The 70,837-nt window shown below is 41.3% G+C and overlaps 5 protein-coding genes across 6 annotated transcripts; 2 read left to right on the top strand and 3 right to left on the bottom strand.

Moving 5' to 3' along the window:
- Positions 1-116: 116 nt before the first annotated feature.
- Positions 117-7,168, bottom strand: LOC124040255 (rho-related GTP-binding protein RhoU-like). Its single transcript, XM_046357255.1, has 3 exons — positions 6,543-7,168; positions 5,664-5,722; positions 117-3,487 (listed from the first exon to the last, which is right to left on the bottom strand). Exons 1-3 carry the CDS (start codon positions 6,790-6,792, stop codon positions 3,035-3,037), a joined length of 762 nt encoding a protein of 253 aa, XP_046213211.1. The 5' UTR covers positions 6,793-7,168; the 3' UTR covers positions 117-3,034.
- Positions 7,169-18,613: 11,445 nt separating this feature from the next.
- LOC124039340 (TATA-box-binding protein-like) lies at positions 18,614-22,012 on the bottom strand. 2 transcript variants are annotated; one of them, XM_046355295.1, is made up of 8 exons: positions 21,795-22,012; positions 21,091-21,196; positions 20,659-20,981; positions 20,414-20,501; positions 20,131-20,222; positions 19,876-20,043; positions 19,600-19,694; positions 18,614-19,509 (listed from the first exon to the last, which is right to left on the bottom strand). In XM_046355295.1, exons 2-8 carry the CDS (start codon positions 21,139-21,141, stop codon positions 19,430-19,432), a joined length of 897 nt encoding a protein of 298 aa, XP_046211251.1. In that variant the 5' UTR covers positions 21,142-21,196; positions 21,795-22,012; the 3' UTR covers positions 18,614-19,429. The 2 variants fall into 2 exon arrangements, with proteins under 2 accessions (XP_046211251.1, XP_046211252.1); XM_046355296.1 differs by lacking the exon at positions 21,795-22,012 and adding an exon at positions 21,642-21,788.
- A 2,101-nt stretch (positions 22,013-24,113) lies between these two features.
- LOC124039339 (proteasome subunit beta type-1-B-like) lies at positions 24,114-26,479 on the bottom strand. The gene is made up of 6 exons (XM_046355294.1): positions 26,278-26,479; positions 25,803-25,910; positions 25,279-25,360; positions 25,004-25,133; positions 24,739-24,845; positions 24,114-24,455 (listed from the first exon to the last, which is right to left on the bottom strand). The coding sequence occupies exons 1-6, from the start codon at positions 26,376-26,378 to the stop codon at positions 24,270-24,272; spliced, it is 714 nt and encodes a 237-aa protein (XP_046211250.1). The 5' UTR covers positions 26,379-26,479; the 3' UTR covers positions 24,114-24,269.
- A 7,017-nt stretch (positions 26,480-33,496) lies between these two features.
- On the top strand, positions 33,497-39,087 carry LOC124039338. The gene is made up of 6 exons (XM_046355293.1): positions 33,497-33,572; positions 33,890-34,058; positions 34,215-35,195; positions 37,149-37,342; positions 37,681-37,840; positions 37,985-39,087. The coding sequence occupies exons 1-6, from the start codon at positions 33,570-33,572 to the stop codon at positions 38,125-38,127; spliced, it is 1,650 nt and encodes a 549-aa protein (XP_046211249.1). The 5' UTR covers positions 33,497-33,569; the 3' UTR covers positions 38,128-39,087.
- Positions 39,088-47,623: 8,536 nt separating this feature from the next.
- On the top strand, positions 47,624-68,332 carry phf10 (PHD finger protein 10). The gene is made up of 12 exons (XM_046357254.1): positions 47,624-47,799; positions 61,362-61,468; positions 61,785-61,915; positions 62,303-62,386; positions 62,549-62,673; positions 62,894-63,043; positions 63,229-63,338; positions 63,439-63,583; positions 63,757-63,900; positions 67,009-67,117; positions 67,343-67,531; positions 68,066-68,332. The coding sequence occupies exons 1-12, from the start codon at positions 47,731-47,733 to the stop codon at positions 68,161-68,163; spliced, it is 1,461 nt and encodes a 486-aa protein (XP_046213210.1). The 5' UTR covers positions 47,624-47,730; the 3' UTR covers positions 68,164-68,332.
- Positions 68,333-70,837: the final 2,505 nt, after the last annotated feature.

Raw genomic sequence — 70,837 nt, 5'->3', positions numbered from 1 at the left:
TCAAGCATTAATTTGTAATAAATAGGTAATTACAAATATCACAAAGGAAAAGAGTTTCAGATACAAAACCCTAACAAGTCCATTCCAATGTAACAAACACAAAACCCAGATTGTATACCAAATATTCTTTATTTTCCAAAGGTATCAAACTACAGACAAACAGGTCTTTGTTCTGACATTACACTGAATGCGAGCTGTTATTTCACCACAACCCCATCCCCCACAGGGCCCTGAACATAGATCATGGAACCTCCATGTTTGCTGGAAGTCATAGCTTGGAAACTCAAAAGAGTATATATAGTACACCATGTGATGTGCACTGTTACAAAGATACTCATTTGAAGAATGGCATCATTGTTAAATGAATTTGTGTTGAGAAAATAATCGACACAATACTGTTACAATACACAATACAGTTTGAAAATTCTATGACGCTATGAAGAAGCCAACATTCAAAATGACCTAGAAAAAGACAACTGTCCAAAGGTATGTGCACCACTGTCCACTAACACTTACCGCATACCCACATCACATCCAAAGGCCCATCCTATTTAAAGCATTTATGTCACATTTCAATTTCACCCATGTCCCTGTATTTTCCTTTTCAGGAAATAACTAGTATTTCGTAACGAGTAGATACATTGCTGTACGTTATTATTTATGTAAATTCATGGTGTATGTGATGATAAACATTTAACTGACTGCTGATGCAACATGGTCTACTAAGTGATCCAGTGAAACATTAACTTCTCCATTCTCTCCGTCTTCAATCATAATTCACTTTCAGAGGTCCATCACACATCCACAGGTGACACATCCAGGTCATCTAAGGAGGTTAACATGATCATGCAGGTAACTATCATTTACCCCAAGGATTAGTTTGGCATTCTACTGGGAGAGCTATTACAAGGCTTGAAACACAATATCACTGAAAGAAGTGACGGTTAACATTTTGAAATTCAAATAATGTCATATCTATGGGCCTACCTAAATCAGAACACGGTATTTACAGAGACAGACATCCCAGTGATATGGAATATAGGTATTGACAACCTTTTTTCAACCAGTTCCAATATGATGGTGCTGTTAAGCTTGCTCAGGATAGTAAACACGCTCTTTCCAGGGTATTGGTTGCAGAAAGATACTAAATGACTTGATTGGCTCATAGTCATTAATAACAGATAGCAGAGTATGGTAGTTAAGATCAGTTAACATTGACTCAGCTGCAGTCAGCCCTCTATTATCTCTGTATTATTTTGGCCTAGTCGTCTGGGGATGTTTCTGCCTGTGGTGTTTTATCTAAGGAAATCTGAATACCTAGGTTTGTATTATTTTGCTGACATCACCCTATTCTCTCCAAATGGTCTGAACTTCCCGGGAATCTGGTAACCAGGAGTGTCTAATAGTTTGATCCATGACCTATTTTCCTATTTAACCCTTCTTCTATCAGGATTCCAATGCACACATAATCAAACAAAAATAGCATTACATAGGCCATTAGGCCCATTCAATCAGATATATATTTTTGCTATCATGATTTAAATCAAACATGATACCACAACAGACATTGTAAAACCCCAGAGTAAAGGAAACTGTGCAGAATAGAGGGGAGGGGGGGGGGGGGGTACAACAGGGGTACACATTAAATGTGTTGTCCATTAGACCTGCTCTTGATTCAGTGTAATCTAACTATCTAAACTGCCTCTTCATATACAATTAATTATGCACTATAGTCCACAGGTCTGGTTGCTGTACAGTTCTCAGTTGGACATTCATGCGGCAAATAAAAGATTGCAGTGAGTATACATATAATTCATGGTTCACAGTAACGACATATTGCATTGAAATGTTATGTTGAAAAAGTTGATTTCATTTTTGGAGGAGATCATCATTCATTGCTATAATATAATGCTTAACATCGCACTTCAAAACTAATAAACAACCCAAAAGAGTATTAGTACATTTGTGTGACTCTTGGTAAAAGTTTAAAAGACTTTCAAGAATTTAACAAAGAAATGTTGACTCACTTATATTGTGTACAACTTGGACAGTAAACGATTGATAGACAAACGAGTTGTATTAGGTTGACATTCTGTATGTAATTTAAAATGAAATATTGCTCTTCCACTTTTAAACTCCTAGAATAGACATTAAAAAACGCAATTTGTCCCCTCCTCACAGTAGACCTAAACATACCTTCCGACACATAAATCAAACAGTGGACATGTTACACATGCATTTGAAGCCCATAAGGAGCCCTTTAAATGTTGCCATGGCGATATTTGTTTACAACTCCTCGGTGGTGTTATGGTCAAGTAAACCAAAGCTCAACAGGTCCAGTTAGAATTCCAGCACATAGCTAGAGACTGAACCTCATGTGAGCTTGGACAGAACCCATGTCCTAATGTAAATACCAGTTATAAATTCTGAAAAACAGTGTTTGAGTGGTTTGTACATTAGACGACAAGCTAAAGAAGAACCAGAATGAAAACAATGAAAGTTACACAGTACTCTCCTCAAATTATCTGATTACAGCACTGCATTTTTCTTTTAACATAGGAACTACTAAATCAAAGGGACGGTAAATCCCACGTCGGGAAGTTGACTCAATGTTATATGCCAAATTAATCTGAGTTTACATACACTTACCATGGGAAAGGTCAGAGTAAACCAGGTCAATAAAACAACAACATAGACCCTCCTAGTTATCAAGAGGGTTTGATCTTTCACAGTTGTCTATTGGAAGTTGTGTGTCCTTCAGGATCATGTATATAACACAGGGGAAAGTCAATTTGTAGTCTTATCATCAGCACTTTGAGGGAAGTCAGATCTGTCTCCATTGCAGTTCACGTTGGTAAAGCAAAAATAGCACAAGGTCAGTGAGGCCTAACCTTCACATATCTCAGATACTCCAGACCAGACCTTCGCCCATATTCCAGTCGCTGTTTTCCTTACTGTCCTGAACTCTTAACGTGCTGACATGGAACCAGAATTGGCACCCATGCGTCCCTACTGTCGCACGTGCAGACAGAGGCTAGGCCACACAACAGTACTTCTTCCAGCACGACCTAGAAAGCTTCTTCATCTTATCTGGGGTCCGTTTTTTCAGTCGATGCTGCTGCTGACTGTCGGAGTGCTGGATGCTGGCCACGATGGCTGCGTCAAACACCTCTTTGAGGTTCTTCTGGGTGAGTGAGGAGCACTCCATGTATGACACGGCCCTCATGTCCTCGGCACACTGCTGGGCCTCCTGGGGCTCCACTGGCCTCTCTTTGTACTTTGCCAGCTCGATCAGAACCTTGACGTCCTCCCGCAGGTCTGACTGGGTTCCCACCAGAACCACCGGCGCCTGCGGGCAGTGCCGGCGAATCTCTGGCACCCATTTCTCTGTGACATTCTGAAAAGAAGAAGGGCTGACAACACTGAAGCACAGCAGGAAGATGTCTGCGTTGGTGTAGCAGAGTGGACGCAGTTTGTCAAACTCATCCTGCGGGAAGAGGAGAGGAGAGGGGGGTTCATGACACGACCTGATAACTAGTAGAACCAAGAATGGCCATGCTCAACACAATATTCCTCCTTGTGAAAAGGTATTTGAGTGCAGGAATGGAAAGGGCATAGCCATAACTAAGAGAAGGAAAATCCTGCTCTTATTGGCTAAGATGTCACCATGTGCATGGCTGTAACTAGTGGTGCCTCTGCCTCATGACATAGTCTCCCTGGCAGGCAGGAAACACAATCCATGTCCACAGCCTGACAACACATGACACTTCTATCGGTTTCTGTTAGAGTGAAAGTGTTCTGTTTACATGCCATAGTTCTTCTGACTGGGGACAGCACTTTCAGCATAGCCTGTAGTTGATTTTAATCTCCTCCAATGTTGGTGACTGACATACCATTGCGTAATGTATTGTTGAAGGCACTGTTTATTCCGACCAGCATATCTTGAATGCTAAATAAAAAAAACTGCCAACAGCTAAATTGGAGAAGAGAGCGAGCATTGTTAAATTGCTAGAACATGTCTATTATAGATTTAAATAATGACCTGCACCATAGTCCACACTTTTGACTCCCAAAAGGAATTTGTGATGATGATCATGCAGCTAAATCATGTGAAAGAGAAAGTGTGATGAGGCTGTTGAGAGGGTACAGGAGCAAAGCATTTATGATTTGCAGTTGGCACAGCCAACCACTACCCCACTGCCAAACTCTAAGTATAAGTATAGAGATATGTCATTTTCACCAGCTAAATAGATGGAGTGGAGCGGTGACATAATTTATATCATGTATTAGTGGCAGCACAGCATTGCAGGGGATTTACAGCGGTAAGCATCTAACCCATGGGCCATTGCACTGACGCCAATATGGGTGCTTATCTTCGCTAATGTGTGTTTAGTCCTTTTATCTGGCAAACATATTACGCAACATTCAGATTACATTTGCATATCTCCAAAACATCTAGTTCTACTGTGATTTCAACTGGAGGAAAGATAACCATGGCATTCCACTGAGATTATATTTTGCTGTTTATTGACAAAGCATGCGTTCCCTGCTCTCTCGCGCTTTCATCTGTTTCTCTGATACACCCAGCTTGTGTGTACCCATTGCTTCCTGGAAGAGATTTTAATAGTGTATTTCCATCCTCAGGAACTCAATGAGGTCAACAACATAAACAGTGAAGGACACTGCAGTTGGTATTCAGGAAATCTTCTGCATGTTTAGTATGCTAAATACATGGACTCTGTTATGAAGAGGGGAGCTGGGTGACATCGGTGACAAGCTCATTAATATTATTTTGATTAATTGGCTCAACCATTTTCTCACATTTGCATGGGGGGTGCTGGTGCATGTGCTTTCACAATTATTATTTTGGGCTGTCACATGAGAGCTAATTATCCATGGCATGCAAGCGCAAATGTCATCTTGATTATTTGTCAATGTATGCTAAGTCTAACTATGTAATAGGCCTAACGAAGTTATAACTACTATATTGTTTGCATTGTCTTGTATAAAGCTCCAAACACCTTGCAAACAATATTGCTTGCATTGTCTTGGTGTCTAATGAAAAGCCTATCCTCTCAGAACCTCTCTCCTTGCTTTCCAAAGAGACGAAGCAGAACCCGATGAACTCACAGAGCACAGCCTGTGTCTAGACAGAACCGCTCTAGATCCCTCTTGGTCTGCTTTCCAGGGCTGTTTTCCACTGTTGACTCTCTCCAGCCTGCTCTGCTCCTCAGAAACAGACCCATCTCGCGTTTCCTCTGACCAGCCCCAGCTGTGCCGAAGCTTACGTTTCCTTTCCAGGCTCAGATTCAATTCATTACAATTATAAGGTTTCCTATCTGTAATCCCCCCAAGCCGGTTACCCCCTCCCATGTGGGGGAGACAGCGTTTATCTGAGTAACCTCATTTTTGGTGCAGAATCATGACAAAAACACTGCTGGAGCACATCAATTTAGACAGATCACTTCACTCCCCTACATTAGACTACATTTTACCTCATTCTTTACATATGCTAGTCTAGTAATGCATAGGGGTTAGAACAAGTTTGAGAAATTCTAGGAACAGAAAAAAGGTCAACTTGTATGTTTTTAACCAATCCTCCACACTTCCAGGATAGTTGAGATAATATCAAACTGTCGTATATGTGTATTTTAATTACAAACCTGGCCAGCTGTGTCACAAAGCTGCAGTTTTACAGGCTTGCCATCAACTGCCACGACCGCTGAAAAAAAAAAATTATACATTTAAATCAGCCAATATAAAAAATAAATTAGTAACCAAAATGGCATTATATACTGTTACGGACTGAATAGTGTTGAGTATAATAATTACCATAGTCTTCCTGTTGCCGCCAATGTATGGCAGAAGAAAATTGGCAACATTTTTACTAAAGCTGAATATAAATGTTTTGTCAGTCTGAGTTTAAAATATACACTGAGTGTACAAAATATTAGGAATACCTCCTTCAATAAATACTAACCAGGTGAAAGCTATGATCCCTTATTGATGTCACCTGTTAAATCCACTTCAATCAGTGTAGATGAAGAGGAGGAAACAGGTTAAAGAAGGATTTTTAAGCTTTGAAACATTGTGTATGTATTGCCATTCAAAGACTAAATGAAAAAGACAAGATTTAAGTGCCTTTGAACTGGGTATGTTAGTACGGGCCAGGCACACCGGTTTGAGTGTGTCAAGAACTGCAAGTTGCTGCTGGGTTTTTCACACTCAACTGTTTTTGTGTGTATAAGAATAGTCTACCACCAGAAAGACATCCAGCCAACTTGACACAACTGTGGGAAGCATTGGAGTCAACATGGGCCAGCACCCCTGTGGAACGCTGTTCTGAGGGCAAAAGTCGGTTCAACTCAATATTGGGAAGGTGTTCCTAATGTTTTGTACACTCAGTGTAGGCTACTCATGAATTCACATAAATGGCCCGTTAAAACCGCACGATAAAAACAAGAACTTGCATAGCCCAAAAATACGAATAATAAGTCCTAATAGCCAATTTATTTAAAAAATGCACATATTTGTCAAGTTACCTGCAAAATTATCAAAAGCAGTTGGGACATATTCAGTTGGATATCCATTTGTGGTGTAGCTGACAATCAAGCTCGTTTTCCCAACTGCCCCGTCACCGACAAGCACACACTTCACTTTGCGCTCTACGCCACCGGACCGACACTTGGAGCCCGAAAACGACTCTCTGCTCCGAACCCTCCGAGGGGGAACCGGTGGGACCGCCGCCGACACTGCTACAGGTTTATATTCTCCATCGCCCTGGGGAGGCATCGCCTTGTGGTATCGCCAATGGAACCGTCCAGCGACCAGCTAATCCAAGTTTTGCCAAACTATTCGTTTCCTAAATCTGACATCAACTGGAATTTCACAAGAACTGTCCCTTATCTTCTGTAGTGTTTCCATGGCTGGAAAAAGTGTAGCCTTTCTATAAAGAACGAAGCAGACAACTTGATGTCAATCCCCCACTGTGCATAAATGAATTCCCCAAGCAATAAATCCTATAGGAGAAAATGTTTCCAACCCGTATGATTTGAAGTTCCTTTCCTGAATCTTTTCCAGAGTTTTATTTCGCACTCAACCTCCTCAAAAAAAGCACAGCCTCCTACTCGTGAGCAGCATGACATCAGGAAACACCACTGAGTCAGAAAAAATGTGCACCATTGACCAATAGCAATAAGCAAGCTTGCCCCCACCCCAAAATAGAATAAATAAATATGCTAGAAACATACAGCAAATACATAATTTGTAAGACTTCGTATGTTTAATGGTTTATAATACTCTTCTATTCATGGTTAAGTTTTAACCGGCGAAATTGTTACATGTGTTGGAAACAATTGTTACATTTGTATCCCTCAGCCTGTTTGATCTCAACAAGAAGTTACAACACAAACATGTGGTTACAACGCTCCACTTCTCTCGGATGATACGGCTGCGCCATAGAGTAGCTCAAATCTGCTACCTGGTGGACTTCGACAGGAAATATGATATATTGACCACGTTAGAGACAAAGATGTAGAGTCATGTCGGCAGCATTAAGACATCCGGTTTTCAGATTTGCCTTCCAAATAAAAGTATGCGTTAAAACGCTATATGTTGTTAATAAATCAATTATTTTTGCAGCTTTGAATAGCGCATAATGTTAAAATGTTATGATTTTGTAACTACGCCGGGGAAAATTCTAAACTAAAGACAATTAGTGCTTTATATAAGATAAATAATATAAGGTGGAGCATATAGAGAATGGTTCAAGCTTAAATAAATGAATGTAAGGAACATCATATTCTCCAGATCCTATTAATCTAGCACTCAAGTCTATATATGGTGTTATTTCTTGGATGACTGTGGTCTAAATACCCAGTAGCCCTTTCTACTCAACCCACTCCATTGGTCCAAATGCAATACACTGTAGGCATATAAATGACATATTGTCTTATAGAGCAAAAACGATTCTGTTCACCACAGTAAAAGTATTTTAGGGAAAATTCAGTAGGGTCTGTAGAATATATGGTGTCATTTGACGGGGCTCTGAATAATATGGAATGTTGATGGCCTTTTACTCCACCCACTCCATTGGCCACAATGCGAATCACTGTACATGGAATAAAAATTGGCTTATAAAGCAAAAACTATTCTGGGTACTTGTAACAGATGTCTTCGGGAGAAAGAGAGGAGGAGGACCAAAGCGCAGCGTGGTAAGTGTTCATGAGGATGTTTAATTAAAACTCAGAACACTAAACAATAAATGACAACATGAACGTACAAAACCGAAACAGTACCGTGTGGCCCAAACACTCACACGGAAACAAACACCCACAAACCAAAAGGGAAACCCAGGCTACCCAAGTATGATTCCCAATCAGAGACAACTAACGACACCTGCCTCTGATTGAGAACCATACTAGGCTGAACACAAAAACCAACATAGAAAAACAAACAGACTGCCCACCCCAACTCAAGCCCTGACCATACTAAAACAAAGAATAAAATAACAGAACTATGGTCAGAACGTGACAGTACTGCAGTAGAATTACTGTAGGGAATACTCAGTAGGGTCTGTAAAATGTATTCAACGGCCAGCAACACTTTGTATTATTTTAGATATTTTTCTCTTATAAGCCAAAATGTAATTTATAGGCACACCAGTGTCATCCAAGAAGTAACACCATGTAGATTGTAGTGCTAGAGCAATATGGTCTGTAGAATATTAAGTTCTTTAGAATAATTTACTTAAGCTCCTACTATTTTTTTTATTTAACCTTTATTTAACCAGGTAGGCCAGTTGAGAACAAGTTCTCATTTACAACTGCGACCTGGCCAAGATAAAGCAAAGCAGTGCGACAAAAACAACAACACATGGGATAAACACATGTACAGTCAATAACACAATAGAAAAATCTATATACAGTGTGTGCAAATGTAGAAAGATTAGGGAGGTAAGGCAATAAATAGGCCATAGTGGTGAAATAATTACAATTTAGCATTAACACTGGAGTGATAGATGTGCAGATGATGATGTGAATGTAGAGATACTGGGGTGCAAAAGAGCAACAACAACAAAAATAACAATATGGGGATGAGGTAGTTGGGTGGGCTATTTACAGATGGGCTATGTACAGGTGTAGTGATCAGTAAGCTGCTCTGACAGCTGATGCTTAAAGTTAGTGAGAGAGAAATGAGTCTCCAACTTCAGTGACTTTTGCAATTCGTTCCAGTCATTGGCAGCAGAAAACTGGAAGGAAAGACGGCCAAAGGAGGTGTTGGCTTTGGGGATGACCAGTGAAATATACCTGCTGGAGTGTGTGCTACGGGTAGGTGCTGCTATGGTGACCAGTGAGCAGAGATAAGGCGGAGCTTTACTTAGCAAAAGACTTACAGATGACCTGGAGCCAGTGGGTTTGGCGACAAAAATGTAGCGGGGACCAGCCAATGAGCACATACAGGTCGCAGTGGTGGGTAGTATATGGGGCTTTGGTGACAAAATGGATGGCACTGTGATATATTTGTTGAGTAGAGTGTTGGAAGCTATTTTGTAAATGACATCACCGAAGTCAAGGATCGGTAGGATAGTCAGTTTTACGAGGGTATGTTTGGCAGCATGAGTGAAGGAGGCAATTTTGCGAAATAGGAAGCTGATTCTAGATTTAATTTTGGATTGGAGATGCTTAATGAGAGTATGGAAGGAGAGTTTACAGTCTAGCCAGACACCTAGGTATTTATAGTTGTCTATATATTCTAAGTCAGAACCGCCCAGAGTAGTGATACTAGTCGAGTGGACAGGTGCGGGCAGCGATCGATTGAAGAGCACGCACTTAGTTTTACTAGCATTTAAGAGCAGTTGGACGCCACAGAAGGAGCGTGGCGTTGAAGCTCGTTTGGAGGCTTGTTAACACAGTGTCCAAAGAAGGGCCAGATGTATACTTAATGGTGTCGTCTGCGTAGAGGTGTATCAAAGAATCACCCGCAGCAAGAGCGACATCATTGATGTATACAGAGAAAAGAGTCGGCCCGAGAATTGAACCCTGAACCCCCATAGAGACTACCAGAGACAACATGCTCTCTGATTTGACACACTGAACTCTTTCTGAGAAGTAGTTAGTGAACCATGCGAGGGAGTCATTAGAGAAACCAAGGCTGTTGAGTCTGCCGATTGACAGTCGAAAGCCTTGAACAGGTCAATGAAGTTGCTGCGGAGGCCTGCAGAGCTGTTGGGGTAGCCAGGTGGAAAGCACGGCCAGCCGTAGAGAAATGCTTATTGAAATTCTTGATTATTGTGTAAATATCAGTGGTGACAGTGTTTCCTAGTTTCAGTGCAGTGGGCAGCTAGGAGGAGGTACTCTTATTCTCCATGGACTTTACAGTGTCCCAAATCATTTTGGAATTAGTGCTGCTGGATGAAAATTTCTGTTTGAAAAAACTAGCATTTGCTTTCCGAACTGACTGTGTGTATTGGTTCCTGACTTCCCTGAAAAGTTAAATATGGCGGGGACAATTCGATGCTAGTGCAGTACCCCACAGGGCGTTTTTGTGCTGGTCAAGGTAAAGTCAAATCAAATATTATTGGTCACTTACACATGGCTAGCAGATGTTAATGCGAGTGTAGCGAAATGCTTGTGCTTCTAGTTCCGAACATGCAGTAATATTTAACAAGTATTCTAACAATTTCACAACAACTACCTTATACACACACACAAATGTAAAGGAATGAATAAGAATATGTACAGTTGAAGTCGGAAGTTTACATACACTTAGGTGGGAGTCATTAAAACTAGTTTTTTCAACCACTCCACAAATTTCTTGTTTACAAACTATAGTTTTGGCAAGTTGGTTAGGACATCTGCTTTGTGCATGACACAAGTCATTTTCCAATTATTATTATTATTATTTCACTTAATTCACTGTATCACAATTCCAGTGGGTCAGAAGTTTACATACACTAAGTTGACTGTGCCTTTAAATAGCTTGGAAAATTCCAGAAAATTATGTCATGGCTTTAGAAGATTCTGATAGGCTAAATGACATCATTTGAGTCAATTGAAGGTGTGTCTGTGCTATGCATTTCAAGGCCTACCTTCAAACTCAGTGTCTCTTTGCGTGACATCATGGGAAAATCAAAAGAAATCAGCCAAGACCTCAAGAAAAAAATTGTAGACATCCTCAAATCTGGTTCATCCAGATTTGAGGATGTACGCAAGTATAAACACCATGGGACCACACAGCCGTCATACCGCTCAGGAAGGAGACGCATTCTGTCTCCTAGAAATAAACTTACTTTGGTGCGAAAAGCTAAAATCAATGCCAGAACAACAGCAAAGGACCTTGTGAAGATGCTGGAGGAAACAGGTACAAAATTATCTATATCCACAGTAAAACAAGTCCTATATCGACATAACCTGAAAGGCCGCTCAGCAAGGAAGAAGCCACTGCTCTAAAACCGCCATAAAAATGTCAGACAACGGTTTGCAAAAGCACATGGGGACAAAGATCGTACTTTTTGGAGAAATGTCCTCTGGTCTGATGAAACAAAAATAGAACTGTTTGGCCACATTGATCATCGTTATGTTTGTTGGAAAAGGGGGAGGCTTGCAAGTGTCACGACTTCCTCTGAAGTCGGCCCCTCTCCTTGTTCGGGCGACGTTCGGCGGTCGACGTCACCGGTCTTCTAGCCATCGCCGATCCACCTTTCATTTTCCATTTGTTTTTGTCTTGTCTGCGAAGGATTTTGTCCCATTGTATTTATTTATTTGTGTTTGTTCTCTGATTTTATTATTAAACTGCACCGTTGTAACATCGTCTTTGCTCTCCTGCTTCTGACTTCTCTGCCGCCAGTACGCAAACATCACTGCAAGCCGAAGAACACCATCTCAACCATGAAGCACGGAGGTGGCAGCATCATGGTGTGGGGTGCTTTGCTGCAGGAGGGACTGGTGCACTTCACAAAATAGCTGGCATCATGAGGTAGGAAAATTATGTGGATATATTGAAGCAACATCTCAAGACATCAGTCAGGAAGTTAAAGCTTGGTCACAAATGGGTCTTCAATTGGACAATGACCCCAAGCATACTTCCAAAATTGTGGCAAAATGGCGTACGGACAACAAAGTCAAGGTATTGGAGTGGCCATCACAAAGCCCTGACCTCAATCACATAGAAAATTTGTGGGCAGAACTGAAAAAGTGTGTGCGAGCAAGGAGGCCTACAAACCTGACTCAGTTATACCAGCTCTGTCCGGAGGAATGGGCCAAAATACATACCAACTTATTGTGGGAAGCTTGTGGAAGGCTACCCAAAATGTTTGACCCAAATAAAACAATTTCAAGGCAATACCTCCAAATAATATCTTAGTGTATGTAAACATCTGACCCACTGGGAATGTGATGAAATAAATAAATCATTCTCTACTATTATTCTGACAATTCACATTCTTAAAATAAAGTGGTGATCCTAACTGATCTAAGACAGGGAATTTTTACTAGGATAAAATGTGAGTTTAAATGTATTTGGCTAAGGTGTATGTAAACTTCCGACTTCAACTGCACATATAAATATATGGATGAGCGACGGCAGTATGGCATAGGCAAGATGCAGTAGATGGTATAGAGTACAGTATATACATATGAGATCAGTAATGTAGGGTATGTAAACATTATATAAAGTGGCATTGTTTAAAGTTACTAGTGATACATGTATTACATCCCATTTTTAATTATTAAAGTGGCTAGAGATTTGAGTCAGTATGTTGGCAGCAGCCACTCAATGTTTGTGATGGCTGTTTAACAGTCTGACGGCCTTGAGATAGAAGCTGTTTTTCAGTCTCTCGGTCCCAGCTTTGATGCACCTGTACTGACCTCGCCTTCTGGATGATAGCGGGGTGAACAGGCAGTGGCTCGGGTGGTAGTTGTCCTTGATGATCTTTTTGGCCTTCCTGTGACATCTGGTGGTGTAGGTGTCCTGGAGGGCAGGTAGTTTTCCCCCGGTGATACGTTGTGCAGATCTCACTAGCCTCTGGAGTAGAGGTCGACCGATTATGATTTTTCAATGCCGATACTGATTATTGGAAGACCAAAAAAGCAGATACCGATTAATCGGCCGATTAAAAAAAAAACTTTTTATTTGTAATAATGACAATTACAACAATACTGAATGAACAATTATTTTAACTTAATATTATACATCAATAAAATCAATTTAGCCTCAAATAAATAATGAAATGTGTTCAATGTAAGAAAGCTAACGTTTAAGTTCCTTGCTCAGAACATGAGAACATATGAAAGCTGGTGGTTCCTTTTAACATTAATCTTCAATATTCCCAGGTAAGAAGTTTTAGGTTGTAGTTATTATAGGAATTATAGGACTATTTCTCTCTATACCATTTGTATTTCATTAACCTTTCACTATTGGATGTTCTTATAGGCACTTTAGTATTGCCGGTGTAACAGTATAGCTTCCGTCCCTCTCCTCGCTCCTCCCTGGGCTTGAACCAAGGAACACAAGGACAACAGCCACCCTCGAAGCAGCTTACCCATGCAGAGCAAGGAAAACAACCACTCCAAGGCTCAGAGCGAGTGACGTTTGAAACGCTATTAACGCGCACTAACTAGCCAGCCAATTCACTTCGGTTACACCAGCCTCATCTCGGGAGTTGATATGCTTGAAGTCATAAACAGTGCAATGCTTGACGCACAACGAAGAGCTGCTGTTAAAACGCACGAAAGTGCTTTTTGAATAATGTTTACCGCCTGCTTCTGCCTACCACCTCTCAGTCAAGATACTTAGATACTTGTATGCTCAGTCAGATTATACACAAACGCATGACATGCTAGATAATATCTAGTAATATCATCAACCATGTGTAGTTAACTAGTGATTATTATTGATTGTTTTTATAAGATAAGTTTAATGCTAGCTAGCAACTTACCACGGCTTACTGCATTTGAGAACAGGCAGTCTCCTTGTGGAGTGCAACAAGAGGCAGGTCGTTATTGCGTTGGACAAGTTAACTGTAAGGTTGCAAGATTGGGTCCCCCGAGCTGACAAGGTGAAAATCTGTCGTTCTGCCCCTGAACGAGGCAGTTAACCCACCGTTCCTAGGCCGTCAATGAAAATAAGAATGTGTTCTTAACTGACTTGCCTCGTTAAATAAAGATTAAATAAAGGTGTAAAATATTTTTTTTACATCTGCAAAATCAGTGTCCAAAAATACAGATTTGTGATTGTTATGAAAACTTGAAATCGGCCCTAATTAAATCAAATCAAATCAAATGTTATTTATCACATACACATGGTTAGCAGATGTTATTGTGAGTGTAGCGAAATGCTTGTGCTTCTAGTTCTGACAATGCAGTAATAACAAACAAGTAATCTAACTAACAATTCCAAAACTACTGTCTTATACACAGTGTAAGGGGATAAAGAATATGTACATAAGGATATATGAATGAGTGATGGTACAGAGCAGCATAGGCAAGATACAGTAGATGGTATCGAGTACAGTATATACATATGAGATGAGTATGTAAACAAAGTGGCATAGTTAAAGTGGCTAGTGATACATGTATTACATAAGGATGCAGTCGATGATATAGAGTACAGTATATACGTATGCATATGAGATGAATAATGTAGGGTAAGTAACATTATATAGAAGGTAGCATTGTTTAAAGTGGCTAGTGATATATTTACATCAATTCCCATTATTAAAGTGGCTGGAGTTGAGTCAGTGTCAGTGTCAGTGTGTTGGCAGCAGCCACTCAATGTTAGTGGTGGCTGTTTAACAGTCTGATGGCCTTGAGATAGAAGCTGTTTTTCAGTCTCTCGGTCCCAGCTTTGATGCACCTGTACTGACCTCGCCTTCTGGATGATAGCGGGGTGAACAAGCAGTGGCTCGGGTGGTTGATGTCCTTGATGATCTTTATGGCCTTCCTGTAACATCGGGTGGTGTAGGTGTCCTGGAGGGCAGGTAGTTTGCCCCCGGTGATGCGTTGTGCAGACCTCACTACCCTCTGGAGAGCCTTACGGTTCAGGGCGGAGCAGTTGCCGTACCAGGCGGTGATACAGCCCGCCAGGATGCTCTCGATTGTGCATCTGTAGAAGTTTGTGAGTGCTTTTGGTGACAAGCCAAATTTCTTCAGCCTCCTGAGGTTGAAGAGGCGCTGCTGCGCCTTCTTCACGAAGCTGTCTGTGTGAGTGGACCAATTCAGTTTGTCTGTGATGTGTATTCCGAGGAACTTAAAACTTGCTACCCTCTCCACTACTGTTCCATCGATGTGGATAGGGGGGTGTTCCCTCTGCTGTTTCCTGAAGTCCACAATCATCTCCTTAGTTTTGTTGACGTTCCGATTAATCGGTCGACCTCTACTCTGGAGAGCCTTACGGTTGTGGACGGAGCAGCTGCCGTACCAGGCGGTGATACAAGTTTGTGTGTGTTTTCGGTGCCAAATTTCTTCAGCCACCTGAGGCTGAAGAGATACTGTTGCGCCTTCTTCACCCCGCTGTCTGTGTGGGTGGACCATTTCAGTTTGTTCTTGAACTTGAACTTTCCACCTTCTCCACTACTGTACCGTTGATGTGGATAGGGGGGTGCTCCCTCTGCTGTTTCCTGAAGTCCACGATCTTCTTCTTTGTTTTGTTGACGTTAAGTGTGAGGTTATTTTCCTGACACCACACATCGAGGGCCCTCACCTCCTCCCTGTAGGCCGTCTCGTCGTTGTTGGTAATCAAGCCTATCACTGTGGTGTCGTCTGCAAACTTGATGATTGAGTTGGAGGTATGCATGGCCACGCAGTCATGGGTGAACAGGGAGTACAGGAGAGGGCTTAGAACACACCTTTGTGGGGCCCATGTTGAGGATCAGTGGGGTGCAGATGTTGTTTCCTACCCTCACCACCTGGGGTGGTCATCTTCTGCACATCTATCACTCCAGTGTTTAATTGCTATATTGTAATTACTCCACCATGACCTATTTATTGCCTTACCTAATTTGCACACAATGTATATATACCTTTTTTCTACTGTATTATTGACTTTGTTTATTCCATGTGTAACTCTGTGTTGTTGTGTGTCAAACTGCTTTGCTTCATCTTGGCCAAGTCGCAGTTGTAAATGAGAACTTGTTCTCAACTTGCCTACCTGGTTAAATAAAGGGTAAATAAAAAATGTAGTTAAAATTAACCAACAATGCAGTTCATCAGTAGTTAACCCTAGTTAACCCTTGTGTGGTGTTCAGGTCTGTGGGACCCATTTTCAATGTTTACTCAAATAAAATTATGCAATGAATTGGCCTTGTAAAATAATACATTTTCATTGAGTCCACACTGTACCCCTCTACACATTTATTATACATATGAGGTGTTCAGGTCCGCCGTGTGTGTGTGGGTGAAAATAAGTAAAAATAAAAACTGAGTTTGGGAAACCCCTACCCTGGATTGTTAAACTATTTGAAATTGTGTGTCCCCCCTCCTTGAAAGATAAACATTCAATTAACCTTTAGTGCAGTCCAGTGCAGTGACTGATGAACATCAAAAAGAAGAGTCAAGTGAAACAGTGGGGTACGCACAGAATAGCATGGAATGCACCTCTTTAGTTGATGGTAAGAAGTTAGACTGCGTTGTATTTACTTATCTAGTGCTTTCTTTAAGGCGGGTCATCAAAAGCAGAGGGAAGGGAGAAAATATTTGGCATTGGACACAGCCTAAATATTAGTCTATACATTATTGCCATTTCTGTTGTATGAAAGTATTAATCTTTTTCAACAGATTTGAGACAGAACTTGCTTTATCATAACCAAAAAGCAAAAGACCTAATATTAGTCCATTGTTTCTTTGCTTCAAATCCAGTTTAAAAAGGTTGCTGTAATGGAATGGAATTTGAGCATTACATATCAATAAATGCAATTTGCATGTTAAAATGTCATGATGCACCTTCCACAATTGTTTGTGTCCGTTCTTTAAACTGAGGTCAAAGTTATCGCAAATCCGTGTTCATAGGCTGGAGTGTTTACGGACATATTTAATCTCTCCCTATCCCAGTCTGCTGTCCACACATGCTTCAAGATGGCCACCATTGTTCCCCTACCCAAGAAAGCAAAGGTAACTGAATTAAATGACTATCGCCCCGTAGCACTCACTTCTGTCATCATGAAGTGCTTTGAGAGGCTAGTTAAAGATCATATCACCCCTGCCTTCACTGGACACCCTAGACCCACTTCAATTTGCTTCCTGCCCAATAGATCCACTGACGCACTGCCCTATCCCATCTGGACAAGAGGAATACCTATGTAAGAATGCTGTTCATTGACTATAGCTCAGCATTCAACACCATAGTACCCTCCAAGCTCATCATTAAGCTTGAGGCCCTGGGTCTGAACCCCGCCCTGTGCAACTGGGTCCTGGACTACCTGACGGTCCACCCCAAGGTGGTGAAGATAGGAAACAACACCTCCACTTTGCTGGGGCACCACAAGGGTGTGTGCTCAGCCCCCTCCTGTACTCTCTGTTCACGTACGCCTCCAACTCAATCAACAAGTTGGACGACAACAGTAGTAGGCCTGATTACCAACAATGACGAGACAGCACCACAGGGAGATGAGGGCCCTGGGTATGCGGTGCAATGAAAATAACCTCTCAACGTCAACAAAGGAGCCTATCGTGGACTTCCAGAAACAGCAGAGGGAACACACCCCTACCCACATTGACAGGATTGCAGTGGAAGGCTCAGGAGACTGAAGAAATTTGGCTCGGCACCTAAAACCCTCAAACTTCTATAGATGCAAGTCAGTTATGAACAAATTCTTATTTACAATGACGACCTACCAAGGCCAACCCTAACCCGGATGACGCTGGGCCAATTATGTGCCACCTGATGGGATCCCAATCAATGCCGGTTGTGATACAGCCTGGAATCGAACCTGGGTCTGTAGTGATGCCTCGAGCACTGAGATGCAGTGCCTTAGACTGCTGTGCCATTCGTATCACCGCCCGTAACCGGAGGGCTCTCCAGAGTGTGGTGCAGTCTGCCCAGCGCATCACCGGGGGCACACTACCTCTCCTCCAGGACACTTACAACACTCCATGTCACAGGAAGGCCAAAAAGATAAACGACAACAACCACCTGAGCCACTGCCTGTTCACCCCACTATCATCCAGAAGGCGAGGTCAGTACAGGTTCATCAAAGCTGGGACCGAGAAACAGCACTCTCTCAAGGCCATCAGCCTGTTATATAGCTATCACTAGCACGTTTAAGGCTACTGCCCTTTATGCAGACTTGAAATCACTGGCCACTTTAATAATGGAACACTAGTCACTAATAATGTTCACATATTTTGCATTCCCATCTCATGTCTACACTGTATTCTATTGTACTGCATCTTAGTCTATGCCACGCTGACATTGCTTGTCCAAATATTTATATATTCCTAATTCCATTCCTCCATTTAGAAGTGTGTATTGTTAGATATTACTGCACTGTTGGAGCTAGAAACAAGCATTTCGCTAAATACGCATGTCCAATAACATTTGATGAATCAGGTGAAATTATGACTAGTTCATAATCTTGCCATACCCTGATAAAAGCTTTAACTAACGACGGAGATCACAATTGGTAAGTGAATATTTAATTGTGCACATTGGAGCAAAATAACATTTAAAACAAGAACATAATGACTGACTGCTTACGTGTGCTTAGTTGGTAGACCAAATATACAGTACGTATAAACTATTGAAACAAAATCCACTGTGAATTGATTTGTCTATTTAGCATTAAAACATGACTGTTCTTAAATAGCACTTAAAATGACCAAAAACTGAATGAGAAAAGACATCCGAGGTACATAGTTACTAATAAAACTCAGATGCACAAGGTTGCATGATGAATGTTCCACTCCACATTACACAATTTTTTTTACTTCAGCAGCAAAGAGTTATCAAAATGGAATATGTACAAAAAATATTGCCGCAATAATGACAAATTTGTAAACCTTGCAACACAATCATAAGTAACATTCAATCTGGAGATTATTCATAACAGTTAAATTGACTGTAAAAAATATTTAAAGAATAAGGTTAGGAATCTTGAATGTCTGCTTGTAGGGTTGTGTGGACAAACATGCACTGAGAAATGATAGGATAACATCTTAAAACCTACATTAGAAAAATTAAATGCTTCAATAAAAAGAAATTGTCAGTCAGACGGCCTCATTTAATATCAAGCAAGAGTCATTTAAAAACAAATAAAACTGCTAAAATACAGCATTTCCCCTTTTATCAAATCACCATTAAGGTGATTAGGAGGGGTCACCGACTTGCCGATTAAAATGTACAGGTTCAATCAGTCTCAATGTAACGAGTCACAACAGAGCAAGTTCCCCTGTGACTATTAAAAAAATAAAATAAAAAAGATTGCAGGCATAAATATTTACGTTGTCTTCCTGAATCCTTTCAAGATGGGGTAGATGTTTTCAAATGCTTCATAAATTTCTCCTCTGACCTTTGCACCTTGAAATAAGCAGCAAAAAGGATAGTAAAGTTACATTCGACAACAAATGCACTTACTCTATGTTATTAGGAAAGGGAGAAAAACCTCACCTGTTAATACAACTTTGCCTGAAACAAATATCAGCAGGACAATTCTGGGTTTGATCATTCTGTAGATTAGCCCAGGGAACAACTCAGGTTCATAACTGGAAAAATAAGGGAAAAAAATTAGGCCTACTTCTAATCTTTGCTCCCAGTACTAAATCACTTTAGAATACCAATCTTAGTATTATAAACAATGTACAAAATATGGCAGAAATACCAGTATAAGAATGCATCCCATCAGATATTACAGGCTTTAATTTTGCAATAGTGAATATGACAAACCTGCTGAACTGTTGGTGAGTTAGTACAAGTCCCTCTAACCGAATGGGGAATTTGACGTCACAGCTGCCCACCATGTTCTGAATCTTGAAATCAAGAAATTTGGCTGGGAAGCCCAACTTCTGCACAACTCTGGCATATTTCCTGGCCGCCAGGCGGGACTGCTCTTCACTAAAGGGGTAGGAGAGAGCATGAGGAGGTCTTTAAACAGATGTTGTTTAGACATGTTTTGTGTTCTTTAAGAAAAAAGATAATAACCTTTTGGCTCCCGTGCAAACCATTTTTCCAGAACTGAAGATAAGTGCAGTTGTTCTTGGCTCTCGTATTCTCATGATTACAGCAGCAAATCGCTGTAAGACAAGAACAGTTGAGAAAGTTTAACATTTTGTCAATAGAACAGTGTCTTGGTGGGACATTCTCAGACCCGAAGCAACATGCCTTGTGGGCCCATTCTAGTTACATTTTTAGCCTGGTCCTATTTCACCTTTCCCTGGGCCCTGACAATGATTTGTGCAAATGAAGAATAACAATTTATGCTTACCTTGGGGTTGTACTCAGCATTTCTAGCTCGCAGTGCTATTGTTTTCAAGTCAAGTTTGCAGCCCAAGTTCACAGTGGATACGATGTTCCTAAAAAAAGGAAGGAAATAAACCTTGCCATCAGGATGGAGATTCTCACTGTTGATATGGTCACATCACTATTCACCTTCATCTATTAGCTTCTTGCATTTCAGCTTTATAGGAGTACATAGGGGTTGAGACTAATGAACTGTTCAGGAACACTTACTGTAACTGAGGGACAATCCCAGAACTCTCAGAGGCAGGAGTGGCAGGTGTGATGGGTGTCATGGGGGTTAGCGGTGTAGCGGTGTAGAGGGGAGTGTTTCCTGGCAGTGTGGTGGTGGTGACCGTTTGGGAGTGATAAAGCTGTGGTGTCTGTCCCAAACCCCCTGGCACCCCAGCCTGCTGGGACGAAGCCTGCTGCTGTTGTTGCCGCTGCTGCTCTTCCAGGAGAGACAGGCTGTTTGTGTTCGTGACAGGTTGGGGAGTCAGACCACTGCCATAGGGCATCATGGGGCTGAAAATGGGCATACCAGGAGTCATTGCCCCCTTTGACAGATGGAAGAACAATCCCTCAATTAGGCTAGTTGAATCTAAAAACATTTGAGCAATGTTGTTCCTGTGTTGACAACAATAACGTCTCACTCAAATGTGTTACCTGAGGGGAGGCAAGACCCTGGAAAGGAGGCAAACTGTTGTTCTGCTCCATGTCCTCAAATTATGAAGCGTTCACTTGACTGGCCGTCTCAAAGGCCTGCAATTCTCTGAGGAGTAGGATTGATAATTTCGACAAGTCATGAATCGTAATAGCAGAGCGTAGCAGCGAACCCCTTATATCGCTTCTTTTGACCAGAAAGAACAGACAAATCACATACAGAAAGTTGGCTAAGCATTGAGACCGGGGAAATCGGTGGCAAACACTTGTCAATGGAAACTTGACCAATCACTCAACTAGACCACATAATGGCAGCAGTACCTAACTAACTATAGACAGCTAATTTATATAGTTAACCTTTGCAGCCAGTCAGCTAACAACGTTAACGGAGTTAGCTACCGCTACAGTGGCGCGCGAACTTTTAACATAGCTACCCAGCACTTTAACACCACGCATTGAATTTCAATCCAACTTTGCAATGTATGCTTTTGTTTACAGAAACCATGCAACTTCGTGTGAACGTAAAAAAAAACAGTTTGGCGCAAATTTCGCACCTGATTTGCAGTTGGCCAGGTTAGCGTAGTAGTTACGTTAGCCAACGCAAGCTACCTACTGCCATGGCAACACTCGTGTGATCGTTAGTGTTTTGCTCACTAAGTGATGCTGTTGTGTTGAGAAGGGACTCCGTAAATACGTCAAATACTCACCCCCGTCTCTATAACATTCAAATGAGCTTTGGCTAGCTGATGGTTCCACGGATTCATGCACTTGTTCTAAACAGCGACCACTTCCGGTGTCAAAGTTCCTAAGCCTTTTCCGATGAGGAAATCCATCAAAGCGGTTGGCATCCATCAAAGTTCCTAATACATCCTTGATTATTTTCTCTGACAAGGTACAAGGGCATCAGTTCCCCCAAATCAAAAACAGAAAGTGCTGTTCAATAAAAAATAAAAGGGGTTTGGCATTATATATTTTCTTGGCCTGAGCGTGTGTAGTCTTCAATTAACTTTAACGGCGGTTGGCATCTAACAGTACACTAACATTTTTTATATTTTTTTTATAAAAATACTCCACTTTCTATCTATTTAGCCCTACTTGAGACCAACAGCCTGAAAGAATGGGACACCACCAATTAAAACATCACGTAAATCTTTTGATGTCAAGTCTCACACGCCCACCTACCTCTTTGCAGCTGCCACCACAACCTATTTTCTGTGACTACGTTCCATCCCTGCAGTACAGTTGATTACCATTGCTATAAATGCCAACATATATCACTTGTTGGTTTATCCCTCTGTACTGATACAGATCTAATACTCACAGCACTCCTCTCCCTCCCCCTTGACCTTCCTCTACGTTCTTCACTGCCTCAGCATATGACAACTTCTGCACTATTCTAACCCTGGAAACCTCAACCTGCTTCTCGCACGGGACATTTCTGATCCCCAGCCACATGGGCACCCCTACAATTAACACTCAACACTACTTTCCCCAATGCTACACATTCCTTTGTCTCATGCCCTTCTGCACACCTAGGAACCTCCCTCCTCCACACTGCTGCCACATGCCCATAAACTTGGCACCTGTAACAGCATAATGTATTTCCTACAAAAAAAATCGTACAGGAGGGTGGGTGTAATTTGTGGAACGTTCCAACAGGAATATGTTCCAAAAACTTTGTAAATAAGTCACTCATTGTAATGGTGCCCTTTTCTTGAGAGCAAAACAATTCACGTCTGTTGCCCCCATTCGTTTAGCAGAGCACCTGCTCCCTCTGACCAGCAGAAACACAATCATCACAAGACCACTTCTGGTTCCCCTCACAGATTCCACAGCAGCTAACTGTTTTCACCCACCATGAAACTACAAATGGATCAGCCAAAAGGCAAGGGTCCACTTTTTCCAAAAACTTCACTCCTGTCACTCATCTTTATACTGACCCATGTGTAGTCTTCCTGGCCTGAGCATGCTTAGATAGGATTTTTGCTTTTATGGCACATGCCTTGATCCACAGGGTCACTGGTTCAACCCCTGCTCCTGCAGTTGCCCCTCAATTACATTGGTGGCAGCAGAAGAATAATCCCTGGTTTCTGTTCTTTGTCAGAAGCATAGGGGTTTTAATGTGTAGTACACCTCTGAGGAGTTACGTATGAAAATACTACCACAAATAGGCCTGGACAGTTATGGCACAGCAGGTTTGTGGATCCAGTTCTGAATGTCCAAACTCAATCTCTACAGTTGTAAACACCCCTATTTGGCAAAAAGTATTATTGCAAGCCTTAACCAACTCTCTTCTAAAGGAGCCAATTCCAATCATGGGACCGATGGCATATACACTGTGTACAAAACATTAGTAACACCTGCTCTTTCCATGACAGACTGACCAAGTGAAAGCTATGATGCCAACTGTTACATCCACTTCAGTGTAAATCAAGGCTGCCCAACCCTCTTCCTGGTAATCTGTCATGTAGTTTCAGTCCAACCCTAATTTAGCATATCCGATTCAGCTAGTTAAGGTCTGGTTGAGCAGCTAATTAGTAGAATCAGGTGTTAAATTAGAGTTGGACTGAAAACTCACAGGACAGTAGATCTCCATGAAGAGGGTTGGGCAGCCCTGGTGCAGATGAAGGGGAGAGGTTAATTAAGGATTTTAAAGCTTTGAGACATGGATTGTGCCCCATTCAGAGGGTGAATGGGCAAGACAAAATTTTAAGTGCCTTTGAACTGGGGTATTGTAGTAGGTGCCATGTGCACCAGTTTGAGTGTGTCAAGAACTACAGCACCGCAGGGTTTCCACGCTCAACAGTTTCCTATCCAACTTAATACAACTGTGAGAAGCATTGAATCAACATGAGCCAGCATCCCTGTGGAACGCTTTCAACACCTTGTAGAGTCCATGCCTCAACAAATTGAGCCTGTTCTGAGGACAAAACAGGGGGCAACTTAATATTAGGAAGGTGTTTCTAATGTTTTATACACTGTTTGTTGGTTTTTCTGAACAGTTCATACTCCATTGTAATCAAATACATTTTCAAACATTTAATGTTTAATAAAAATAGTCACTGACAAAATTAACTACAGGGAACATTTTTCTTCAGCAAGAATGTAAAAAGAAAAGCAGGAGATAGGTCCAAAATATGAAAAATACAGACAAAAGTGGGAGGTTGACAGCGGCAGGTTGTTCAGTCCTTCCTGAGAGGGACTGTCTCTTCTTTGATGCCATCCTTGGTGACGATGCAGATCCTGAGGGCATCCCCGGTGTACACATCTCTCTCAGCAGCGGAGATGAAGACATCTTTGACCAGCTGCACAGCCTTCTCCTGGCTCAGGGGCAGGTGCTGCACACCCTCCATATTCTTGAATCCAATCTGATTGTAAATTAAGAATAAAGACAAAGACGATAAGGGGCTATACAGAAACCAAGAACTGGTTTGTTCCGAACCAATACAGTATCAATTAGGTCACTAGAATGTCTAGAGTTGCCTTGAAACCGCCAAATAATACATCACTTTTTTCCTTTTAAACACACAAACATTCAAGTCATATTGTGCTGTTGGATTGCAGTACAATCCATTGGACAGAGGTGCTTCAGGGGGAACAAAGCCCTTAAAAAGATAGTGATGCTGAACTTATGCCCCTTTGTTTCTTTACCTGGTTGTCAAGCAGAGGTTGCAGCATAGCACTCGCTGAACCTCCAGCTTTGTATGTGTCTCTCTGATAGGATCCCACTGGGTCAAAACTATAAACAGCTCCTTTACCTGAAAACCAAAAACAATCCAAATCAGTTAGGAGAGTAATACATATTGGACTAGAAGTGGATTTTTTTAAACTAAAAAATATGCAGTTAATAAATTACATGGAAAATTAACCAAGCATTGTGATTATAGAAATAACAGAAATAGAGCAGGAGACATACCCTCCTCATCCAAGCCACCGATGATGTTGTAAACGTAGTAGGGGAAGAATCTTCTACCGTACAGGATTGTTGACAGCATGGCTGCAATTGCTCCACTTGTCATGCACTTGTTGTTGGAGTGCTTGTACATCTACAAATATGTGTTTGAAAATGAAACATTTACAAATGCTAACTAAGTGTACAGCAGTATTCCATAACTTTCAGCTTAGCTAACTATTTTCAAAGTAACATCTATGAATGAAAGTGAAACAGTCTCAAGCCCAAGATGATCTAACCTTTAATCTTGCATCAATGATTTTAGTAAGAGTCAAGCAATCTCCATGGAATCCACTGCATCCTATGACAGTTGTATCTGTCCTGTGATAAATGAAAAACCGTATTAGTAACAGCATTTAGTGGTTGAATATTAAATTTACATCCAATGTATTATGATGTTCACAAGTAGTATCCACCACCATTTAAAATGATTTTGTTTTACCAAGACTGCATTTAGAAGTGTCATCTGCGTCAACACATAAGACATTGATGAGTCACTTAGGCTGTGTTTAGACAGGCTGCCCAATAATGATATTTTCCCCTCTAATTGCGAGTTTGACCAATCACTTCAGATATTTTCACAGCAAGCTCTTTCAGAACTAATCTGATAGGTCAAAAGACCAATTTCTGAAAAATATTTGCTGAGGATTTGACTGCCTGTTTAAACGTAGAAATAGTGAGCCAGTTAGTGAAGTCAAACCACACCATCTAACAATGTGCCTTCGCTCATCCTTGGAAATACAGTAGTGTGTGTTTGACTTACAACTTGTAGCATTTTGGAGAGTCACGGCTGTGTATTGAATAGCCTTCACTCAAACGGGTGTCAGAGGCCACAATGGCAAAGTCTTCACCGGCAACAGCAAGCACAGTCCTGGAAGCACAAAAACCATGTTAAGACTTTGAAGCTCCCTGACAAACAAGTTCGTTTTGGCAAAACATTAATCAGCTCCGTGACATAAGTAGCTAGCTATTAAGAAACTTGTCTAACTACTGTTAGCGTCAGATACTAGCTAACGTATGCTAACTGAAATCGAAACTAAACATGTAGGTAGCGAAGTCTGTTGTTCACGTAACTAGCTAAAAGTGATCTCGATTAGTTAAGTGTTAGTTATTTGCTTCATGGGCACATTTAGTCAGACACTAACTTATATTCAATCACTGTCCGTTCTGACTGCACAACAGCATTAGCTAGTTCACGGTAACTTGCTAAGATTTGCTAGTTGGATATTCATGCTTACCCTCCGTTAAAGGAATATGGAGAGAATCGGTGCTCTACTGGTCCAGTATAGTGATATTCCTTCATTTTCCCATTATCTCCATAAACTTGTGTCGCAAACATTGTGCCGGTTAACGAGGAAATGCAAAGTCTTCAGCTTCCCAAAGACAAGTGAGAAATATCGCTGTATCACTGCAATATGGCGAACGGATATGCTTCTTCTTCTTCAACATCCTGCAAAACAAAAATCTGTCTTTCCTACCACCTTCTGGCTGGAGTCATGGGTAAATGCAACTCAACTGTCGACCAGAACATGGGTGTGAACTCAACATTCTTCTTCTTCTGTATATTGTTGTTCACACAATTTAGTGTGCGGCATGGAAACAGAATTCACAAAAAACTGAACAAACTTTTAAAAACTACTCAACTACTACCCCAAAAAATCTAAATATAATTTAATCAAACAACTTTTCTGTTAAAAATAAAACAGAGCTGATCCCTACACAAGCTCAAGGGGAGCCTGGGACGGCAGGCTGTCTTCCGGTGCCAGTACCCCTCGCGCAAGTCTTCAGATGTAAAATCCTTAAGTCCCAAAATCTCTCTCTATCAATCTCTCCCTATCCTAGTCTGCTGTCCCTACTTGCTTCAAGATGTCCACCATTGTTCCTGTACCAAAGAAAGCAACCGTAACGGAACTAAATGACTATCGCCCTGTAGCACTCACTTCTGTCATTATGAAGTGCTTGAGAAGCTAGATCATATTACCTCTACCTTACCTGACACCTTAGACCAACTTCAATTTGCTTACCACTCCAATAGATCCACAGACAATGCAATCGCCATCGCACTGCACACTGCCCTATTCCATCGGGACAAGAGGAATACCAGCATCAGAATGCTGTTCATTGATTATAGTTCAGTCTTCAACACCATAGTACCCTCCAAGCTCATCATTAAGCTCAGGGACCTGGGTTTGAACGCCACCCTGTGCAACTGGGTGCTGGACTTCCTGATAGGACGCCCCAAGTGGTGAAGGTAGGGAACAACACCTCCACTTCGTTGATCCTCAACACTGCCTGCTCAGCCCCCTCCTGTACTCCCTGTTCACCCCTGACTGCGTGGCCATGCACACCTCCAACTCAATCATCAAGTTTGCAGACGACACAACAGTAATAGGTCTGATTACAAACAATGACGAGACAGCCTACAGGGAGGAAGTGAAGGCGCTGGCGGAGTGGCGCCAGGAAAATAACCTCTCCCTCAACGACAACAAATTGAAGGAGCTGATCGTGGACTTCAGGAAACAACAGAGTGACCACGCCCCTATCCACATCGATGGGACCACAGTGGAGAAGGTGGAAAGCTTCAAGTTCCTAGGCGTACACATCGCTGACAATCTGAAATGGTCCACCCACACAGACAGTGTGGTGAAGAAGAAGCAGCAGCGGCTGAAGAAATTCGGCTTGGCCCCGAAGACCCTCAGAAACTTTTACAGATGCACAATTGAGAGCATCCTGTCGGGCTGTATCACCGCCTGGTACTGCATCTGCACCACCTGCAACCACAGGGCTCTCCAGAGGGTGGTACACTGCCTGCCCTCCAGAACACCAACAGCACTCGATGTCACAGGAAGGCCAAAAAGATTATCAAGGACATCAACCACCCAAGGCCCAGCCTGTTCACCCCGCTATCATCCAGAAGCCGAGGTCAGTACAGGGGCATCGAAGCTGGGACCGAGAGACTGAAAAACAGCATCTATCTCAAGGCCATCAGACTGTTAAATACCCATCACAAGGCTACTCAACCCTGCACCTTAGAGGCTGCTGCCCCATATACAAAGACATGGAATCACTGGCTGCTTTAATAATGGAACACTAGTCACTTTAATAATGATTACATTCTGCTTTACTCATCTCATATGTATATAATGTATTATATTCTACTGTAATAAGTCAATGCCACTCTGACATTGCTCGTCCTAATATTTATATATTTATTAATTCCATTGTTTTAGATTTTTATATTGTTGTGAATTGTTAGATACTACTGCACTGTTGGAGCTAGGAACACAAGCATTTTGCGACACCCTCAATAACATCTGCTAAATATGTGTAAGTGAACAATAACAATATATTTTATTTTGACTGCCAGCAAACATTTCTTCAGGCTGTGGTCCATCTATTACCATATTTTCACAGCGTCACTTGTTTAAATCGCCTCCGCATAAGAGATTCGATTGACCGCTCTAGCTTTTGCCATCTCAATCTCCTTCACCCTTACAGTGCACTCCAGGAACTCATGATTCCCATCACAATTGAAACACTGTTGTCTTTCTGTACATTGTTCTTCAGTATACTCCGTCCGTCTGCACACACTTGAAACATGGACAAATCCTTTACAATTTTTACACTGCAGTGGTTTGGGGACGAAAGCTCTTACAGCATATCTTACATAACCAAGCTTCACATGCGTAGGTAAGTGCTCTTTATCAAAAAACAACAGGATGACAGACTTTCTTATTTTTCTCCATTCACCCAGCAAGTGGCCCATTCCTCCTGACAGAGCTGGTGTAACTGAGTCAGGTTTGTAGGCCTCCTTGCTCTCACACACTTTTTCAGTTCTGCCCACAAATTTTCTATGGAATTGAGGTCAGGGCTTTGTGATGGCCACTTCAATACCTTGACTTTGTTGTCCTTCAGCCATTTTGCCACAACTTTGGAAGTATGCTTGGGGTCATTGTCCATTTGGAAGACCCATTTGCGACCAAGCTTTAACTGATGTCATGAGATGCTGCTTCAATATTTCCACATAATTTTCCGTCCTCATGACGCTATATATTTTGTGAAGTGCACCAGTCAATCCTGCAGCAAAGCAACCCCACAACATAATGCTACATAGTAATTTGCGCAGCTCGGTCATGTTGTCAACAAGACTCTTTTCGGGCCTCCCGGGTGGCGCAGGGGTCTGTGCCACCAGAGATTCTGGGTTCGAGTCCAGGCTCTGTCGCAGCCGGCCGCGAACGGCCCAGCGTCGTCCGGGTTATGGGAGGTTTGGCCGGCAGTGGTATCCTTGTCTCATTGCGCACTAGTGACTCCTGCGGCGGGCCGGGTGAATTGCATGCTGACCAGGTCACCAGGTGTACAGTGTTTCCTCTGACACATTGGTGTGGCTGGCTTCCGGGTTGGATGGGCATTGTGTCAAGAAGCAGTGTGGCTTGGTTGGGTTGTGTTTCGGAGGACGCATGGCTCTCGACCTTCGCCTCTGCCGAGTACGTATGGGAGCTGCAGCGATGAGACAAGGCTGTAACTACTACCAATTGGATACCACAAAATTGGGGAGAAAAAAGGGTAAAATAAAATAAAGAAAAACAAGGCTATTTTCCATAAAATAAATGTGTACATTTTGAAACTAGTTTTAATTGGAAAGGCATGTTTATCAAAAGCAATCACTTGCATGTCAAAACACAGAATCCTACTAATTACTAAATCAAATCAAATGTTATTTGTCACATGCGCCGAATACAACAACCTTACTGTGAAATGCTTACTTACAAGGCCTTTACCAACAATGCAGTTCAAGAAATATAGTAAGGAAAATATTTAGTAAATAAACTAAAGTAAAAATGTTTAATAAAATCAAAAAGTAACACAAGAAAATGATAAAACAATAGCGAGGCTATATACAGGGAGTACCGGTACAGAGTCAATGTGCGGGGGTACAGGTTAGTTGAGGTTATTTGTAAAGTGACTATGCATAGATAATAAACAGCGAGTAGCAGCATGATAAAAAAGCAAAGTGTAAATGTAAATAGTCGAGGTGGCCATTTGATTAATTGTTCAGCAGTCTTATGGCTTGTGGGTAGAAGCTGTAAAGGAGCCTTTTGGTCCTCGAGTTTGCGCTCCGGTACCGCTTGCCATGCATTAGCAGGGAGAACAGTCTATTACTTGGGTGACTGGAGACTTTGACAATTTTTTGGGCCTTCCTCTGACAACTCCTAGCATATAGGTCATGGATGTCAGGAAGGTAGGCCCCAGTGATGTACTGGGCCGTACGCACTACCCTCTGTAGTGCCTTATGGTCAGATGCTGAGCAGTTGCCATACCAGGTGATGATGCAACCGGTCAGGATGCTCTCGATGGTGCACCTGTAGAACCTCATTAGGATCTGGGGACCCATGCCAAATCTTTTCAGTCTCTTGAAGGGGGAAATGTGTTGTCGTGTCCTCTTCACGACTGTTTTGGTGTGTTTGGACAATGATAGTTTGTTAGTGTTTTGGACACCATGGAGCTTGAAACTCTCGACCTGCTCCACTTCAGCCCTGTCGGGGTTAATGGGGTCCTGTTCAGCGCTTCTTTTCCTGTGGCCCACGATCAGCTCTTTGTCTTGCTCACATTGAGGGAGAGGTTGTAGTCCTGGCTCCACACTTCCAGGTCTCTGACCTCCTCCCTATAGACTGTCTCATTGTTGTCAGTGATCAGGCTAAGCACTGTTGTGTCGTCAGCAAACTTAATGATTGTGTTGGAGTCGTGCTTGGCCACGCAGTCATGGGTGAACAGGGAGTACAGGAGGGGACTAAGCACGCACCCCTGAGAGGCCCCAGTATTGATGAACAGCGTGGCAGATGTGTTGTTGCCAGTTGCAGAGGGACGTGTTTAGTCCCAGGGTTCTTAGCTTAGTGATGAGGTTTGTGGGTACTATGGTGTTGAACGCTGAGCTGTAGTCAATGAACAGCATTCTCACATAGGTGTTCCTTTTGTCCAGGTGGGAAAGGGCAGTGTGGAGTGCAATTGAGATTGCATCATCTGTGGATCTGTTGGGGCACTATGCGAATTGGAGTAGGTCTAGGGTTTCCAGCATGATGGCGTTGATGTAAGCCATGACCATCCTTTCCAAAGTACTTTGTGACTTCCGACGAGTGCTACGGGTCGGTAATCATTTAGGCAGATTACCTTCGCTTTCTTAGGCACAGGGACTATGGTGGTCTTTTTGAAACATGTAGGGTTTACAGACACGGTCAGGGAGAGGTTGAAAATGTCAGTGAAGACACTTGCCGTGCATGCTTTGAGTACATGTCCTGGTAATCGGTCTGGCCTCGCAGCTTTGTGAATGTTGACCTGGAGAGCGTGATCTCACAGTCGTCTGGAACAGCTGGTGCACTCATGCCTGCTTCAGTGTTGCTTGCCTCGAAGTGAGTACTAAAGGCATTTAGCTCGTCTGGTAGGCTCGCTTCACTGGGCAGCTCACAGCTGGGTTTCCCTTTGTATTCCTTAATAGTTTTCAAGCCACATCCAATGAGCGTCAGAGTCGGTGTAGTAATTACGTCACTTTTGTTTTGAGCTGACTTTGCTGTTGGACAGACACCTAGAAGGCAGCCCGGGTTCCAAATGGAATACATCAACACGCCTACACGGGCGCCGGGCTAGATTAATCAACACCCTCATAGGCCGTCATTGATCAACACAAGTGGATGTATGGAAAGAAAACAGCTATTTGGGAAGATTTGTTGCCATATTTGTTGCCACTCAAGACCGTTTTGCATGGCTGCTTGGGCTGCGGTATCGTTGGCCGTGTTTGAGATCATCAAAACCATGATGTATCTTGGGTTAATTGTGACTGACTGACTGATCTACAAATAATATTGAGTAGTTATTTATGATGCAAGGTGATTTGCAGATGAGTCAGTCTTGCCTTGCCTTTAAAGTTGTCTACATAGAATGTGCCCTTTCTGTTTCTGGGCTCGTTTGAATGGTTAGGCAAAAGCAACCGACTGTAGATGAAAGTTGAAGAGTGAAGTCGGGGGAGGTTTATTTACGACAGCCAAAAGTTGAACACTGATGTGGTTTTCCAACAGCAAGGCTCAGTGCAACATGGCAGTGTTGCCATTGTTTATAATAGTTGTTCTTTATAATGTCAAAATAAATGTCTCCAAGCCCCATATCATACACTCACAAACTGAAAATATATGTGTGTATATTGTACAAACAATTGGTGAGAGAGCCTCACATCACAATAATTTGTACATATTCACTGTATACATGTACTGAGACAAAGTTGTTTCTTTTTTCAGTTACCTCTTTGGTCACGTTTGCTTGAGTCAAACAAATACACCCTATTGATTTGTTGACAATTGAACCTCCCACAATGCAGGCGATGGCTGCAGGATGAAGTTGGTGAAGAGAAACTGAAGAAACCTGCAGTTGACTTGAAGGCGCAAGTCGGAAATGTTTTATCCCCATAATGCAACACAATTTGAAAGGCAGTGCTCTGATGCAGAGTAGCCTACGTTTTGTGAGGATGGAGAGGCCAGAGATAGCCAGACTAGTAATTTTGGCTAAGGAACAGAAGTTGGGTATTGGAGAAAGGCCATCAGTGCGTGTTCTGCAAACAAAACAGTGGATGAAGGTGTGGCATGAGCGTGGTTAATGGATAGACGTGGTTATAGACAGTGAGGAAGATGCCGAGGGCAGAGGGAAGATGTGTGTTGCTTTGCTCTCTGGAGCAGGGCGCCTTGGAAAGGAGTGATTACTGTGTTAAGTGTTGAGGTGGAGCAACTGAAATGGAAGATTCCCTGTGTCTGTGACACCCGCCGTTGGATGCGACACAGACCTGGTGTCTGCCTTTTGAGTTTTAAAGCGGAGTCTTTACCTGACAAAGTCATGTTAGGATATTTCAGTTATGCTGTGAGAGCTTTTGTGCCGAACCCACTAAGGTGTTTCAGATACCAAGCTCATGGTCATTTTGCAGCAGTGTGTAGGAGGGAGATTCTGAGTAGAACAGAAAGTGTTGTGTGCTGAGGCAGCGAAGAGAGTAGAGGATGATGAGTCAAGGGTGAGTAGTAGGCCTTCTTAGCATTCATTGCCATGGTTATCAACTGTACCGCAGAAACGGAACGTATAAATCACAGAAATAGATGTTGTGGTGTCAGCTGCAGAGCAGTTCTTCGGTGTATGAGATTTTATTGAGGAATTACAAGGTATGTTGAACGAAAGAGTAATTTCCTCCCAGCGCATCGGCCTGGTGTAGGATCAGTTAGGGTCAAAGTAGTGGAATGGAGTGGTGTTATTATTTCGAATTCTTATGACATAGCGGGACATAGGTGTAGGGTTAGTTGGTGGTGCATTTTTCCCCCCTTTCCCCCTTTAGAATTTCGGGCACAAAAACTAACGTGATTGACCACACACTCCCGCACAATAGGTGGCGGCATGTACAAACAAAATGTGCGAACAGACGATACCAAAGAAGAAGATGTAGATGAAGATGACGGGTTTTACAGACGTGATCCGCTAGAACGCGCCTTCGTCGCCGTTCGGGATTATGGTAAGGCATTTCAATTAACGTTAGGGTAGCATTTTTCGTTTCACTTTGAGGTACGCCTTTGGTGTAGCTTCCGGTATCTACGTTTTTCTTAGTATACATATATCTAGCTATCTATCATGTTATTGCTGTCTAACATTAACGTGCCTATTTACCAAGCTAGCTAGCTAACATAGCACTTTGCTATAATTTTTGCTTAACTAAGTTACTATACTGTTAACACCGAAAAGTCAGTTTGCCGTGACCGACTGTTTGCTATCAACGCACATAACGTTCGCTGACTTGCTAAACTATTTGTAATTTATGTTTGTGTTTGACAGCATATCACAGTGCGAAAAGCAGCAGATGGCCGTTTGGTTTTATCCCAGTGCCAGAAGGACCACTTGTATCATTGCCCCTTCTGCCAGCCCTCAATTTTCAAGCCCCGAGACTATGCCAGTGTGTTGACACACATTGAGTCGCACAGATTGAAGGCTGTGCTGCATAGAGGTTAGCACATGTACCGTGATGTTACACATAGCTACACATACTAGCCCATAAAGTCTTTAATTAATTAGACTAGTTCAGTACCGGTCATCGTCACATGATTATATAAACCAGGTAGTTTGTCCTTGCTGTTGATTTGCTTGTTTTTATTCATTTCAGAGTTCACAATATTCATATGCCATCTGGAGTGCAGAGAAGCAAAGCATTTCCACTGCCCATATTGCCCCAAGACCTATGTAAATAGGAGTGATTTTACCAAACACATTCCACAATGTGAGTCAGTATGTTATCGAGCCCCAGGTTCAACAGCGAGAGCCCCAGATGTAACCAGTGCATCGACGAGAGCCCCAGATGTAACCAGTGCATCGGCGAGAGCCCCAGATGTAACCAGTGCATCGGCGAGAGCCCCAGATGTAACCAGTGCATCGGCGAGAGCCCCAGATGTAACCAGTGCATCGGCGAGAGCCCCAGATGTAACCAGTGCATCGGCGAGAGCCCCAGATGTAACCAGTGCATCGGCGAGAGCCCCAGATGTAACCAGTGCATCGGCGAGAGCCCCAGATGTAACCAGTGCATCGGCGAGAGCCCCAGCTGTAACCAGTGCATCGGCGAGAGCCCCAGCTGTAACCAGTGCATCGGCGAGAGCCCCAGCTGTAACCAGTGCATCGGCGAGAGCCCCAGCTGTAACCAGTGCATCGGCGAGAGCCCCAGATGTAACCAGTGCGTCGGCGAGAGCCCCAGATGTAACCAGTGCGTCGGCGAGAGCCCCAGATGTAACCAGTGCGTCGGCGAGAGCCCCAGATGTAACCAGTGCGTCGGCGAGAGCCCCAGATGTAACCAGTGCGTCGGCGAGAGCCCCAGATGTAACCAGTGCGTCGGCGAGAGCCCCAGATGTAACCAGTGCATTGGCGAGCGGTTCAGCGTGTCCAGCTGTGAAACCTGCAGTCAAGCGGAAAATCAAGTGTTGCAACTGCAGTTTGTGGCTTAACAAAAAAAACTTGAGGAAACATCAACTTAGAAAACATACATCTGCTGAGAAGGGCATTACAGCTCACTCCAATCTCAAGGCTCAGTGCCTTGACCAGGACAATTGGGTGTTTACAGAGGATAAACACATCTACCCTGTCTCTCCTTCTTCTGGTGAGCAGCAAAAAGTAATGTATACAGTACCAGTCAAAAGATTGGTCACACCTACTCATTCAAGGGTTTTTCTTTATTTTCTACATTGTAGAATAATAATGAAGACAACAGTATGTTCTTAATGTTTTGACTACTCAGTGTATATTATATACAGTACCAGTCAAAAGTTGACAGAACTACTCATTCCAGGATTTTTCTTTATTTTAACATAATAGAATAATAGTGAAGACATCAACACTGAAATAATGCATAAGGAATCATGTAGTAACCAAAAAAGTGTTAAACAAAACAAAATATATTTGAGTTTCTTCATAGTAGCCACCAATTGCCTTGTTGACAGCTTTGCACACTCTTGACATTGTCTCAACCAGCTTCACCTGGAATGCTTTTCCAACAGTCTTGAAGGAGTTCTCACATGCTGAGCACTTGTTGGCTGCTTTTCCTTCCCTCTGCGGTCCAACTCATCCCAAACCATCTCAATTGGGTTGAGGTTGGGTGATTGGAGGCATGGTCATCTGATGCAGCACTTAATTGCTCAAATAGCCCTTACACAGCCTGGCAGTGTGTTGGGTCATTGTCCTGTTGAAAAACAAATTATTTTCCCACTAAGCGCTAACCTGATGGGATGGCATATAGCTGCAGAATGCTGTGGTAGCCATGCTGGGTAAGTGTGCCTTGAATTCTAAATAAATCACTGTGTCACCAGCAAAGCACCATCACATCTCTTCCTCCATGCTTCACGGTGGGAAATACACACGCAGAGATCCGTTCACCTACTCTGCCTCTCACAAAGACACAGCGTTTGGAACCAAAATGTCAAATTTGAACACAGACCAAAGGAGAGATTTCCACCGGTCTAATGTCCATTGCTTGTGTTCCTTGACCCAAGCAAGACTCTTATTGGTGTCCTTTAGTCGTGGTTTCTTTGCAGCAATCGACCATGAAGGCCTGATTCACGCAGTCTCCTCTGAAGAGTTGAAGTTAAGATGTCTGTTACTTGACCGCTGTGAAGCATTTATTTGGGCTGCAATTTGAGGCTGGTAACTAATTAACTTATCTTCTGCAGCTGAGGTAACTCTGGATCTTCCTTTCATGAGAGCCAGTTTCATCATAGTGCTTGTTAGTTTTTGCAACTGCACTTGAAACTTTCAAAGTTCTTGAAACACTTGTTAACTGAAATGCGTTCTGGGTGACTACCTTAAGAAGCTGATTGAGAGAATGCCAAGAGTGTGCAAAGCTGTCATCAAGGCAAAAGGTGTCTACTTTGAAGAATCTCAAATATAAAATATTGTAAAAAATGTTAAACACTTTTTTTGGTTACTACATGATTCCTTATGTGTTATTTCATAGTTTTGATTTCTTCACTATTATTCTATAATGTAAAAAGAAAGAAAAACCCTGGAATGAGTAGCTGTGTCAGCTTTTGACTGGTACTGTATATGATAATATACTGAGTATACAAAACATTAAGAATATGCTGTTTCCATGAGACTGACCAGGTGAAAGCTATGATCCCTTATTGATGTCACTTGTTAAATCCACTTCAATCAGTTTAGATGAAGGGTAAAATAATACGATTTTTCAGCCTGGAGACAATTTGAGACGTGTTGTGTATGTGTGCCTTTCAAAGTTTTTGAATGGTCAAGACAAAATGGAAGTGCCTTTGAACGGGGTATGGTTGTAGCTGCCAGGCACATTGGTTTGTGTCAAGAACTGCAACGCTGCTGGGTTTATCACAGTCAACAGATCCATTTATATGAAGAATGGTCCACCAGCCAACTTGACATAACTGTGATAACCATTGGAGTCAACATTGGCCAGTATCCATGTGGAATGCATTCGACAACTTGAGTCCATGCCCCGATGAATTGAGTCTGTTCTGAGGGCAAAAGGGCACTCTTGTCCACCTCATTGTGTATTAGTGAAATGCCCCTTTTTTTAAATGTCTTTCAGTGCTAATTCGGGAAATGCTTACCAAGCAAGAGATGATACTGGAACAACAGACACTCATCCTACGACTCTTACAAACAGCACAGCAGAATGGAGCAGAATATGCGATCGAAGGAGGCCTTCTGCCATTGAAGGATCAACAAAGTCTCCAGAGGCTGGAAACCGATCTTCAGGGGGCTGACTTCAAACTTAAACTGGTGAGTTTCATTCCACTTCATCTAATGCTCTTTTAGAGTGATTCAGTGGGAGTTCATGGGATTCAAATCAAATTCAGATATGCAAGAAGGGGAAAAGAGTAGGATGAATGTCCACGAACTTTTTGTGAAATGGAAAATGGGTCTCTCACTCCCCAGTAAACTTTTCAACTTTATGTAGGATTAAAGCATGACGTTTCAACCTCCAAAGACCTTCATCAGAATTAGCATACAAGTTTCTTAACCATATATGCTTCCCTCGCCTGGGGAGAAGTGTCAGTCACTTGTGACTTAAAGTTTGTCAATTGATACATTATTCAAATGTTTTTTTCCCCCTTTAGATTAACCACTTGAGCCTCGTTGGGGGATGCGATTTGAAGGATGTCGTGTGGCGTTTAATGAGGCACACAATTTCCAATGCGCTGGCAAAAAACATGAATTGGAGAGGAGTGAATAGGAAAATCTCTCTTGGATCTCTTCGACTAAGAGAGGTTTTGATTGGTAAGGATTTCTCATATTTGCAAATGTCTCATGACACGAATGGCTTCCTGCAATGCAATTACCATGACATTTTAAAGTATTCAATTCACCCGGTTGCAACAAAATTTTCACATCTTTGCGACCACTTGTGTTCTTGTTCATTAGCTGTTGTCCGGAAGAATACGTTAACATCTAAAGCATCCGAGAGCGATGTGGAGTCTGTCATGAAAAAGTGGTTGCAGCTGGCAGCATATCGGGAAGGAGGGAGAAGGAGACGAGACAGGAGTGTGGTGGCACCTGTGCCGTGATGGACTTGGGGAGAGGGGTGTATTTTAAGTGATAATGCCCAAAAAAGCTGTGGTTTGGAGGACATATTTGCATTCGTCTCATGCGAGCAAACCGTGCCGCTATGTCATCCAAACCCTAGCTTTGAGGGCATTATCGCTTTAATACAATGGTTACCAACCTATGAAAATATGTCCCACACACAAATTTAGGGTCTTTTGTTGTTCATTCTATTGGCATCGCTGCCAACCAAACCGGTCGTTAGTTCTATACGTGGGGCGGCAGGGTAGCCTAGTGGTTAGAGCGTTGGACTAGTAACCGGAAGGTTGCAAGTTCAAACCCCCGAGCTGACAAGGTACAAATCTGTCGTTCTGCCCCTGAACAGGCAGTTAACCCACTGTTCCTAGCCCGTCATTGAAAATAAGAATTTGTTCTTAACTGATCTTGTCTAGTTAAATAAAGGTAAATTAAAATGCCAAGCTAGCTTAGCTATCTAAGCTAAATGGCTATACTACACAAAATTTGATTTGAATCAATTTGTTATCCTCGCACCTTAGCTAGCTAGTTGTATGTTACTATGAAAACCAGACCTACTTGCCGCCTGTCTCGTTTGGACAGTGTCAATGATTTGGTGGAGATAGCAATTCAAAATTTAATCAAATCAAAATTGTATTTATCACATGCACCGGAAATGCTTACTAGCCTTAAACCAACAATGCCATTTTAAGAAAAAGAGATGTAAAAAAATCAAAGGAACAAGTAATTATAGAGCAGCAGTAAAATAACAATAGCGAAGCTATATACACAGGGGGTACTGGTACAGAGTCTATGTGCGTGGGCACCAGTTAGTCAAGGTAAGAGGTAATATATACAGTGCCTTGTGAAAGTATTCGGCCCCCTTGAACTTTGCGACCTTTTGCCACATTTCAGGCTTCAAACATAAAGATATAAAACTGTATTTTTTGTGAAGAATCAACAACAAGTAGGACACAATTGTAGCTCCCTTCAGTAACCACGAGCTCAACCGTTCCTTGATTTTAACTGGCGGCTTTATTCTGTAGTTTTAGTCAGAATTATCACCTTCCGTGAGAACTATAAAGTAAATGAAAAATACAGTTAAGCACACTCTTACAACCTTATCTTACGAGTGACTTATTAGCTTGGTATAACTCTGAAGTGCTTACATACATAACAGTTTAACCGGCGTTATAACAGGTTCAGATTAACACATGAATAAAGGAACAAATACCTCATTGGCTGCTTATTACAGAAGGGAGGAAATCAAACTTCACACTTATTATTCCTGGCATGAATTCACACTTCATCCTAACATACTCTTCAACGTTTATGAACTACTCCCGATGACATGAAAACTTAGCTAACGCAGTGCAGGATTGCCTTCCCTCCAAAGGTGTGTTGCTACAATAACGATCCCCGTTACAACAGTATTAGCTACGTAGTTCCGCTTGTATTATCATTTCCCCCGCACAGCGGACACATAAACAATTCAAACAAAAGACAACGAGATATCCTGTAAGTCTAACTGTCAGTTACAACAATCATGAAGTGGAACGACATTTATTGGATATTTCAAACTTTTTTAACAAATCAAAAACAGAAATTGGGCGTGCAAAATTATTCAGCCCCTTTACTTTCAGTGCAGCAAACTCTCTCCAGAAGTTCAGTGAGGATCTCTGAATGATCCAATGTTGACCTAAATGACTAATGTTGATAAATACAATTCACCTGTGTGTAATCAAGTCTCCGTATAAATGCATCTGCACTGTGATAGTCTCAGAGGTCCGTTAAAAGCGCAGAGAGCATCATGAAGAAGGAAAACACCAGGCAGGTCCGAGATACTGTTGTGAAGAAGTTTAAAGCCGGATTTGGATACAAAATATTTCCCAAGCTTTAAACATCCCAAGGAGCACTGTGCAAGCGATAATATTGAAATGGAAGGAGTATCAGACCACTGCAAATCTACCAAGACCTGGCCGTCCCTCTAAACTTTCAGCTCATACAAGGAGAAGACTGATCAGAGATGCAGCCAAGAGGCCCATGATCACTCTGGATGAACTGCAGAGATCTACAGCTGAGGTGGGAGACACTGTCCATAGGACAACAATCAGTCGTATATTGCACAAATCTGGCCTTTATGGAAGAGTGGCAAGAAGAAAGCCATTTCTTAAAGATATCTATAAAAAGTGTTTAAAGTTTGCCACAAGCCACCTGGGAGACACACCAAACATGTGGAAGAAGGTGCTCTAGTCAGATGAAACCAAAATTGAACTTTTTGGCAAAAATGCAAAACGTTATGTTTGGCGTAAAAGCAACACAGCTCATCACCCTGAACACAACATCCCCACTGTCAAACATGGTGGTGGCAGCATCATGGTTTGGGCCTGCTTTTCTTCAGCAGGGACAGGGAAGATGGTTAAAATTGATGGGAAGATGGATGGAGCCAAATACAGGACCATTCTGGAAGAAAACCTGATGGAGTCTGCAAAAGACCTGAGACTGGGACAGAGATTTGTCTTCCAACAAGACAATGATCCAAAACATAAAGCAAAATCTACAATGGAATGGTTCAAAAATAAACATATCCAGGTGTTAGAATGGCCAAGTCAAAGTCCAGACCTGAATCCAATCGAGAATCTGTGGAAAGAACTGAAAACTGCTGTTCACAAATGCTCTCCATCCAACCTCACTGAGCTCGAGCTGTTTTGCAAGGAGGAATGGGAAAAAATGTCAGTCTCTCGATGTGCAAAACTGATAGAGACATACCCCAAGCGACTTACAGCTGTAATCGCAGCAAAAGGTGTCGCTACAAAGTATTAACTTAAGGGGGCTGAATAATTTTGCACGCCCAATTTTTCAGTTTTTGATTTGTTAAAAAAGTTTGAAATATCCAATAAATGTCGTTCCACTTCATGATTGTGTCCCACTTGTTGTTGATTCTTCACAAAAAATACAGTTGTATATCTTTGTTTGAAGCCTTTAATGTGGCAAAAGGTCGCAAAGTTCAAGGGGGCCGAATACTTTCGCAAGGCACTGTACATGTAGGTAGAGTTAAAGTGATCATGCATAGATAATGAAACCGAGTAGCAGTAGTGTAAAAGGGGAGGGGGGGCAGTGCAAATTGTCTGGGTAGCCATTTGATTAGCTGTTCAGTCTTATGGCTTAAGGATCGGACCCTTTTTTTCAATATTTGCCTAAAATGTCATACTCAAATCTAACTGCCTGTAGCTCAGGCCCTGAAGCAAGGATATGCATTTTGTTAATACTATTTTGAAAGGAAACACTTAAGTTTGGAAATGTGAAAGGAATGTAGGAGAATGTAACACATTAGTGTTAGTCCCCTAAGCAAGCTGGTCTTGGGGCTCTGTTCACAAACACAAACAGAACCCCAGAACAGCAACACAATTAGGCCCAACCAAATCATGATTACATAAAAAGTTAATTACTTGACACATTGTAAATAATTAACAAAAAAACTGGGCAAATTAGAATGCTATTTGGCCCTATACAGAGAGTATAAATACGTGACCACTGTGACTGACCAGAAATTAAGGAAAGCTCTAACTATGTACAGACTCATCGACTATAGAGGCCGCCGTAGGCAGACCTGGCTCTCAAGAGAAGACAAGCTATGTGCACACTGCTCCAAAAAATGTGGAAACCGAGCTGCACTTCCTAACCTGCCAAATGTAAAACCATATTAGAGACCCAAATTTCCCTCAGATTAATTACACAGATCCACAAAGAATTTGAAAACAAATCCAATTTTGATATACTTATATTGGGTGAAATACCAGTATGCCATCACAGCAGCAAGATTTGTGACCTGTTTCCACAAGAAAAGAGCAACCACTGAAGAACAAACAACACCATTGCAAATATTTATTTATTTTCCCTTTTGTACTGTATCTATTTGCACATTGTTACAACACGGTGTATAGCCATAATATGACATTGAAATGTTCCATTGGAACTTTTGTGAGTGTAATGTTTACTGTTTTTCCCTTTTGTTTATTTCACTTGCTTTGGCAATGTAAATATTTGTTTCCCATGCCAACAAAGCTCTTTGAAATGAATTGAGAGAGAGGAGGGAGATAAGAAGAGGTGGGATAATGTAAATCCCTTACAAAAATGTACCATGGTAGTACAATGAAAAAATGCCATGGTACTATCATGTTTTGTTTTTAAACTACCATGGCACGAATATTACCATGTTATTTTTCTGCCATGGTAGTGTAGTGGAAATTTCCTGTATTTACCAAATCATGAGAGCAAACCACCACACAAGTCAGAGTTATCATAAAGTCCATCTTTAATTATTATGAGCTCCATCACAACCCTGTGACTCTCAGATCAATTCAGTGTCCTTACACATTGCAACTGAGATCCTTTATAGCAAAGACACACACAGCCAGACAGCATTGGCTATAAATTATTGTCTCCTAAACTATGTTCTTGTCTCGCTCTTGGTACCTCTCAGGACCAAAAACAAAACCTCATCCACTAGCATATATCAAATACACCCCTTCCTGGACAAGATCACAGAGAGACAGTGACTGGCACACAGACATTGTGGAGCCAAGAGATAATTGGTTCCCCCTCAATCACCCCTTCACATGGTTTAAAATATATGTTTACATATGAAGACAAGCTTCACCTCTCCCCTTTCTGTGGCCCAAGTAACTGAACCCTGACAGAGAATAGATAACTGCAAACGGCCAACAGTATTATCCAAAAGACATTCTAATGACAAATATCTTACATAAGCATTCAATAAAATAAATTCAACATTTTATTTATAAATGTTACCTAAAGAATTCAGATTCTGCTAACGACAGTAGTTTCTAAAAAAATACATATGTTTCATTGTACTTGCTACCATGCTACAAAAATCAACCATGGTAGTACAATGTAAAAAATAATAATAATTAAAACTAGCAGCATGTAGTGAAAGCATGGTATTTGTTTACAATGTATTATGATGGTCTGTGTCCCACTGTTTTTCAGGTAAAGAGAGCAAAAATTTTAGTAATTTATGGTTTTCGCATGATTTATGCGATTTATGGTACTCGCATGATGCAACATTGGCTCTGCAACAGTACCCTCTTAAACCCTTTTAGCTCATAGTGAAAAACCACAACACACACATATAGTAGTGTAGTCTACTCTCTTCAACCTTGGGACCTGGATCGGGTATGGTGAGAAGAATTAAGAAACCTTGAAAATGAAAAATAGTTTATCTGGTGCTTCTCTTCAATACAGTTTTCAGTTGTCTCTCAATCACCTGACTTGGCTACACTTATAATTCTAAATAGCAACATACTAAAACATTTGTAAAAATGTATTAATTATCATATCTCATAAAAAATTGCTTGACTGGAACTAACTTCAGCCAACGTTCGCTTCTATGCAAACGAACTTTTATCAATAAAAAAATCGAAACATTACAAAAATTATAAAATATCCTTACACTCTGCGTAACTTGGTGTTTCATATCCTATGCTTAATAACTCGCTCACTGTGATTATAAAGTTTAAAATATTTTGTTCATCTAGTGCTTCTCTTTTCAGTTTTCTATTGGCTTGGCTCTCTTATTCCGACTACTAGGCAGGCTAGCGCGTGAAGCTGTAGAGTGCGAGCGGCTCCCACTGCGTGCTGAAACGTGCACAACACCCCTTGACTATAAATACTGTAACGACCAATACTGTAAATGATTAGTATACCCCATATAATCTCACATTTCAGGTTGGCAAAACAGGGAACCAAAACATGAGCAAAAAACGGTACTATTAATACAGAACGTTTTACCCCTTTTTCACAGCAACCATTTCCTTTTTCTTTGATGTTACAAACTAAGGACAAAATCGTAGCCTGCCTCTGACTTTATCAAAAAATATAAATTAATCAATATAATACCAACCAACCTCTTTTGACCTTGCTGGCTTTAGTTATTTAATGCATTATACTGCCATTGTACTATGGTAATGAACAATTAATAAAGATGGTACCATATGATACTTTTTGGTACCATTTATCATAATTGTGTGTTACCATGGTAGAATATAAACTCAGCAAAAAAAGAAACGCCCCCTTTTCAGGACCGTGTCTTTCAAAGATAATTTGTAAAAATCCAAATAACTTCACAGATCTTCATTGTAAAGGGTTTAAACACTGGTTCCCATGCTTGTTCAATGAACCATAAACAATTCATGAACATGCACCTGTGGAACGATCGTTAAGACACTAACAGTTTACAGACGGTAAGCAATTAAGGTCACAGTTATAAAAATTTAGGACACTAAAAGGGCCTTTCTACTGACTCTGAAAAACACCAAAAGAAAGATGCCCAGGGTCCCTGCGTGAATGTGGCTTAGGCATGCTGTAAGGAGGCATGAGGACCGCAGATGTGGCCAGGGCAATACATTGCAAAGTCCGTATTGTGAGACGCAGAAAACAGAGCTACAGGGAGACCGGATGGACAGCTGATCGTCCTCGCAGTGGCAGACCATGTGTAACAACACCTGCACAGGATTGGTACATCCAAACATCACACCTGCGGGACAGGTACAGGATGGCAACAACAACTGCCCGAGTCACACCAGGAATGCACAATCGCTCCATTAGTGCTCAGACTGTCTGCAATAGGCTGAGAGAGGCTGGACTGAGGGCTTGTATGTGTTGTAAAGCAGGTCCTCACCAGACATTACCGGCAACAACGTTGCCTATGGACACAAACCCACCGTCGCTGGACCAGACAGGACTGGCAAAAAGTGCTCTTCACTGACGAGTCGCGGTTTTGTCTCACCAGGGGTGATGGTTGGATTCGCGTTTATCGTCAAAGGAATGAGCGTTACACCGAGGCCTGTACACTGGAGCGAGATCGATTTGGAGGTGGAGGGTCCGTCATGATCTGGAGTGGTGTGTCACAGCATCATCGGACTGAGCTTGTTGTCATTGCAGGCCGTCTCAACGCAGTGTGTTACAGGGAAGACATCCTCCTCCCTCATGTGGTACCCTTCCTGCAGGCTCATCCTGACATGACCCTCCAGCATGACAATGCCACCAGCCATACTGCTCGTTCTGTGCGTGATTTCCTGCAAGACAGGAATGTCAGTGTTCTGCCATGGCCAGTGAAGAGCCCGGATCTCAATCCCATTGAGCACGTCTGGGACCTGTTGGATCGGAGGGTGAGGGCTAGGGCCATTCCCCCCAGAAAGGTCTGTGAACTTGCAGGTGCCTTGGTGGAAGTGTGGGGTAACATCTCACAGCAAGAACTGGCAAATCTGGTGCAGTTCATGAGGAGGAGATGCACTGCAGTACTTAATGCAGCTGGTGGCCACACAGATACTGACTGTTAATTTGGATTTTGATCCCCCTTTATTCAGGGACACATTATTCCATTTCTGTTAGTTACATGTCTGTGGAACTTGTTCAGTTTATGTCTCAGTTGTTGAATCTTATGTTCATACAAATATTTACACGTTAAGTTTGCTGAAAATTAACACAGTTGACAGTGAGAGTATGTTTCTTTTTTTTGCTGAGTTTATAATGCTACTGGTAGCTCGCGATTGACCTTTTGGAGACACAAGTTCTAGAGTGTCTGGGGTGATAGTGGTGTGCGCCATAACCAGCCTTTCAAAGCACTTGATCATTACAGATGCTAGAAACAAATATTTTGCTGCACCTGCTTTAACATCAACGTATCTGTTTACAAGATCAAAACATTTATTTTGGATTTGATTGGTTTGGTATCAAAAATGTATTTACAAATGTATCCCCATCCATGTACAGTCGTGGCCAAAGGTTTTGAGAATGACACAAATATGAATTTTCACAAAGTCTGCCGCCTCAGTTTGTGTGATGGCAATTTGCACATACTCCAGAATGTTATGAAGAGTGATCAGATGAATTGCAATTAATTGCAAAGTCATCATTGCTTTGCACAGAAAGGGCTTCACAGCCAAGGATATTGCTGCCAGTAAGATTGCACCTAAATCAACCATTTATCGGATCATCAAGAACTTCAAGGAGAGCGGTTCAATTGTTGAAAAGAAGGCTTCAGGGTGCCCAAGAATATCCAGCAAGCGCCAGGACCGTCTCCTAAAGTTGATTCAGCTGCGGGATTGGGGCACCACCAGTACAGAGCTTACTCGGGAATGGCAGCAGGCATCTGCACACACAGTGAGGCGAAGACTTTTGGAGGATGGCCTGGTCAAGAAGGGCAGCAAAGAAGCCACTTCTCTCCAGGAAAAACATCAGGGACAGACTGATATTCTGCAAAAGGTACAGGGATTGGACTGCTGAGGACTGGGGTAAGGTCATTTTATCTGATGAATCCCCTTTCTGATTGTTTGGTGCATCTGGAAAAAAGCTTGTCTGGAGAAGACAAGGTGGGCACTACCATCAGTCCTGTGTTATGCCAACAGTAAAGCATCCTGAGACCATTCATGTGTGGGGTTGCTTCTCAGCCATGGGAGTGGGCTCATTCACAATTTTGCCTAAGAACACAGCCATGAATAAAGAATGGTACCAACACATCCCCCGAGAGCAACTTCTCCCAACCATCCAAGAACAGTTTGGTGACGAACAATGCCTTTCCCAGCATGATGGAACCCCTTGACATAAGGCAAAAGTGATAACTAAGTGGCCCGGGGAGAAAACATAGATATTTTGAGTCCATGGCCAGGAAACCACCCAGACCTTAATCCCATTGAGAATTTGTGGTCAATCCTCAAGAGGCAGGTGGACAAACAAAACCCCACAAATTATGACAAACTCCAAGCATTGATTATGCAAGAATGGGCTGCCATCAGTCAGGATGTGGCCCATAAGTTAATTGACAGCATGCCAGGGCGGATTGCAGAGGTCTTGAAAAAGAAGGGTCAACACGGCAAATATTGACTGCATCAACTTCATGCAATTGTCAATAAAAGCATTTGACACGTATGAAATTATTGTAATTATACTTCAGTATTCCATAGTAACATCTGACAAAAATATCTAAAGACACTGAAGCAGCAAACATTTTTTGGAAATTAATATTTCGGTCATTCTCAAAACGTTTGGCCATGACTGTAGATAGATGTGTTAGCTGACAATGTCACAAAAACGATGCGCAAGCTTCCGTGGGGAAGAAATCTGTGAGTTGTAATTCTGGATGGCCAGACAGCTACCAACAATGACAAGAACTTTCACGTGCGTTATTTTAAGTGACTCGTTTGAGCTCGTTTAATCTTGTTCTTGCATCATGCCTTGTTGAATGTTTTCGGGTGAATGCTAAAATGCATTAGCTAGCTAACCACTGTAACGATATATTTGAGAGACAATTGCTAATTGTGCAAATATTTACGTTTTTAGTAAACTTTGAAGACGAAATACAGTTAACATGTTGTCAACAATGTAAACCAATCACTTCTGCTTCGCCCCATAGTTGCACACACTTCAGGTTTGTTGCGAAACAACCAACCAGTTTCATTATCAGTGGTTAGAGTTGGACATTATTTGTGGAACATTTGTTTGTGGAACATGTGTTCCGTGTCTGTTTCCAGTCGGTAACATTATTCGCCTAGTGTGCATCTCTGAAACTAGCTAGCTAGTAGCCGCTAAACATGGCTACAGTTCTCCCACCCAGACCTTGCGATAGCAACCCTGCAACACCGGGAGCCCAGTCTATAAAGGTAAACTTGGCAAATAAAACGTAACAGAATATACACATTGCTGGCCAAACATACGAATAATGTGTTTAAGACAACATGCTAAGCCGGTGCGCGCTAACGACAACACATCAACCTCTAACTCCTTTGTTGTCATCAAACCTACCGCCGTTTCGCTAGTTAGCAACGTGAGAAATATTTACAAATGACTATTTTATAGTGGTAGGCCAGGTTAGCTACTAGTTTTATTCAGCGTTGTTGAACGCAGGCCACTTGTAATGTAGATAGTTGTTAGCTACGTTACTGTTGGAGGGTCGATATGTTGTAACTTGTCGTTGTTAGCAAACGACTAACATTACTACTTAGTTATCCATACCGTTAGCTAACTAACTTGCTTAGCTAGCATAGTGTATCGCTATCTAGCTAGGTGCCTAGCTAGCTGCTTTGTGTGCCAGTATATCATTGTTTTTGTTTACATCGTGTGTGTCATTAGATTTCAGTCCAAGTCGAATGCTCGTCGTCGTTAAAACATTTTATTTAACCTTTATTTAACTAGGCAAGTCCGTTTAAGAACAAATTATTATTTACAATGACGGCCTACACCGGCCAAACCCGGACGACGCTGGGCCAATTATACGCCGAGATGCAGTGGCTTAGACCACTGCGCCACTCGGATCTGACTGTGATACCAATTATTAGTATAACGTTACTATCCTTACTCGAGCAGTTGTCTGTGCGGTTGGTCCTTCAGATGGTCAAAATTGGAGACAAAATATTAATAGGAGGGCCTCCCGAGTGGCGCAGTAGTCTAAGGCTACTGCCCTGGGTTGATCCCAGGCTGTGCCAAAGCTGGCGGCGCAGAATTGGCCCAGCGTCGTCCGGGTTAGGGGAGGGTTTGGCCGGTGGGGATTTCCGTGTCCCATCGCGCTCTAGCGACTCCTTGTGGTAAGATGACGTCAGTCTCCAGTTGGACGGTTTTTCTTCCGACACATTGGTGTGGATGGCTTCCAGGTTAAGCGAGCAGCGTGTCAAGACACAGTGCGGCTTGGCAGGGTCGTGTTTCGGAGGACACATGACTCTCGACCTTCGCCTCTCCCGAGTTCGTAGAGGATTTGCAGAGATGGGACAAGACTGACTACCAATTGGCTGTCATGAACATTGGGGAGAAAAGGGGGTAAAAGTTACAAAAAAAATATATATATATATTTTTTAAACTTTTACCCCCTTTTCTCCCCAATGCACAAGGCCTATATATAATATCCACAGGAAAGTATTATTTATCCGACTTTTTAGAGCGCTGGTACTGCCATTAAGGTTTATCACCTGGCACATGTGCAAAACCATGTAAACACCTGCAAGACTTGGGAGAGTATGAATGCATACTTCCGTCTTGTGCATTTTCTCTGGGTCATGACCAAACAAATTCTTGATTGCCACACAGAGACTTGCGTTTTGAAGTCGGTTTAATAATTATTTCCTGTCGTTATTTTGTTCTAAATTTCAACCAGTTGAAGGACCAACCCCAAGGACAATCGTCAGAGTAAGTTCCATTTTTATTCAACATTCGCTACATACGAGGGACGTTCTATGTAAACGTGCGTGGCTATGCTGCACAGGCAATGGAGGGCATCGTCACAATTGGGACTAGGCCTACCTCAAGGCTAGCCACAGGAGGTTGGTTGCGCCTTAATTGAGGAGGACTGGCTCGTGGAAATGGCTAGAGTGGAAATGGTATCAAAACACCTAACGCATGTTGGTGCCATTCCATTTGCTTCATCCCAGCCATTATGAGCCGACCTCCCCTCAGCAGCCTCCACAGGCTAACCCAATAATGGACTACATGAGCCTAATTTTACTCCTTATAGTCCAAGGACCTTATGTGTTCTGCTTTGAGGCGATTGGGCTTTATAAGCCATAATTGATAAATACCATCTAAACGAGAATGCATTCTCAATTGCGGTACAGTTCTAAAAACATAAAGCCCTTTACTTTCATATCACATAAAAATAATTTCACGAAAGCTAAATATACACTTACTGTTAACTAGTTTTAACACAGTTGCAGCCAACAGTATTTTTCAGTGACAACAGGTTTGTGGCATTAGTCTTCCGATTACACAAACAGATGTTCAGAGACGCAGATGGCTAATTAGAACATGTAGTGGTATCCGTCTTCAGTCTGTGGCCGCGGTCCAAAAATGTAAAAGACACACCCTCGCCCACTTACTCTTGCCTTATACCATCTTGGAGGGCGGTCCAAATGATTAGCCAAGCAAGGGAAGTTTGCAACGTAAGCCCCTCAGTCCTCAAATTTTTAGTTGGCTTTGCGAGTGTAAGATTATGTTCACTCTGGGCCTGAAACTCTCCATAATTCAATGTGTGACGATTTGTACATCCGCTAAGAAAAGTCCCCGAAAATGTAAAAACAACATCAATGGAGAAGTCACCATACAAGTGTAAGTAAAAATTAATGCAAATAAGTTTGAATGTGCTACTAATGCACATGACGGCACAAACGTCTCGTATGTTTTTGTTTATCTTTTGCAAATTGTAGAAATAAAATAGTTCAAGCTAGGGAGGCTAACGTTAGTTAGCTAATTAATATGCTAGCTATCATACAGTAGGTCTATATTAATAATTATATAAGTAGACATGCACTCATTATTGACTGTAGTGCATATAAAAAGCACCCACATGCTACCGGTGGCTGAAAACTCAATCATCGCGGCATGAACGAGAGACACATTTCCGGTCCATTTAAAAATCATTCCATCCTCCCTTGCCCTGCAAGTGTATACTCGTCAGACGTCATGATACGTCATCCGAAGTGTCCACTTAAGGCGGGAGGCCAAGATGGAGGCTTGAACAGAGGCTTTTTTTTACCAAGCTCCGCAACAAACTTCAGAAATATTGTGGGGGAAAAAAACAAGTTTAATTTGTTCAAGATATAAGAACTTTCCTGGGACTGGAATAATAATTGGATCATTTATTTCGGCGTGTCCATGTGACAGAAAAAGAAAGGAAAAAGCTATCAGTTCTATTGCTAGTCAACAAGCGAGGAACGTGCTTATAGACAACTGCCATAAATACGCTTGCCCTATGGATAATCTCATGCTTTCGAATGCTGTTGAAGATGATGAATTCCCCTCTTCACCGGTTACTCTACGCTAACCTCCACCCTCCAAAATAACCCAACATGAACTCTGACATCGTGGCTACCCTCTCCTTACTCATCAACTCCATGTCTGATGCCATTGAGAAAATGGTAGGCGCGAACAACATGGTTATCCAAGGCTTGAAAAAGACTGGAGTTTGAATGATGTGAAAATTAGTGGCAGAAGTTGAAAAACGTGTGGAAAAGAATAACAAGGTCTACCATAGTCTCACTGATCTGGAACAATACACAAGAAGATGGAACTTGAGACTTTACGGCATGCCAAAGGTGGGGAATGAGGATGTGCGACAGGAGGCTATCTGCCAAGCAGTTATGCCTGCAGAGAAGAACAAAGTTGGTGATATCATTGACGTTGTGCATCGCCTCGGCAAGAAGCAACCGCAAAATGATTCAAGACCAAGGGGTATAATCATCCTCTTCACTGCCAGATTCTACAGAAATGCTAGCTCAGAGTTTATGGTATAAGATATTTTCACTTTAATTTGACTTAAATGGTGCAAATCTTGGTTCCTTATCGCTTACCTTCACTGCTCCTATGTTTTTGACTCATCCTACAGTTTACTTTTAAATAATCTTTGTTGTTTTGTCTTTGTCTATAGTTTCTCTTAGTGCTAGGGGGTTACGAAACAATGTGAAGCACAATGCCTTATTTTTATTTGCTAAATAATTTCAAACAGATTTGAGCTTTTTTCAAGAGTCTCACTCAATTTCTGCCAATGTCAGCCTCTGGAGGTCACAGTGGGGCAACGGTATTTGGCTCTCCCATGGATCTGAACGCTCCGCTGGTGTCACTACAATGAAAAATACCTTTGGTGGTAATATTCTACACTCGGAATGTGCCCCTTTGGTCACTTTATTTGTTTTATGATCAGTTACAATGACATTATGCTCATTACTGTAAACTTCTATGGGTACAACACCAAAAATGAGACTGAGTTGCTTGAATCTATAGAGAAATATATATACTATATACTTACATTGGTTATCTAAATTTCCCAATTCGTTATTATTGATAAGAGGGGACTTGAACATTTACTTTAGATAATTCAACTGATAGATGGCCACCAGGTAGGACAACCAGTCAGAATTTGGGTTTAATACTTTGTGGAAAAGTTTGATCTTACTGATATATGGCGAGCGATGGTTTCCGGCCGACAGATCGTTCATTTGGAGTAGCAAAACGGCTCCAGACAGTCCAGAATAGATTTTTGGCTTATATCCAAATGTATTGATAGTGAGTGTGTTACTACAAATATTTGTACAACTCCACACAGACCATAGGGCCATTTACATTGATTTCAAAATATTTACCCCTGATACTGACCATGGTAGAGCATCCTACTGGAAGCTAAATGGCTTGTTATTAAATAATGATATTTTGAGGTAAAAGATCTGCTTTCACACTTTTGGGAAAGGGCTTGTGAAGAAAAATCTTATTGCAAATTTGACTTACTAAATTTGAACTCTCATTAAAAAAACTAAGAAGAAGCTAAATCAATGGCTACAAATGGACTTGTCTTATTGCAAGAACTGAGAGCTCTTTAAATTAGAGTTTTCCAAATACCTTAGAAAATATGGTCGTAATCTGGCTAAGACCAGAAGAGCTCATGGCTGTCAAAGATTGTGTGACACCTTCATATTATGGTATTCCAGTGAAAGAAGAACTTACATATTTAGGCATAACCATTACTACGGATCAGAAGTCTAGAGGCTTGCTAAATTTTAACTCTCATAAAAAATACTCAGAAGAAGCTAAATCAATGGCTACAGAGGGACTTATCTTATTGCAAGAACTGAGAGCTCTTTAAATTTGAGTTTTCCAAATACCTTAGAAAATATGGTAATAATCTTGATAAGATCAGAAGTGCCGAGAAGGAAAAGGTGATCATTAAGATAACTTCCCTTTCTCAGAGGTCCCCAACCAGCCCCTCGGGGGAGAAGGTGGAACTGATAGTTACAAAATAACCTGGATAATATATATAGAGAGATAAAAAGCAGGAGCCTTTATTAGATCTAGGAAAAAATAGATTGAGGGAGAACAGAATTCATCCTATTTCTTTAGAGTTGAGAAATTTCACTATACAAATAACACTATCCATAAGTTAAACATGGATGGTGTTATGCTAAATACTGTAGCAATTTGAACAGGAAATTGTATAGCTCTTCGTACTACCAGGAATCCAAATGTTTTTTGACTGAATAATGTTCACTATCAGTGATACAGAATCTAAACAGTGTGATGAACCCATCAAAGTTGAAGAGATTAGAGTTTATCAAACATCTAAGAACAATAAATCACCAGATGTAGATGGAATTACTTCAGAATTTTACATATTATTTTCTGAACAAGTAGACTTCCTTTTTGAAGTCTGTTTTTAATACTCTCTAAACAATGTTCTCCCTTCTACAATGAGTCAAGGGTTAATAACACTGACACCTAAGACTAAAAAAGAAGTGCTGCTCATCGATAACTGGTGTCCAATTTGTCTTCTTAATAATGACTATAAGATATTAGCCTTACTACTTGCAAAAATTAAAGAAGTCCTGGATGCAATCATTGATGAAACCGTGACTTTATGAGGAACATAAATATTTCTAACAATATCACGTATTAGACATACTTGACTACTCAGACCTAATAACCGAGGATAGCTTCATATTATTTAAATATTTTTTTATAAAGCATTTGACACAGTACAGCATCAGTTCCTCTTCCACTCCCTTGAGAAATGTGGCTTTTTTTCTGTAAGGTTATTAAGACTACCATATACAAATGGTAACAGCACTATCAAATTGAAATATGGCACCTTACCTAGATTTGAGTTAAAGAGAGGAATTAGGCAAGGCTGTCCAATCTGTATCTGTTTTTATTAATCACCCAACTTCTTATTATTTATTCTTTAAATAATAGTCCTGTACAAGGTATTTCCATAGCTGGCAAAGAAATTATTATAATCCAGCTGGCTGATGATACGACACTTCTTCTGAAAGACGCTTACCAAATTCCCATATCGATCAATGTGATACAATCCTTTTCCAAAGCGTCTATATCTTAACATTAATAAATGTGAACTCATAGCTGTCAGACTGTGTGATTCTAGGCCTCCTTGCTCGCACACGATTTTTCAGTTCTGCCACAAATCTTCTATAGGATTGAAGTCAGGACTTTGCGATGGCCACTCCAATACCTTGGCTTTGTTGTCCTTAAGCCATTTTGCCACAACTTTGGAAGTATGCTTGGGGTCATTGTCCATTTGGAAGACCCATTTGCGACCAAGCTTTAACTTCCTGACTGATGTCTTGAGATGTTGCTTCAATATATCCACATAATGTTCCTCCCTCATGATGCCATCTATTTTGTGAAATGCAGCAGTTCATCCACTCACACCATGATGCTGTCACCCCCGTGCTTCACGGTTGGGATGTGGTTCTTCGGCTTGCAAGCCTCCCCCTTTTTCCTCCAAACCTAACAATGGTCATCATGGCCAAACAGTTACATTTTTGTTTCATCATACCAGAGGACATTTCTTTAAAAAGTCAGATCTTTGTCCCCATGTGCAGTTGCAAACCATAGTCTTAGCTTTTAATGGCGGTTTTGGAGCAGTTGCTTCTGCCTTGCTGAGCGACTTTTCAGGTTATGTCGATATAGGACTGGTTTTACTATGGATATACCTTTGTACCTGTTTCCTCCAGCATCTTCACAAGGTCCTTTGCTGTTGTTCTGGGATTGATTTGCACCTTTCGCACCAAAGTACATTAATCTCAAGGAGACAGAACACGTCTCCTTCCTGAGCGGTATGACAGCTGCGTGGTCCCATGGGGTTTATGCTTGCGTACTATTGTTTGTAAAGATGAACGTGGTTCCTTCAGGCGTTTGGAAATTGCTCCCAAGGATGAACCAGACCATTTTTTTTCTGAGGTCTTGGCTGATTTATTTAGCTTTTCCCATGATGTCAGGCAAAGAGGCACTGAATTTGAAGGTAGGCCTTGAAATACATACACAGGTACACCTCCAATTGACTCAAATTATGTCAATTAGTCTATCAGAAGTTTCTAAAGCCATTGCATAATTTTCTGGAATTTTCCAAGCTGTTTAAAGACACAGTCAACTTGGTGTATGTAAACTTCTGACCAACTGGAATTGTGATTAAGTGAAATAATCTGTCTGTAAACAATTGTTGGAAAAATTGCTTTTGTCATGCACGAAGTAGATGTCCTAACTGACTTGCCAAAACTATAGTTTGTTAACAAGAAATTTGTGTAGTGGTTGAAAAAAATGAGTTTTAATGACTCCAACCTAAGTGTATGTAAACTTCTGACTTCAACTGTATGTTGTTGTATGTTGTTGTGTAATGTGATATTGTACACCCTAGCCCTATTGTCCTTTGTATATTATTTATATATACTTGTGATCCTACAGGTACGTCCTGTGTTGATAAATAAATTGTCTACTTCATTTGATGGCTGATGGGATAGGGTGTGTCTTAATATGGGCAGGTGGGATGGTAGCGTCCCACCTGGCCAACATCCGGTGAAATTGCAGAGCGCGAATTTCAAATTACAGATGTATAAATATTTAACATTCATGAAAATACAAGTATTATACATAAAAATAAAGCTTAACTTCTTGTTAATTCGGCCGCTGTATCCGATTTCAAAAAGGCTTTGCGTCGAAAGCACACTATGCGGTTATCTGAGGACAGTGCCCCACATACAAAAACATGAAAAACATTTTTCAACCAGGCAGGTGCGACACGAAAGTCAGAAATAGTGATATAATAAATGCCTTACCTCTGAAGATCTTCTGTTGGCACTCCAAAAGGTCCCAGTTACATCACAAATTGTCCTTTTGTTCGTTAAAGTCCTTCTTTATATCCATATAAACTCAGTTTAGCTTGCATGCTTCATTCAATAATCCACCGGTTTCCCTCCTTCAAAATGCATACAAAATGAATCCCAAACGTTACCAATAAACCTATTCAAACAAATCAAACAACGTTTATAATCAATCCTCAGGTACCCTAATAGGTAACTAAATGATCAAATTTAAGACGGAAAGTATTATGTTCATTACCGGAGATAAATAACAAAGAACGCGCTTTCACCCATGTGCATGGAAACACTACAGCCAAAATGGGATCCACTTAGAAAAACTACAACTTCTAGCTCATTTTTCCAAAAACCAGCCTGAAACTCTTTCTAAAGACTGTTGACATCTAGTGGAAGCCCTAGGAACTGCAATCTGGGAGGACTTTGTCTCATAATAAATATGACATCCATTGGAAACAGTGGTAGGCTGAATTTATAAAAAATTTAAACATTTAAACATTTAAAAAAAATTGTAGATGGTTTGTTCTTCGGGGTTTCTCCTGCCATATCAGTTCTGTTATACTCACAGACAATTTTAACAGTTTTAGAAACTTTAGTGTTTTCTGTCCAAATCTACCATTCTATGCATATCCTAGCTTCTGGACCTGAGTAACAGGCAGTTTACTTTGGGCACGCTTTTCATCCGGACGTGAAAATACTGCCCCCTACCCAAGAGAGGTTAAGTGTTTGGATCGTAACCTGTGTTTTTCGCAAACAAGTGCCGTAACATGGAAATTCCATGTGCATTCACAATGCAACTGCGCTTCTGCCAGCAACGGGTTGGGTCTCATGGTGCGTTCCTTTTCAGATGATATGGCATTGCAACTGTACCTCAATTCCACCTCGCAAAGTTCACATTTCCTTGTCATTTAACTTCTCAAAGTGTTACCATACAGGACATTGCTGCTATCTCTCGCCTTTCTTTAAAATTTTCCAACTGTTAAGGACAATGACATAGTCGTGGACAGTCGACGCCAAAGTAATTGATTCCTCCTTTTACGTCAACTGAGGATTAGATGCCATATGGGATCGACTCTTAAGATTCAGTAGTTTTGGAACAGAGGAGTCTGATTTAGTTGGCAAGACTGAAACAGTTGCAAAACAATTTGCAACTAAAAGGAGAGTTTCTATTGGACAAATGCAGGTAGGTCTCTCCCTGGCTGTTTCATTCAGTTTGCTTTCGTTTAAGAAACATTTTGCAACCAAATCTGTGTAATGAATATGCCCCAGGCGAGGGAGAGCGAGGAGTGGGCAAGCAGAAAAAACCAGTGTGCATATGCATTGGTAATCTATCTTGCATGCCTCGCAAATTCACCAAAGTAGCCTAAAATTCTATTGAAATTACAGAACTTTCCCCAGCCTTAATAGCCTATTGTCTAGTTAGGCTATAACACATAATTGTTTTGTGGTAACTGCACTGCCATAAAAAGGGTTTGGGATTTTTCTTTAATGTTAAGGATTCCAATTTTGTTTAAATGTTTTGACATTTTAACGTTCCCACTCTTAGTGTGTAGTAATTTAACCGGTTAGAAAATATATACATATTTCTTGCTGATAAGAAAGATCTGTTCCTTCTGTTTACAAAACTGTACCGTGGAATATGAGTGTTAACGTTTAGAACAAGCATCGGGGCTCTTGACAAAACACCTTCGGCACGAACATACTATCATCAATAGATGGGTACAGTGCCTTCAGAAGGTATTCATACCCTTGACTTATTGCACATTTTGTTGTTACAGCCTGAATTCAAAATTAATTATGTTTTCTCTCACCTATCTACACAGAATACCCCTTAATGACAAAGAAAACAACATGTTTTGAGCTTTTTTTTCTTCAAATTGATTGAAAAGAAAATACAGAAATATACAGTGCCTTGTGAAAGTATTCGGCCCCCTTGAACTTTGCGACCTTTTGCCACATTTCAGGCTTCAAACATAAAGATATGAAACTATTTTTTTTTGTGAAGAATCAACAACAAGTGGGACACAATCATGAAGTGGAACGACATTTATTGGATATTTCAAACTTTTTTAACAAATCAAAAACTGAAAAATTGGGCGTGCAAAATTATTCAGCCCCCTTAAGTTAATACTTTCTAGCGCCACCTTTTGCTGCGATTACAGCTGTAAGTCGCTTGGGGTATGTCTCTATCAGTTTTGGACATCGAGAGACTGAATTTTTTCCCCATTCCTCCTTGCAAAACAGCTCGAGCTCAGTGAGGTTGGATGGAGAGCATTTGTGAACAGCAGTTTTCAGTTCTTTCCACAGATTCTCGATTGGATTCAGGTCTGGACTTTGACTTGGCCATTCTAACACCTAGATATGTTTATTTTTGAACCATTCCATTGTAGATTTTGCTTTATGTTTTGGATCATTGTCTTGTTGGAAGACAAATCTCTGTCCCAGTCTCAGGTCTTTTGCAGACTCCATCAGGTTTTCTTCCAGAATGGTCCTGTATTTGGCTCCATCCATCTTCCCATCAATTTTAACCATCTTCCCTGTACCTGCTGAAGAAAAGCAGGCCCAAACCATGATGCTGCCACCACCATGTTTGACAGTGGGGATCGTGTGTTCAGGGTGATGCACTGTGTTGCTTTTACGCCAAACATAACGTTTTGCATTGTTGCCAAAAAGTTCAATTTTGGTTTCATCTGACCAGAGTACCTTCTTCCACATGTTTGGTGTGTCTCCCAGGTGGCTTGTGACAAACTTTAAACGACACTTTTTATGGATATCTTTAAGAAATGGCTTTCTTCTTGCCACTCTTCCATAAAGGCCAGATTTGTGCAATATACGACTGATTGTTGTCCTATGGACAGAGTCTCCCACCTCAGCTGTAGATCTCTGCAGTTCATCCAGAGTGATCATGGGCCTCTTGGCTGCATCTCTGATCAGTCTTCTCCTTGTATGAGCTGAAAGTTTAGAGGGACGGCCAGGTCTTGGTAGATTTGCAGTGGTCTGATACTCCTTCCATTTCAATATTATCGCTTGCACAGTGCTCCTTGGGATGTTTAAAGCTTGGGAAATATTTTGTATCCAAATCCGGCTTTAAACTTCTTCACAACAGTATCTCGGACCTGCCTGGTGTGTTCCTTGTTCTTCATAATGCTCTCTGCGCTTTTAACGGACCTCTGAGACTATCACAGTGCAGGTGCATTTATACGGAGACTTGATTACACACAGGTGGATTGTATTTATCATCATTAGTCATTTAGGTCAACATTGGATCATTCAGAGATCCTCACTGAACTTCTGGAGAGAGTTTGCTGCACTGAAAGTAAAGGGGCTGAATAATTTTGCACGCCCAATTTTTCAGTTTTTGATTGTTAAAAAAGTTTGAAATATCCAATAAATGTCGTTCCACTTCATGATTGTGTCCCACTTGTTGTTGATTCTTCACAAAAAATACAGTTTTATATCTTTATGTTTGAAGCCTGAAATGTGGCAAAAGGTCGCAAAGTTCAAGGGGGCCGAATACTTTCGCAAGGCACTGTATCTAATTTGCATAAGTATTCACATGTCTGAGTCAATACATGTTAAAGTCACCTTTGGCAGCGATTACAGCAGTGAGTCTTTCTAGGTGAGTCTAAGAGCTTTGCAGTTTGCACACCTGGATTGTAATCAGTCTTGCCATAGGTTTTCAAGTGGATTTCAGTCAAAATTGTGACTAGGCCACTCAGGAACTTTCAATGTTGTCTTGGTAAGCAACTCCAGTGTAGATTTGGCCTTGTGTTTTAGGTTATTGTCCTGCTGAAAGGTTAATGTGTCTCCATGTGTATGTTGGAAAACAGACTAAACCAGGTTTTCCTCTAGGATATTGCCTGTGCTTAGCTCTTACGTTTAATTTTTATACTAAACTCCTCAGTCCTTGCCGATGACAAGCATACCGATAAAATGATACAGCCACCACCGTGCCTGAAAATATGAAGAGTGGGGCTCAGTAATGTGTTGGATTTGCCCCAAACAACACTTTGTATTCAGGACATGAAGTTAATTTGTTTGCCACATTTTTTGCAGTTTTACTTTCGTGCCTTATTGCAAGCATGATTCATGTCCTTCCTTCTTTTCACTCTGTCATTTAGGTTAGTATTGTGGAGAAACTACAATGTTGTTGATCCATCCTCAGTTTTCTCTTATCACAGCCATTAAACTCTGTAACTGTTTTAAAGTCACCATTGGCCTCATAGTGACATCCCTGAGTGGTTTCCTTCCTCTCTGGCAACTGAGTTAGAAGTCCTGTATCTTTGTAGTGACTAGGTGTATTGATACACCATCCAAAGTGTAATTAATAACTTCACCATGCTCAAAGGGATATTCAATGTCTGCTTTTTAAAAATGTACCCATCTACCAATAGGTGACATTTGCAAGGCATTGGAAAACCTCCCTGGTCTTTGTGGTTGAATCTGTTTGAAATTCACTGCTCGACTGAGGGACCTTTTAGAGATAATTGTATGTGTGGGGACAGAGATGAAGTAGTCATAAAAAAAATCATGGTAAACATTATTATTGCATACGGTGAGTCCATGCAACATATGTGACTTGTTAAGCACATTTTTACTCCTGAACTTAGTAAGGCTTGCCATGACAAAGGTGTTGAATAGTTATTGATCAAGACATTTCAGCTTTTCATTTTTAATTCATTTGTACACATTTCCAAAAACATAATTCCACTTTGATATTATGGGGTATTGTGTGTAGGCCAATAACACATCTACATTTAATCAATTTTAAATTCAGAATCTAACACATTTACATTTAAGTCATTTAGCAGACGCTCTTATCCAGAGCGACTTACAAATTGGTGCATTCACCTTATGACATCCAGTGGAACAGTCACTTTACAATAAAGCATCTAAATCTTAAAGGGGGGGGGGGTGAGAGGGATTACTTATCCTATCCTAGGTATTCCTTAAAGAGGTGGGGTTTCAGGTGTCTCCGGAAGGTGGTGATTGACTCCGCTGTCCTGGCGTCGTGAGGGAGTTTGTTCCACCATTGGGGGGCCAGAGCAGCGAACAACAACATGTGGAAAAATTCAAGGGGTGCAAATACTTTCTGAAGGCCCTATAGTTGGCATCTATGAATGTGTTAACTCTAGGCTTGCTTTTTACATGTCATTTTTTTAACATTTTAGTCATTTAGCAGACGCTCTTATCCAGAACAACTTACAGTAGGTTGTGAGGCCAGTTGGACGTACTGCCAATTTTTCTAAAACAATGTTTGAGGTGATTATAGGAAGAGAAATTAACATTAAATTCTCTGGCAATAGCTCTGGTGGACATACCTGCAGTCAGCATGCCAATTGCACACTCCCTCAACTTGAGACACTGTACTTGACATTGTGTTGTCACAACTGCACATTTTAGAGTGGATTTCTGCGATCTTTTATTTCAGCTCAAGGAACTTGGGACCAACACTACATGTTGCGTTAACATTGTTGTTCAGTGGCCAACAAACTTTAATTCTGGAGAGAACTATTAACTTCAACAAGTAATAGTTCAGGTGTTTTGTGTATCCTAACTGTGTATCCTAACTGTATTTTTAGGATGACATTGAGGAAGTTTCCAATGATGGCAGTCAAGCTCCAAAAAGGCGGCGCATGGGTTCAGGCGACAGTTCCAGAAGTTGTGACACCTCCAGTCAGGAACTTGGGTATGTTGTAAGGTCGTATCTGAAGGAGTAGCTAGACATATTTGCATCACTACTTCCTAATAGACTACACCCAATCTTTGTTAACAAACAGTTAGGCTGTTTTTACACAGGCAGCCCAATTCTCATCTTTTTTTTCACTAATTGTTTTTTTGATCAATCTCTTCAGAGCTGATCTGATTGGTCAAAGACTTAATTAGTGAAAGAAATATCAGAGAATAAATATCAGAATTGGACCGGTCTAATCGCAGCCTCTGTGTCTAATAACATAAGACTTTACCCTGCTCTTAACCTTTCAGTCGTACATGTGTTTCCCCAGGCCCACATACTTCTCAGCAGAAAATCTGACTGAGTACAGGTGGCCCTCAGATGGCAGTGGGGAGTACTATATGTTGCAAGAACAAGTCAGTGAATATCTGGGAGTGACTTCATTCAAGCGAAAATATCCAGGTGATGTGGCTGAACGTTTGGCATATATGGTATAGGATCATTGTGTGTAAATTTGATGATTGGGCTATAACTAGGCTATAACTAGGCTATAACTAGGCTATCTGTAGACTATACTGATGTTCAACTAGTCACTTTCTGGCAAACCATGCCTTACCTTAATAATACATGCCATTTAGCAGACGCTTTTATCCAAAGCACCTTAGTCATGCATGTATACATTAATACACCCACTACCCTGGTGTTACAAGTGCATGTTCAACCAACTGAGCTACAAAGGACCATCAATGGAAATAAGCCTTCAGGCTTTGTCTTTTTTTAATGTATGTAATGTTGTCTCCGGCTGGAGTAGCCTACTATTTTTAATTATCCAATATATTATTATTTTAGATTTGGAAAGGAGAGACCTCTCCCACAAGGAGAAGCTATATCTGAGGGAGCAAAATGTCATCACCGAGACACAGTGCACCTTGGGTGAGAACTTAGAAACATGTAATTGTTGCGTAACCAGGATGAGCTTGGAGTGTGACATAGACCAATCAGGGCCAAAGCCATCCCAATAGTTGTTTTGGAGAATTAGGCCACTCCTTACCTTGAAACTGTATACATTAAGTAATTGTGAATCTCTTTTTCCAGGTTTGACTGCTTTACGAAGTGATGAAGTCATTGATTTAATGATCAAGGAGTACCCGGGCAAACATGCTGAGTATTCTGTCATTCTCCAAGAGAGGGAGCGTCAGAGGATAGCAAAGGAGTATTCTGTAAGTACTCTCAGTTCAGAGAGTATAACTAATGTTGGTATGCTCCGCAACATTGACACTTCTTTTTATAGCTTTGGTGTGGATGAAAAAAGGGAGTGTGAATATATGTTACAACAGCCTTTCACTTAAATTCCCAGTTTATATTTTCACTCACAGTACATTAACGGTTGACATGGTTATTTTATATGTTGTGTGGTAACATTTAATTTTTATATCCTAGAAAATGCAGCAACAAAACCCTCAGAAGGTTGAAGCCAGTAAAGTGCCAGAGTACATAAAGAAAGCTGCCAAGAAAGCTGCAGAGTTCAACAGTAACTTCAACCGGGAAAGGATGGAAGAGAGAAGGGCATATTTTGACCTTCAGACACATGTACGTTAATACCTTCAATAAACAGAGGCTTAGTAGTCATACATATTTTGTATGTGTTCATAAGAACTCTCACGTGTTCATGTTGGAGTAGATACAGTATATCGGTACATTGGTAAACTGTAAGACTTATTTGTGTGAATTTGAACGTGTAATTGAAGTGTGTTTCAAATGCAACTTTCGAACAGATTATCCAAGTACCCCAAGGGAGGTATAAAGTTCTTCCTCCAGAGAGAACCAAGACTGGACCCTATCCAGTGGCCCTCATCCCTGGGCAGTTCCAGGACTATTACAAAAGGTATGGGTCACTAACCAAAAAACTACTCTTCATTAATGAGGTCCTGACCTCTAAAGATATTTGAATAGCTGATAAATTGATGTTCCTGTGTTTGATACAGGTACTCTCCCAATGAGCTGCGCTACTTGCCCCTGAACACAGCCCTGTTCGAGCCCCCCCTTGACCCGGAGCTGCCTGCCCTGGACAGCGATGGGGACTCGGATGATGCAGATGAAAACAAGGGAGAAGAGGGCAAGAAAAATTCAGTAAGGAACTGGATTCTGGAACTCTTTGTACACGCTTCACTTGATTTCAGAGCTTGAGATGCAATGACATGTTGTATTGTAATACCTGTAAATGCCTAGAGATGCTTTGTAGGTTGACTATGTAAACTTCTTGGCAGCATGCTTGAATAGTAAGAACTGAATTGTGTTTACAGGACAGCTCATCTGGAAACACCTCAGATGGGGACAGTCAGGACAGTGGAGTGCAGTCAAAGGGCAAGGCCAAGGACAGGACTGCCACCCCGGCTAAAGATGCCACCCCACGCCTCAACCAACACAAATCTGTCCCTGGGTACAAGGTAGAAGAAAAAAGCCCCTGACTTTCTCCACCAGCACTTCTTTTCCCTTTCCCCTACTCCGGCACCTCTTCCAGCTTCTTCAGCACTTTCAGTAGAGAGACCCTCCTTTGTCCCAACCCCGATTTCTGGCCCTGTCACTCCTAACACACACACTCCACCAGGTGGCAATAGTTCTCTCTTGGGGCAACACTCTGCCTTCCCTCTTCCACTTGGTCCAGTTTGGTTGTGAACCAACCATATGGTTAAAGAGACGTTCCGGATATTTGGCGACTACTTAAGTATTATTTTCAAACCTCCCGCTTTGGGCTGGATGTGGAAATGTGTAGTTCATACATGCATAGTCTATGAGCAGAATTATTGTCTTACCTCAATTAGCCACAAAATCCCTAGTTTGAAAAGAACTTTTTTCTGGAAGCTGTGTTTTGAGCAATGCAAGCTTGGCCCACGTGGGCAAGCCCCATAGCAATTAGAGTTCCAGCCAGTCTGCTTCAGCCCTTTGCCATTTGAGTGACAGCTAGCAAGATGCACATTGACGAGTTGCACAGTGAGAAGAAGGCGGCTGGCCCAGGCATGCCCAGCATTATCCAATGAGGTTGCAGGGTGGGCCCAACGACTCGGTGACACAGCGAGCAATGACGTACTGCATGTAAGCTATTTTAGGGGAACCGTTCTGGTTCTTCAGCGTTACTTTCAGAACTCCTGGCTAAAAAGTATGCAAATCTTCCGGAAAGTCTCTTTAAAACAGTGATGGTTCTATACCAACCGTATGGTAATACACTGATGGTTCCGTATCAGAATTTATGAGCAATAACATTTTGGAGTAGTTCTGTCACATCTAGGACATGTTCTTCACTGCACTTTTGATTGGTCTTAAAGACTTGTACATTTTTTACCCTATTTGAATGTCTTAATATACCTCTCTTCTGTGTACTTGGCAACACACTAATTAAGACAAGAGACCAGTTACAGTATATTTGGCTGCTAGATTCATTGTTTTTAAACATATTTCTTATGATACATACTTTATAAGATGCATACATTTTATTTAGTAGTAGCACTAAAATTACGTTAATACTTGAGTGTTTAAAAGTTTTATAATTAAAATTATGTCTGTGTATATTAGTATGCTTTTAAACCAGTATTCTTGTGCCGTTATTCTATAACGGTTGTTTGATATAACCTTACAGACTGTTCTTTGTTTATTATGAGACTGGAGAACACAATGTCAGTGTGTCAGAGGCCTGTTAATACACATTCTATATGTTGGCTTTTTTACTTTCGGTTGCCTCTGAAAGTTATTGTTGTGTTAAGTTTAAATTATTTGATAAGAGAATGGTATTTCCGGGATCAACATGATCTACCTTCTGGCAATTTACTCTCATCGGTTTTACTGCAAGGGCAATATGGCAGAATTGATCAAATTTAGTTTGCCAAAACCGACAGCAAGAGCAGTCAGCACAAATATACATAGCTTGTCATGGCATGACTAGTATTACGTATTACTACACTACAAACACCATATCATACATCAGGATTTGGTCATTGATTGATGTGGAGAGCTCATAACTTTCCACAGGGATGGATTTGTCTGTTATGTTTCCAATCAGCATGTTTCCACACCACACTTTTAAACAAAACTTTGTAAAACCTTTGTCTACTTACCCTCGCTTTATTGTTAATATGTAATGCGTCATAGATGTGTTCGAATTTAACAATAACTTTCCAATATCGGCGCTCATTAAATTAAGACTGAAGCCAATACAGATACAATACTTGCATAAAAATGTACTCAACCTATTAATGTTGCCATAGAAAACATGACATTAAAGTTGACTTTATTATAATTTTAATGCAAGGTAGAGTTCAGGGACTACAATAAATTATTATTTTCATAATCGTAATGGTATAAATTGCTTGTGTTGGCACTACACTGCAGGGGTAGCCATCTGAAGCCCAACAGAAAATATATAACCTTTTCTTATGTTTTGCACCAGTCAAATGGAACATTTTCAGGATGGCAACACCAAGCGGGTTGACATTTTGAAAATAGGTGATATTTTCATGAACACACAGCGTACTTCATACTCATGGGCTGTATCCTCCCAATATTTGTGCAGACTGCGCACCTAAGTAGGTACAATTTATGTTGATCCTTCAAAGCTCAATTTGTATACTTCTCACTCTCAGAATTTAATGTGTCTTACATGTTTGATTTGAGTGCAATGGCATAAAGGTGTCCCTTTGATTGTCATACCTTCCTTTGGATACATTTTTGTTCTCCTAGTTTAGCTGGCACTCTTTCTGTGAAGACCTCTTGTATTCAATTAGCTATGTCCTTTATTAACTTAACTGTGTGTCTCTAATCTCCGATTCGCCCTCCCACGTTTCGTTGTTTGTTTCTTAGAAAGGCTTTAACTGCTCTTATCTAATCCAGTACTTTTTATGTAGGAAAACGTTTGATATGTCAGTATTTAGACACAGTTAACCATTGAAATAAAGATTTCAAACAAATAGACTGTACAGAGATGTTTTGATTGTGTTAGCAGCACAGAGACTGAGGTCCTGTAAAGAAATATATATTTGCAGTGAAAGAGGAGTTTTCCTTCTGTCAGAAATGTCTTTGACTAACTGCCTTTTTATAAATGTGGGTTAACAATGGGTGGAAACACCTGTCTCCTTGGGAGGGACATTGAAGTGTTTAACCTGCTATGAGCGCTGATGGGGGAGAGCATGGCACATCCAACTTACTCTTAAATCAACTTGACCTCTTGGTTTTTGCCTTTTGGAGCTCTTGACCCACGACTATATATAAGTGATGACTACAAGCGAAGATTTGATGTGGGAGGTTCTCAAAATTAGACTAAATGCTTTTTTTAGTCGTTCTTATTTGAGGGGGTGAAATAAGAAGCACCTAACAAGATTGGACCGATTGCGAGTGAAAATAAATGTGTGTGTATATATATATATATATATATATCACATATCACATCCTATGAGGCCTTTTAGGCTTTTACACATTGTACAGTATGTGTGTTGCTCAGAAGCCCTTTGTCACATGGTGCACTAGGCCTTGTTGCTAAAAATTATAGCATTGTTCTGCCCTTGCAGCCTAAGGTCATACCCAATGCTATTTGTGGCATTTGCCAGAAGGGTAAGGAGTCCAACAAGAAAGGAAAGCCAGAAGCTCTCATTCACTGCTCACAGTGTAAGAACAGTGGTAAGTGGAACTTCTGTTTTGTTTTTAAATTAAAATTGACAAATCACACTAGCTTTCATTTACAACATAGCATTGTTCATAATGAACGTAAAGCTTCTAATATATGAGCAAAATAACTTAGTTCGATTAGCCTAGTCGTGATCACAAGTTGGGATTATGCAGTGTGTTTTGAAGTAGTGCTGTGGTGCGAGCGATGCCCTGTGTGTGTGTATGTGTGTGTCCCAGGTCACCCATCGTGCCTGGATATGAGTGAGGAGCTGGTGGGCCTGATTAAGACCTACCCGTGGCAGTGTATGGAGTGTAAGACGTGCACGGTGTGTGAGCAGCCCCACCACGAGGAGGAGATGATGTTCTGTGACAAGTGTGACCGGGGCTTCCACACCTTCTGCGTGGGCCTAGACTCCATCCCTCTAGGTGGGCTCTCTCTATTGGTCTTTTCAAATACTTTAAGGATGCCTCATTACTTCTTTCCTTGGTGAAATCTTTGATGGAATCATTGCTTACTCCTATCAATGCGTGTGTTAGATCAGTGATTATTTAATGGAAGGGACTCTGTCGCGCACTCTCTCACTTTCTCTTTTATAGTCTCATATGGAGTTTTGTGGTGATTTGAATTTAGCTGGTTTTAAGTGAAACAGCATTATTAATTTGCTTAGCCAACTGAACTACTTTTCGGCTTGGGGTGAAGACTGCCAATTAAGTTTTTTTTTGTGCAGTCAATAAGGGTTGTTTGTTACCTCAATTTGCTATAGTTATTATAATTGCACATTAAACATCCGAAAGTTCATGTTTGGAATGTGGTCAAAGTGTTGAAATCAAATGTTAGAAATAGCTGTTTTTTGTCAGATGCCTTTTAGTCTGAAGGATCCCACAATGCAGTCTATTTTTTAGCCTTTGGTTTGATGTGTCTCTACTGTAATATGTAACATCACAGTTTTTTCTCCTCAGGATGCTGGGTTTGTGAGTGTTGCATCAAGGAGTTCTCAACGCCCAAGAAAAAAGGAGGAATAAAAACACCCCAAAAATCTAAATCTGCACACAAATAGAATGTGATTACTGACAGTGATCAACTCAACAAGCTAATCCTCAATTTTAAAGATACTTTTTGTACTTTTGATTAAGACTAAGTTTGGTAATCCTGTATATATGGATTTACTTTGTCACAATTGGATTTGAAATGTCATTGCCACTGAAGTAAACATTTTTTTAATAACCCATGACTGCCCTGATGTTTCATTAAATAAAATATTATTTATTTACAGCCTATTCCTCTCAGGTGACAGTTACAATAGAATGCTAAATCAACCACAACATGTTATGTGAAGTTTCTAAGCCCATAGTCAATAGAACCAGACATACAGCAGGCACCACAATAGCTCCTCGTGCATATTTGACAAGGACTGGCTTAAAAGCGACCAATTAGTCACCTGGAGAGCATGGCCCTGTTTAGCATCTGTCTATGTGAGTCAAAGGGGATCAGTTTGCCTCTTACTGTCCCTTTGGGCCCAGGTGATGCTGTGAAGTCGTATAGCAGCTGCCACGTGGCGACCAGGTAGACTACACTAAGTGACAGATGCATGCATGTCCCTGTCATCTGATAGGTGAAGGTGTGGAGTACAATGGGCAGTTGGGTACAGCAGCGAGCCACACTGTAACAATATGCGTGTGAACGCTTGGCATTAAAAGGGCAGTGTTCCACTCAACAGCCGGTGTTTATTTTGAAGAGCCCAGTCAGTAAACATAACAGCAATCAACAACTGAAGCCTGGCTTGGTCTGTTTAACAATGAGAATTGTGTAAATTGCCCACTTATTTGCAATGTATATCAGCCAGTAGTTTAAAAAAATATATATATATATATATCAATCAATTAATCAAATTGGTGCTAGAAGAGGAATATTGGAAATGTGCAGTATGCTGTTTTTTTATGCATGCTGGTCTTAAGGGTGCAGTAAAAGTTGCTGTACTTTATCTGAAATTACCACTAGATGGAAGCCAAGAGCTATCGTTGAGACACCTTTGCTTCCTTCAATATCTCTAGTTGGAATGAAAATGCTGTGTCCGACCCTCGCTTGTTCTGGGAACCTCCACTCTGCTCGTTCCTGTGTCCTCTCCTCCAGTAGCGGTACATGGGTACAATCACTGTGGAAGCCAAGCCAGGAAAAAAATGACATATCACAACCTATGTGTTGTGATAATATCGTTGTTTGCTCTATAACCTGTTAGTTCCTATGCCTTGAGACGGTCATATACTGTATATAGGCTGAAGGCAGAGACAATAAGAAGACACGGTGGCAGAATATTTTCAACCACACCTTTGATTCATCACAAAACTGCAAAGCAACATCTGTCCGGTAGAGTCCACAAAGGATATTGCATGTAACAAACAGTTACATGACCTACAGCATGGTCAATCAAGTTAATGTTACTGTCATTTTCAGACTACTAAACTATTGTTTTATAACACTAGAAAGTTACAGCAAGCCACAAAAAAATCAGGAGCTACCACTATTCCAGCACCATTTCAACTAAAATATTGAAACTATTTAAATATTTAAAATGTATTCCAATCAACATAAGCTAAATATCATGTAGCTGTCCATGATACTGATTAATTTCTCTCTGTGTGTGTCCATAATTATTTTAAAAACCATGTTGACTCACCCTACTTGTAGAGAAATGCCAATGCCATCCTTTCTTTCATTTTGCCGAAACGGTCGATGACCATCATACAGTACACGCTTTTAGGTTTTGTCTTAGGCTACCTGACTAGCTAGCCTAACTTCCTTTCATGGGCAACGATGAGCCAGCTAGTTAACGTTAGCCTACTTTATAGTTACATGTTGAACTTCCATCCTCTCAGGCCAGGGGCACAATGTATGAATTTATGGTTGGATCAGAATTGCTGTTTATAATCATTGTCTAGTACGGAGAATTAAGTAAATCCACAAGTCCAAATCCCTATCTCCATCCATGGCTAATTTAGGAAAGGGCCAATTTTAGCTAGCTAGCCACCAGAGGACAATACAATGAGATGCAACATCTCAAAAAAACAAATTGGTGTGCCAGGGCCATTCACAGTTGAGCTCACTCAGTTCAGCTCAATGTTAATTGGCTATTAATTGGAAAAGTATGAAGCACAGAGAGTCTAGAGATACATAATTGTTAATATTTTCTTGGTCAATTATTTTGTGAAACCGGTCTTCCCTTGGCAACCATGAATACACGCCACTGCTAGGCTCCCATACATCTCTCATATGGCTTGCTTCTGTCCCTTGGGTCAAAACTAGTGTTGCAAAATTCTAGGAACTTTCCCCGGTTTTCCAGAAATCCTGGTTGGAAGATTCTGTATTTCCTGCTTGTACCCTCCTTAATCCAGGTATCCTCCAACTGGGATTTGGGAAAACCAGGAAATGTATAGAATTTTGCAACCCTAGTCAAAACAAACGCTGGATCACTTGTTATTATGTATCAATTATTAATCAGGCATGCCAATGGAAAATACAAACTCATTAGGGCTTTTAAATTAAAAGGCCTCTCTGCTGTTTTGACTTGGAGTGGATATAGGCTCAGGATGTAATGATCCTCTCTTGTTGCCAGGCTGTTAAACCAGGCTGAGTGCAGACGGCAGCATGGTTATGGGACCTTCCTCATGCATATTTGACTAGAGAACGCTTTAAGCCGGGGCACCTGCCTCACACCTGTTGCCCATCCACAAGGA

This window comes from Oncorhynchus gorbuscha, linkage group LG07 (genome assembly GCF_021184085.1).
Source record: "Oncorhynchus gorbuscha isolate QuinsamMale2020 ecotype Even-year linkage group LG07, OgorEven_v1.0, whole genome shotgun sequence".
Taxonomy (NCBI): Eukaryota; Metazoa; Chordata; class Actinopteri; order Salmoniformes; family Salmonidae; genus Oncorhynchus; species Oncorhynchus gorbuscha.
This window is presented reverse-complemented; position numbering and strand designations above follow the sequence as displayed.

What these genes read in the sequence shown, in the direction of transcription:
- LOC124040255 (XM_046357255.1), bottom strand. Translation starts at nt 6,792, where the DNA reads ATGCCTCCCCAGGGCGATGGAGAATATAAACCTGTAGCAGTGTCGGCG. An exon ending in TGCTTTTGATAATTTTGCAG is followed by an intron (nt 5,723 to 6,542) that starts GTAACTTGACAA and finishes TTTTTTTTTCAG; the next exon opens with CGGTCGTGGCAGTTGATGGC. An exon ending in TTTGTGACACAGCTGGCCAG is followed by an intron (nt 3,488 to 5,663) that starts GTTTGTAATTAA and finishes CTCTTCCCGCAG; the next exon opens with GATGAGTTTGACAAACTGCG.
- LOC124039340 (XM_046355295.1), bottom strand. Translation starts at nt 21,141, where the DNA reads ATGGAGCAGAACAACAGTTTGCCTCCTTTCCAGGGTCTTGCCTCCCCT. An exon ending in GTTTGCACGGGAGCCAAAAG is followed by an intron (nt 20,044 to 20,130) that starts GTTATTATCTTT and finishes CTACCCCTTTAG; the next exon opens with TGAAGAGCAGTCCCGCCTGG. An exon ending in ACTCACCAACAGTTCAGCAG is followed by an intron (nt 19,695 to 19,875) that starts GTTTGTCATATT and finishes TTATTTTTCCAG; the next exon opens with TTATGAACCTGAGTTGTTCC.
- LOC124039339 (XM_046355294.1), bottom strand. Translation starts at nt 26,378, where the DNA reads ATGTTTGCGACACAAGTTTATGGAGATAATGGGAAAATGAAGGAATAT. An exon ending in CCATATTCCTTTAACGGAGG is followed by an intron (nt 25,911 to 26,277) that starts GTAAGCATGAAT and finishes TTGTGCTTCCAG; the next exon opens with GACTGTGCTTGCTGTTGCCG. An exon ending in TCATTGATGCAAGATTAAAG is followed by an intron (nt 25,134 to 25,278) that starts GTTAGATCATCT and finishes ACATATTTGTAG; the next exon opens with ATGTACAAGCACTCCAACAA.
- LOC124039338 (XM_046355293.1), top strand. An exon ending in GAAGGCTGTGCTGCATAGAG is followed by an intron (nt 34,059 to 34,214) that starts GTTAGCACATGT and finishes TATTCATTTCAG; the next exon opens with AGTTCACAATATTCATATGC. An exon ending in CTGACTTCAAACTTAAACTG is followed by an intron (nt 37,343 to 37,680) that starts GTGAGTTTCATT and finishes TTCCCCCTTTAG; the next exon opens with ATTAACCACTTGAGCCTCGT.
- phf10 (XM_046357254.1), top strand. Translation starts at nt 47,731, where the DNA reads ATGGCTACAGTTCTCCCACCCAGACCTTGCGATAGCAACCCTGCAACA. An exon ending in CTCACAGTGTAAGAACAGTG is followed by an intron (nt 67,118 to 67,342) that starts GTAAGTGGAACT and finishes TGTGTGTCCCAG; the next exon opens with GTCACCCATCGTGCCTGGAT. An exon ending in CCTAGACTCCATCCCTCTAG is followed by an intron (nt 67,532 to 68,065) that starts GTGGGCTCTCTC and finishes TTTTCTCCTCAG; the next exon opens with GATGCTGGGTTTGTGAGTGT.